Here is a 65,325-nt window from a genome sequence, read left to right on the forward strand (position 1 = left end):
CAACCCAGCCAACCCAACACAACCCAACCCAACACAACCAACCCCAACCCCCCCAACCCAACCCAACCCACCCCCAACCAACCCAAGCAACCAACCCAACACAACCCAACCCAACCCTAACCCAACCCAACCCAACCCAACCCAACCCAACCCAACCCAACCTAACCAACCCAACCCAACCCAACCAACAACAACACAACCCAACCCAACCCAACCCAACCCAACCCAACCCAACCAACCCAACCCAACCCAACCCAACCCAACCCAACCAACCACACAACCAACCCAACCCAACTCCAACCCACCTTCAACCCAACCCAACCCAACACAACCCAACCCAACCCAAACCCAACAAACCAACCCACCAAATCCCAACCCAACCCAACCCAACCCAACCCAACCAACCCAACCCAACCCACCCACCCAACCCAAGCAAACCAACCCAACCCAACCCAACCCAACCCAACCCAACCCAACACAACCCAACTTAGCAACCCAGCCCAGCACAGCCCAGCCACCCAGCCCAGCAGCCCAGCCCAGCCTTGTAAAACCCAGCCACACCCAGCCCAGCCCAGCAGCAACTGGCCCAACTCAGCCCAGCACAGCCCAGCCACACCCAGCCCAGCCTTGTAGCCCAACCCAGCCCAACTACAGCCCAGCCCAACCCAACCCAACCCAACACAACCCAACCACACCCAACCCAACCCAACCCAACCCAAGGGTCAGTGTGTGTCGATGGTGACAGTGTCTCTCAGTGCCATAACCTTCACCTCGTCCAGCAGTAACGTCTTTGCTTTGAGGTTGATATCGTGCTGGAGGCTGACCCGGGTTGACCTGAGTTGCTGAAGATGGTTACGAGTGTGTTCAGCAGCAGAGGTCAGGCGTGAGATGGTGAGTTCCAGTTCTTCCACCTCCTTCAGTAGTGCTGCTTCTACCTCGTCCCTGTGGAAGTGGAGGATGAGAGTAAGTGGAGGAGAAGGTAAGGAGGGAAGACTACTAAGTGGAGTAAAATGGGAGGGAATAAAGTAAGTAAATGACTGAAAGGAGGAGATGAGAGACACAGAGAGAGAGTGACTAGAGAACACGATCTGGACGGCGGGGGGGGTATTAAGGATTCCTGAACAAGTGGATAACAAAAATGGTGTAGGAAAGCAGTGTTTAGTATATATAGAAGGTAAACGCAGTACAAAATATACACACACACACACACACCTGGTACGCTCTATGTTGGGTCTCAGTGTACGTGTGTGGAGGCGGGTCTGAGCCAAGGCAAGAGGACCTCTCTTCGCTTCCAGCTGGTCCTCCACCTCTACCAGACTCTGCTCCAGCTGGCTCTCCTCTTCCACCAGCTGCCACGAGAAACAATGTCTCACGTTAAACACCCTTCTTGCCAACAGGTTCATTATTATTACCATGAATATGAGGGTCACCGTAACTACTGCACTGACATCATCATCACTATACTCTACCTACAAATTGCTGACTTCACTACAAATACACAATAGTTCTTTAGTACAGTATATACACTTCAAAAAGATTAATGTGATGTCTTATTGAAATATACTATTGAAATACACCCCACAGGATCAACAGGCTAACCTTAGCATGCTGTTCCTCCAGAAGGGTCTTGGCGTGGCGGGTGTCAAGGATCCTCTCCTTCAGGCAGTGGTCAGTGTGTTCCAGACGCTCCCGTAGATGGCGTGCAGTAGCCACCAGGATATCCTCCGCCAAGGCTGTGATCTGAAGTGGTTACTGGAGACTAAGTGAGACGTACACCAGAAATATTATTGCTAAATTACTTGTAAAGAAACTATTTTGGGGGGAATGAAGAATATGGATACGACCCGGAGATAATAAACCAAAAATATCAGGAAAACCAGACCAAACGTAGCCTAGGAACTGTGAGGGTCAGTCAAAGGGGCAGTGAGTAGTCGTTCAGGTGTGTGGACTTTCCCTCACCTGCTCTGAAAGTTGGTGTTCGTCGTCACTTCTCTTCAGCAGCTTTACACCAACCTCGCACCACCACTCCACCGAGATTGGGCTGAAAGACACAAATACCATCCAATATTCTTTTCCCTCCTTCGTCTTGGAGAAAGCTTTACCCAGCAAGATAAATAACAATATAGATGGTCAAACGGTTAGGTGTGACTAGACCGTGTAAAGTTTGTTAATGGATTACGCTTGGAAGGAGTTGTACAAGGTTCGACTACGTCATATCGTAAGCACAGGTGGAGAGCATAGGTAAAAGGTATAGTTATTTAGAGCAGGTGTACACAAGGCAATAGGCAGACAGCGGCTTGGTCACCTGGGATCGATGGTCTGCTTTGGGATGATGGCGGTGGGCGGTGCAGTGGGCGTGAGGTTAGTGGTGGCCTCCTCGACACGAAGGGCGGTGTCTTTGTCCAGCAGGTTCTTCTCCAGGTGGTAGCGGCATGACAACACTCGGCGAATCTGTAAGAAAGACAGTGGCATCCCAGATTACTGTCAGGGGGGTAGGTTAGGTTAGGTTAGGTTAGGTTAGGATTGGTTAGGATAGGATAGTATTTGTGGGGTGTATAACGTAAATAAAAATAAACAAATATTTGTTTTTCCTGAATGTTAATAATGACGGATACATCGACCATGTTAACCACAGATGTTAATTAACTCCTCCACCTGTCAGTCATCATCCTCCTTTACCTGATGAGCGGTGTCAGCACTGGTTCTCTCTAAGGCCTCACGGCATCTTGTCACCTCCTTCACCTCCTGACGTAGCGCTGTCAACGCCTCGTCCTCCACGCCCTCCACGCCTACACGCCCACGTCTGTGTTCACGATCATATGTCAACAGTTACTTAGAGGACTTTATTTTTTATAATATCACCACTTAGCTTACTAGCCATTTTGTCTTATTTAACTTATTAATTATACCGTTTAATTTTTATTTTTATTGACCTTCATTAAAGGTGGTAAAGCGATATAGAGTGTCATAGTTTCAGTTAGTACATTACCAAACATGGCAGGTTTTTCCCGATATTCCGTTATCAACTAATTAACAAATAACAGACCCACTTCCCGAGTTCCCAGTAAACTGATAAGTGGTGAAAAGATAAACTATTTCAGGTTGGTGGTAATTTATCACCTTCGACCACTGACAAACTCGTTACCCACTTGATTGGGCGTGGTGACGTAGTGATATCCGGGAGGTGAAATTTAGCATATTATTTTTTTATGAGCATTGGTATTACCCATGAGAACAAAATGGTAAATTAATCCATGAGGTAATGAAGTAAATATTCTAGTAATTATTATCTTAACGAAATCATAAGACGCATTACAGTATATTATCTATGAAGTCGCCCAACGTAAGACGCCTTGATGACAACAGGCGAGCTAAACAAAAATAATAATAATACTCACCGGATCTCAATACACTGGTAAGCTACTTGTAATGGACGCATGTAAAGGTCGTGAGCTTTATTAAGTCTGTCCTTAAGGGTGTTGAGGTTGGTGGCGTCATGGTCCATAGCGGTGTGGCGGGCTGCTAACTCCTCCCTCCAGAAGGTGATGTCACACACCCGGTCCGCCAAGCGACGCTCCACCTCACTCTTATGATTGACCGTCAGTCGCTCTGTCTCATCACATAGACGTCTGTCGTGATATGTGATATTTAATAAAAAAAAATGTCAAATAAGATCACTTTGCTTTACCATGTATTGTACGTAGAGAGTGTACTGCACCTGTTGGTAGATGTAAACTGTAGTAAACTGAACAACTGTGTAAATATTCAAGAGAAACGAGAAAATAATGAAAATATGATAATTAATATTCCCCAAAGATTAATCCCAGCTTATTTCATCTGGTAAAACACCATAATTCGCTTATGTTACGTGAGCATTAGGGTGGCTAATCTAGAGTTGAAATTAGCTGGGGTTAATCTTCACGTGAATCAGTCACCCCCAGTACATGATAACCCCCCCCCCCCTTCATGGATGCCCTAACTAACCTGTTTTCGGCTCGGGTTCGCTGGGCGTGGGAGGCGTGGGCGTGGGAATCATGGAGTTTGGCAGAGTGAGAGGCGCGCCATATCGACGGATTTATTGGTGGTGGCAGGACCCAGGCGTTACTTCCTCCCTGCACCACAGTAGTACGCCATTCAATACAAACATCATATACCCAGATTATCTCATAGTTAAACCCAGATTATCTCACATAGTTAAACCCAGATTATCTCATAGTTAAACCCAGATTATCTCACATAGTTAAACCCAGATTATCTCACATAGTTAAACCAGATTATCTTCCTACAATACATATGGTTATACAGCATACAGTACAGTCGACTAAGCTATAACTGATATACATTTTTACAGTAATACATCATACATACCACAAAAGTATGCCTGTGTATGATGACAGTATACATTGTGTTATGTATTAAGGAGACTCACCTGCCCTAATACATGAATTAATAGGAGACTCACCTGTCCTGGTCTCCTAGGCGGGACTGGAGGGGCGTAAGGCTGTTCCTGGGGCGTGAGGGAAGGTGCGGTAATGGAGGAGGAGGGGCGGTAGTAATCACGGGTGTACTCTGACCGCGACACACGACGGTCACGACCCAATAGAGCCATAGTGGGTAGGTCGTCAGCCTGTAAGATCGTAAACCTGTAAGAAGATCATGAGCCTGTAAGAAGATCATGAGCCTGTAAGAAGATCATGAGCCTGTAAGAAGATCATGAGCCTGTAAGAAGATTATGAGCATATAAGAAGATCGTGAGCCTGTAAGATCATGAGCCTGTAAGAAGATTATGAGCATATAAGAAGATCGTGAGCCTGTAAGATCATGAGCCTGTAAGATCGTAAGCCTGTAAGAAGATCATGAGCCTGTAAGAAGATCATGAGCCTGTAAGATCATGAGCCTGTAAGAAGATTATATGTTTCTGTGCCTTTAAGTGGAAACCTATGTAGAGTACTGTAGTGACTCCTCTCCATATTTTTAGTTAACTCTTTCATTAAATTATTATATAACTACGTACATTAAGTAAATTCCCTTAGTCTGTGCACCTTTTAAAGTAAACTTATTATTCTACAGCTATATAACTTTAAGACTTAATTCACCTTATTTACCGTCAGTAGTTCAGCTCAGTCCATGAGACGCTATCACCATGGTAACGGAGGATATGCCATTAGTCGCAAGAAATAATTATCTAATGTAACTTGAATTAATTATCTAAAATATGAAGAAATTTGGTTGTTTTTAGTTACAATAATTAAATAAAAAGCAATTGAAACAAAACGGATAAATAAGGTCTGTTTTTAGAATATATAATTACTTTCCTAATTACTAGAATATTTATACTTCTTTCTCTTGTATATATATATTTTTTTATCTTAAATATATTTATATATAATTTATTGTTTTATTACAGGTAAATAATATCTTATAAACAGAATTAGACCTCAAGTTATCATCATAATTATTTTTCATTATATTAATTTCAAAAGACTTATTTTAAAAAACAAATTTCCATACTATTACACGAGTTAAAGAATTACTACCATATTATTATTATGTATTTTTAACTTAGTATTATTTAACAGAGACTAGAGAACATTTAAGAATTAGTTTAACAGTTTGTTTACACGGTACAGCTAACACCACCTGGAAGAGTGTTGGAACTACACGTCCTGAGGGAGAGTTTAATATGTCCTTTATAACTCTCTAGTGCATCTGAGGTGAGTATTGGAGTCTTGGTTTAATTTATGGAGTCTTGGTTTATGGATATTGAGATAAAATGATGAGTTAGAGACGTTGTGTGAGGTGATGGGTGGTGTGTCTGGCGGCTTTGTCCCTGGGAGCTGAAGTTATTCCTGTTAAGTTGATGTGGTTTTATTTCTTTCGTTTTTTATGTATTAGTATGTTGAAGGTAATAAAAATAACTCCAGAAAAAGTATTGACAATCCTAAGAGAGTTTTGGGGGTAAAAATGGTAGTTTTGGTCATTCTTGTATTTAAGTATCCAAACATACCTAACCTAACCTAACCTAACCTAACCTAACCTAACCTAACCTAACCTCACTTAACCCAACCCAACCTAACCTAACCCAACCCAACCTAACCTAACCTCACTTAACCCAACCCAACCCAACCCAACCTAACCTAACCTAACTGAACAATCTTAGCTGTAGGTTTAGGATGTGATTTATTTATTTATTATTTTATTTATTTTTTGCCAGGTATATGTGTAGATAACTGTATACTAATGTAATGTTTGTTTACCACTGTAGGTCTCTCCTGGGTAGCTCCGCGGGACCAAGATGTCAAAGAGAGCTCTCGAGGACGGGGGCACCAGCTCAGCTCCCCCGCCCAAGAACCTCAAGGTGCAGTTTGAACCCATACAGTTGGGCCCAATTTCTACTCTTGATGAGATGGATATGAAAACTCTCCGCTTCCAGAACCACAAGCTTTACCAGGTGAGGATACTATAGGGGGAATATGCTTATTTCTGTTTTCTTGCATGTTAGTTTTGTGACTGTCGTAGGTTTTACGCCCCTACAGTACTGTATATACATGTACCGTACTGTGTGTGTGTAGTCAAACCTCTATATTTAAATTTTTTGAGATTTGACTGTACTGAACTGTATTTAAAGGACTGTAAGAATATTTGTTACAGCTATCATTTAAACGAGCTAGTGTGAATCTGTTTTAACACATTCCAAGGATCCAAACAAACCTTGGTTCACGCTTGCGTTGGCAAGAGTTACACAACTTTGTGTGAAAAATTTCTAGTATATTCTTTATGGCTTCTATCACTAGGTACAGTTTTTCAACAAAGGTTTTTACTGAAAGATATCTGGAAGAGATGTCACTACAGTCTCCATTTACTTTTATACAGAGTCCTTCCCGTTCACATGGTCACTGGCCCAGGGTAATTTGGATCTATGCACTTCAGTAAAATTCCCTGACAGTTCAACCACAGATCATGATTAATAGCAGTCAACATATCCTTATTAGAACACTCATTTATGCAGGGTCTTAGCCTGGGTATGAGGACCATTACTGGGTAATATTGCAGTAAACAACAACCATGGAATTCCGGAAATTCGTTACACTCAATCGATAGAATTATTTTTTCTATGATCATTTTCTAATATAACATTTCTGTCACAAATTGATAAGTGTTTGGGGGTCCGGAGACGAAGCCCCTGGCTAGGGGGTTAGGTAAGGTTTAGTTTGGTAATATTGTATAAGTTAGCAAGCACAGAGTACCGGGAATTCAGGACACAATCGATAGAACTAGACCCGAATTCCCACGCTTTCCCCCATTATTGTTAGAGGGAGGGCTAAATCCAAAACGAGTGATTTCTGATAAAAGCGAATGTCAGATTTGAACCAATCGCATCAAAAACCATCAGATTATTTGGTTGCTGTAATCTGCAATTTTACCCTTTACTGATCATAGTTACTTTTGAGCAACAGTAAATTTATCATCTGAATTTTTTTTTATACTGTATCTTCTTTCATCTAGTATAAGAGAGTGCAGATTGGGGTTGATAATAAAGTTTACCTAAGGTACAGTTGCTGGTATATCTGAAGTTTCATAAGGTCATTCAATGTAAGAGGCTAAAAATCTTTGCCTAGATCACTTCTTATACAGTATTCTTATGCTTAGTAGTAATTCCATTCCTAGTTAATATTTTCTATTCTAGATATTTACATTGTTATTGTGTATTGTGCCACAGCGGCTTGAGCAAAGGAAAAGAATAGAAGATGACTTACGGAGTCGAATAGAACAGCTGGAGAAGCGACAGACCCAGAGTGATGATGTGTTGACTGTTATCAACCGGTACTGGAACCAATTCAATGAAGATATCAGACTCATGTTACAACGATTTGATGCTGAGACTGCTGATGAGTCTGAGACAAAGAGTGAGTGTCACTAATATTACAGTACAGTATATAGAGCTTGTCTGTCATGTCATGATTGGGTCACTTGACTTTTATTCATCTTCATCATCTTGTAGTTTTATACAGAGGATAGATATGTAATTTGTGGGAACCTTCAAGGTTGGCTGGCCTTAAGTGGCAGTACATTCACTCCAAAAAGTATCTTTACGATTTTGTGTTAGACCATATGACACAACAGACAAAGGATTTGGACAGCCATACCAAGACAATAAGAGTCGGTGTTCATTTTGAAAGTCATCAGACTCCATCATTAAGGTACTTTCTTGGAGTAAGAGTACTTAAAGGTGTTTTATGTTATATGGTAATTAATGTCCAGGTAACTTTATATGTCGTAAATTTTTTTTAAATATAATTGTAGTGTGGATGACTTGTGGAAGGACATGAATTAGAAATGTGCCGTTAAAAGATGGAGAAAGCAGAATTGAACCTCATAAGGAATGAAGAAATCTGTATCTCGCCTAGGACTGTATCACTTGATTGTGCTGGGGAAATCAATAATATTCATACACAGGGAGATAGATTTGTGTATCATAGTGGAAGAGTAAAAGGTTACTGCAGACTCAAAAATTATTGAATTACATGTGAAAAATAAATTGCTTTAAAGAATAAAGAATTTGAAAGAAAGTCTTGAATTGCTGTTTCTCACAACATTTTACAAGTTGACCATATTGAATATTATTGCTTTGTAGTGAGCAAGTCTGCCTGTATCACCCACTAGATCAAAAGTTCTTAACCTTTTCCATCTGCTAAGGACATTCCCCCCTCCCCATTTGAATAAGTGAAACATATTGATTACAGGTTTTGTATACAATACATTAATATAACTTATTACAGAGTGACATGTTGTTGAATAGAAAAATAAAAGGTAATGGTTGGTAATGCCTATAATTAGCTAACAAAATCACTATAAATATTTTTCAGTGGGATTTTTGGAACTGCTTCTCGTTGACAAGGCAGTTGATATCTGGGGTGGTTCCTGAAATGGTGCACCTGAAGTCTGCCTCCACCTCTAGTTGCTCCTCGCTTTTACAGTATTTTGATATTCAGGGGAGCCAAAAGCTTGATTCACATGGGTGTGTGTAAAGAGAAAAGATTCTTCTCATTTTGAGGAAATGTTTGGATGAATTTTTCCCTTATTTGTTACACTGCATAAAATTTCCCCTCTAGAATGCCAAACCTCCAGTTAAGAACACCTTGCAATAGATGAAACAGGGTTTGGTAAATTGACTTTTGGTCTTCACAATATCACACAAGTTGTCAAGTATTTTTGCTAATGTATATACCATTTTTACTCGTGTGCAAAGAAATGTACATCATATTCCCTTTGTGTCTGTCCTTAGGACAATTATTTCTTTTACCTTTATTGTATATACGTGTGTGTGTGTAGACACACACATATATACGATACTGTACAGGTAAAAGAAATCACTGTCTCTAGAACGAATAGTTCCCTGTCCTGGCCGCGAAAATGCCAGCAACTTTAAAACTACCCTTAGACATTCTTGGGTACATCCATGGTGTCATCCGGGAATAATCGAGGTCAGCGATTTGTCAAGGTATGCTGTACTGTATATAGGTATCCCTCATTCATTGTTAATGCACTTAACATTAATTCGGTTTAGCGATAAAAAACTTTACAACCTTTCTTACTTAACGTTAGGTAAATATTTGGTTAAACATTAACTTGACTCACTGGGAAGGGGGAAAAACTGGGGATGAGGTGGCCTGTGAGATGGCATGTTGCCATTGTTATACGTAATGAAACTATAAAAGTTGTGGAAAATTCATTACAGTGCTCTTATGTGGCTTAGAACTACAAAAAACATAATATAAAACTATAAAATAAGACAAATGAAAAGCATACGTGTATGCGTGGGTAGTGAACGTATGCATGGACTCAAGGAGGCTGTGGGCTGTAACTGTGTCGCCAACTTGCCACCAGTACGCACTCCATCTCCTAATGTGATGTCATGGCACACACACACGTCTCTGAGTCAGCTGGATAACTGCTTGGCTGAATTGTGCCTTTTCGTTCATGGATGGTTTGAGTGTGGAAGGAGCTAATTTTTGTACTTAAATTGTGTGCTATTGTTTTTTATGATATGCTATATAGTAATTGTTATTACTTTTTTGACGTATGCAATTTTAAATATGTTGGAATTAGGCCCGTCTTTTGCTTACTAAATCATTTAACTCTGAACAACATCGTTTATATAGAAGTTTGGTGTTAATAAAACAATTGTTTAACTTCAAAACTGTTTATAACAAATAGTTTGTTCGTTATTATTATTAGACAGGCTATACTCAGTGTTTACTGCCCTGCCATTTAAACCCGTGCTTTGTTGTTATCCCATGTTTTGCTGTAATTTTGCTTAAGATTAGGTTTTTTAAGGAACGCAACCCCATCGTCGAATGAGGGATCCTTTTATATTAAATCAATTTTACAGATGAAAGTGAGGCAACTACTTCCTTCCTGACCCAGTTATCAACTTGGGATAGAGAGGAGTTAGATGAAAAACTAGCCAACCGGGTGCAGGTGTCTAAACGTGCAGTGGCCAAGATTGTGCAGGCCTTTGATCGCCTCCACCAACGAAATGAAAAGGTGGCTCGAGCACTTAAGGGGGAAGGATTGGAAGGTATGTAATTACTCTAAGGTTTATTGTGTATAATTTAAGAATATTTTCATTATACAGTAGATGGTTATAGATACTGAAAGAAGCATTGGAAGGTTTTGTAAATCAGTCTGTCATATTTTGGGGGGGAGTGATCACTCTGAGTCTTGTTCAAGTAATGAATAGAATCAGAAAAGACCAGGTACAGTGGTCCCTCGGTTAACGAGTTACTTTCCATAAGATTCTTTACTTCGGTTAACGGGCAATCCCTCTATTAACGAGTTTCTTACGAGCCGACCTGAACATGTTTTCGCTTGCATTTGGCGGTCCACCAGCTGTAGTATTAGTCCGCCAGTACAGTAATCGGTTCTAGGGCTTAAATTCCTTACCATTTTAGTAAATATCAAGAAGTTTATACTATTCAATAATTTTAAAAGTTTAATATTAAATTTTTTAGTAATTTTAACAATTATTGAACATGCCATCCAGCCTGTCAACACACCATACTGGCGTCAGTCTTTGTGTCTTTTCAGTGGAGGTAACATCTTGCTTGAGACTCTTTTTTCTGTGTTTGCAAGCAAATTATTGGTCATTTTGAAATTTATTTTACATATTGACAATATATAATGCAGTGCAGTGTTGATTTAAAGAACATAATCTTGAATTACACCAAGAGAACTAAAATTTTATGGGTGAAATGGCGCCATGGGGTGACTTCTCTTCCACCCCACTGCCTTCTCTTCTCCCTTCTCCTCCACCCCCATTCTAATTCCCATCATCATCCAGGAGCCTTCTACATACACACCTCAAAGTAAGTGTGCTTTTCTACCTTTTTTGTTGAATTTAGGCAATTTTCGGTGAGCTGGAACCAATTACCCCAAAACCCATTGAAACAATGGTTTCGGTTAACGAGTTTTTCGGTTAACGAGCAACCTTCTAGAACGGATTGTGCTCATTAACCGAGGGACCACTGTAATTAATTTTTTTGGTTTGTGGTTTTAATAACCCTGTATCTTGTCTTCCACAGAGCCTCCACCAGCATTAGAAGAAAGTGTTCGGGAATTGAACAATGAGCTCCAGACAGAGAACAAAAACCTTCATGGGCAGAATCTTTCTTTCCATGAGAAACATCATCTCATGTGTCTTAAGGTACACACTCTTATTATAAACAATCTTTTGATACCACCATAAATATAATATTCCTCAAACCAATGATCTTAGTCGTGTCACCCAAATCTCACCCACCCATTGGCTGATGGGTTTGGACTTTTTGGTAGAATAAAGCTGCCGGATCAACACTTCAGTAATACCCTGGTTAGTGCTCAGGATACGTTCCTGGAAAATGGATTGCTAACTAAAACATGTTTAACAGTGAGACGATCAAAACTGTGTGACAGACTTATGGTAACAGTATCAAGTGTTCATATTCAGATTAAATTTATAATAGCATAATCTTCAGTACTTTATGCAGGCTTTTTATTTGATACAGGTATGATCTTGTTGCTCTTATTACTGTGATTAAGTTTTTAAGTTTGAATTTCTTTCCTAGGTAGCAGAACTAGAGGAGAAACTTCAGGCTATGGATACTGAGAAGGCTGAGATGCAGAACCGCATTGAGGATATGGATTATGACCTAAACAAGACACGCTCACGCTGTGAAAAAGTGGAAAGCCATCTGGCTGATACTTGTCAGAAATTGAAGGCCATGCAAGATGAATGTGGCGTCAATACTCCCGGTAATGTCAAAACAGGGGAGGTTTTACCAGTTGGTGGGAAGATCACGTCCTCCGTCTCATCCAAGAAGGTAAGCATTAGCCATTTACTTTATAACAAAGTACTGTATGTATTTTGAACTGTTGTTCTTTTTTTATGTTAGTGTGTGTATTATCTATGTTGTGATTGATCAAAGTACCAAGATGCATTTCTTATTTTTGTTGACATGCCAATTTTCATTCTTTTTTTATAATATCTTTATCTGTGAATTAGTTTTTCATAACTTGTCCCAAATGTACAAGATTGTTAGATTGGATGGGAGATTCCATTATAAAACCAAAAATCATGTGTTTTTCAAAGCGTAGCCTACAAAATGGGTTATTTTAACATGACTCTCAAACATTTCTTTTACGAGATTGCCAGGGGAAGGTTGCTTTGATACACTGCACATCTTTTAAGGTTTCTTAATAAAGTTAAAGCAGAGAAGAGGTTAGATAAATATGACTGGAATATTTTCTCTGGACATTTGCTGACTATCTATGACTTTGACATTCTGGTGGATGGACTTGATCATATTTCTGATGCTGTCTCAAACTAAATGTCAGTTTGTCGATTTTCCTTTCATTCATACCCAAGGCCAAATTAAAATATATTTAAAATAGGCATGCTTTTTTCTGTGATGAGGACATTACAACCCTAACTCAAACCAAGCCAATGCTTGTGGTTCCCAGGAGTTTCTTTTGTCATAGCTACTCACTAAAAGGGGAGATCTGTTGAGAAGTGTGATATTGTAGGTAAGATTATTATTAATATTTGATTAAGGTGCATTTTATTCATGTCATTCATACAGATGGAAGAATTAAACAGTGAGCTGGAGGAGTTACGTGAACTGAGTGCCAAGAGACTGGATGAGCTGGAAAAGAAGACAAATGAGCACAAGGAAGCCCTCAAGGAGGTGGAAAGATTGAAGATGGATGTAAGCCAATGTATACCTTGACATTTGTTAAAAACCTTCATCATCATATATATATAACTCTACCTGCCTGAGCTCTTCATCTCTTTGCTCTGATGAAATTTATACCACCATCCTGCCCCTCTTGAACATACTGTATATGGATAGTGCGATAAAGATGATTTATGAACTCCATGAAAATTGTGCCTAAGAGAGTATGAGGAACTGATTATTCGGATAGTTGCTCAAGTGGAATGAATGGAAGGTTCACATAGCCAAAAGTAAGGTATAAAAAATGAGAGTTTGTATGTGTCAGGGGTCCTGTGATAGAGATGAGGAATGTAGCGTGAGGCAGGAGATGTGAAAGTTTTAGTAATGATAATATTCTCCTTCCAAATTGTTTAGTTGAAAATATGAAACAATTTACAGTAGTTTTATAATTTCTCAAAAGTTAAGTATTTTATTTCATTCTCTTGTAAATAAATACAGTATACATTTAATTATTAATGTATTTTGCAGTTACGCCAGTTACCAGAAAGTGTAATAGTGGAGACAACGGAATACAAATGTCTTCAGTCCCAGTTCTCAGTGCTGTATAATGACTCCATGCAGCTCAAGACACAGCTAGAGGAAACACGACATCAGCTACAGAACAGTAAAAATGCACACCTGCGTCAGATTGAGCAAATGGAGGTTAGTGTCTGTATTTTCTTTATTTTTTTTTAACCCCTCCGCCCATCATGACTTGGTATGGAAGTATATTTCCCTTGGAGCCTTTTCCACGTGTTGTTAGATAGGCAGGAAACAACAGGATATATTGTAGTTCATTTCCTCTGCCTGAAATATAAATCTTACTGTCAGTCCTTGTCTGTATTTCACCCCTATAGCTCATAAGGACTGTTCTCTCTCTACTTTTAACACTATCACTCCTTCTCTTTAACCCTCCCTGCCTCTTACTACTCCACCTCTTCCTCCTCTTTAACACTCCCTGCCTCTTAAGCCTTCTCCTTAATACATACAGAGTTAAGTTTTTCCTGATGTTAAGTGAGTATTACTTATATTATTTATAGAGCGAAGAACTAACAATCCAGAAGAAGTTGCGCGCTGAAGTAATCCAACTAGAAGACATGCAAGCCCAGGTGCGTAAGGAGTACGAGATGCTGAGAATTGAATTTGAGCAAAACCTGGCTGCTAATGAGCAAACAGGACCTATCAATCGGGAGATGAGGCACCTGATCACCTCCTTGCAGAACCACATCTCACAACTGAAGGGAGAAATCCATCGTTATAAGCGGAAGTACAAAGAAGCTGCTACTGAAAACAATAAGGTTGGTTAGTTTTTAGCTCGTGGATGAACAACTTCTTAGCTCTGATTCAGTCATCTCATATTCTACCATTATCACCTTTAATGGTCTGATTCAAATTGCTCTTTGTTCAAGTACCTATCATCATATGCTCTCAGTATGGCTCTCAGAACAATGCTTTTATTGAGCTTTCAAGATTTTTATATTTTTTTTATAGTGGTGGTACAGTAACTTGTGCAAAATTATTCTTCCACTTTTATTGCCTACTCCATGTGCCATACTTAGAGCATTGAAATGATATTTGTGCAACTTTTATGGTTTCTTATGTAAATAAACACTGCGGAAGCTGCCACTCGGCTGTGAATTATGAGTACGGGTATTTGATTAATTAAAAAAAGAGGTATAGTAATAGAGGTACCTGCAAATTTATGAATGTGAATCTTTACTTTGTGACTTACCCATGAACCAGCCAACACTTCTCTCTTGTTTTTCTCAGTTGAAACGAGAAATGGAAGACCTGCATCTGAAACTGGCTGTAAGACAAAGGAGTGCAAGTGTCAGTGAACGTCAGGACAGTGTCAGTAGTGATCGTGGTGATGGGGGAAAAGAACAGGTAATGGCATTAATGCACACTTTGTATACTTATAAGCCTTTCTAGAGCGATAATATTTTGAGGACATTCTATAATTGATGATTGAGAAATTCTTGGGTAACCATTAAATTGATGCTTCCAGATGGTCAAAGAGGAAGGCAGTGAATCGTGCGACTCCTCGGGTCCCCCAACCTCTTCTAACCAGCAGTCTTCTACTCCTTTGGGTGGAGGAGGAGCTGGTGTTGAGGACAAGACAGCTGAAGGGTTGGACATCAAGAAGGAAGAAGGTGAAGAAGAATCGAAGGTTAGTAACTTGGTACTGAAGAATGGACACAACTGTCATCATTTCCCTCGGTATGGAGTATTGTTTCATGCGTCTTAATTGCAGCTTATGTGTTTTCTATTTGCAGTAGGCCATTATGTTGATCGTTTTTGGAGTACTGTACAGTACATGGGCAATAAAATGTTGCAATTATTTAGCTTGAAATAGAAGTTAACAAGTTCTGTTTTCAGAGTGAATGTTTAATTTCTCATGCCACCTGTGCATAGCTGCTTATTCTGAAACTTTTATGGCACCAACTTCAAATCTTTACCAGGCAATCACATTCGGTTTTTTGTTTTTGTTTTTAATTTGGGGTAAAACATTATGTACAATATTCCATAAAAATGGGATTTGAAATATTATCCACTGTGGCAAAACATTACAGGGAAAGAGTTCACTAATAACAGTACTGGTAAATGAAAGGCAGCCTATTGTCACAGACTGAAATACTTGTTACTCTGGAGGACCAGCAATTCAACTTATCTCTTTCACATTGTTGACTGTTGGACAAATCTCACCCTCTCACTGGCCAGTGATGCAAGTTGCAATATCCAAATCTCACTGGCTTGCTACGTGGTGATGCTGGCTGCATCATACAAAATGAAACAACAGGTGGGAGGGTGCTGGGAACAGTTAGGCTCTTAGTGACACAACTCGCATCATTGGCCAGGACAGGATTAATGAGTATTGTGAAGTACTGGTCTAATTTAATAGTCATTCAGTCTGTTAACAGCTAGAATGTACTTCATTTTAGTATTGTAATGTGATTCTTGATACATGGAATGAGATTGAAGAATTTAAAAATTTTTTATAAGGTAGACAGAAAGTCATTGTTTAATTCAGGGAGTTGCGATCCTGCCTTGCCAGCTATTCCCACACTGTGGGTTAATGTAAGGAAAGGCTGCAAAACTTGGTTTCAACATGCCTCAGGACAACTGGGTCACGAGAGCAGAGTTTGTGGAGGGGGGAGGATGCCCTGTTCTGGTTTAACTAAATAACTGCCATCAGGTAATTGTGGTTAACCCATGTAAGCATGGAAAATGGCTGGAAAACAATGTGTGTAGTCCCTTCTATGTTTTCACCAAGGTTTACTTCACATAATTTCTTTGAACCTTAAAATAAACACTTGTTTGTGGCATTTTCATGGCTGGGACTTTCGTCAATTGCAGATGATAATGGGATAGAAGCTGTAGTTGTAAGGCAAGTGGCAGTAGATATAAAGGTTTCCAGAAGATAGTATGAAAGAATAATGCAAGAAGGTGGTGTTATTTATACAATACTGTAGATGTATTTAGGAGAAAAGGGTGTGTGCAACAATTAAGATGTTTGATAGATGTTCCCAAGCCTTCTTACTCTTCAGGTGGAAATTAACTGAACACTAGATCGGTGGATAACAGGACTTTACTAATATGTTGATGTACGTAGAACTTTGTATATTTAGGCATGTTTTCAGAAATCTTCTCATCTTGTAGGATAATGAAGAAGGTGACAAGAAGGAAGATAAGATTAAAAAGGAGACAAAAAAAGAGGGCAAGGAAGGAAAGGATGGTGGTAGTGGCAAGCAGGGTGGTGCTGCTCCTCCAGCCAAAGATTCTAGGGAAAGTGAAATCATCCGTAATCTGAAATCTGAGCACAAGTAAGTTTTAAGGTTTTAATTGTCACTGTAGTAGGGTGGATGCTGTCTGTCTGTGATGGTAGTGCAGTGATTACTTTTCTTCTTTTCAGCTTTTGGGTTTCAGAATAGTACGTGAAATATACAATACTGTATATGTTGTGTGATGTTAATGCTGAACTGCACTTGTTGGATAGGAAAAGTTGCATGTAATATATGGAAAAGATAAGTGCAGGAGAAATTTAATAACTTACAGAAGATATGAAGCAAAAGAATTATTAGAACCAAATACAAAGGTAAATGGAGAAGTCTTCCAGGTGATCAACATTATCCTCACCATTTTCACAGCCATTATCCATGCTTGCGTGGTTTAGCTATGATTACAGTACCATGCTTCACTGTGAGACCCACAATCATTTATATCTCAGCTGCAAGAAATATGAAAGGGATCTTGTCTGCACACCACATTCTTGTTCATTATGAACCACTCCTATACAGGGTATATAAGATTTTTAATGGTAAAAATTTAATCATATACCTGTGAATTTATTTAGACAGAACTTGTTTGGGTTATGGGAGGGATGTATCGTTAGAAGAATGTGACTTACAGCCAATCCAAAAAGTATCGAGACCCCAGGGTCTTGTGGAATAGAAAATGGGCAGTAACCTCAGACGTGTTCATGTATTGGTTGGGTTGGTGCACCACCTCTCAGTAGTATACATTTTAAACTTGGAAGATGACCTTTGTAGGTGCATGACATGTGGCCATAAGAGTCTTCCACAAGGATGGAAAGACTATTTCCTCAAGTATCTCCTGGAAATACAGTACGGCTCAGGTAACGTCTGTATAATGGATGTTGTTTTCTCGGTGATCGTAGCTTTTACATTATCCTGCCGGCTTTTCTCTTAGCGAGTTTGGCTTTTATTGTCATCCATCACCAAGTGTATTAATATACCATATTACTGTACAGTATATGCATTACAGTAAAACCCCCCTTCTATACCGGACCCTCTGACACGTTTGGACTAGTTTCATATATTATGAACTCGGATTTGATTTGTTAAAGAAAAAAAGCGGACCTGGGTCCATTATGGTAAAAAGTTTACAGACTTAAATACTAGAATTGCCGAAAAATACAAGTTAACCGAGCTTGGGGTATTTTAACATTACGGTAGAGTATTCGACAGTTTCCGAATTTTTGTGTTTGATTATTCGTTCGTTTCCTGTTCAGTTTGTTTCTCATTATTCCAACCAATAAACATACTCAAGTTACCATGCCTTGGCTGCCACGTAAAATATTTTATTTGTAATTACACTATATGTTACCCTCGTTAATTCCGAGTCGCTCAAATTACCGAAAAATCCGGTGCTTGAGAGTTGGTTGCGTGCTGGCAACATTGTTAGGGGGAGCCGGACTGATCATCTGTTAACGCTCTATAAATAAGAGACCGGGAATATATTATGGTGCAATAGCTCCTCTGGGATTTAGGATTTTTTGGGGGGAAATTAATGATTTTTTTATAATATTTTATTAACCCGGAAAAGCTCCAAGCCAATTTCATTTCTGGGTATTGGAGAGTTCAGACTAATGGGGATATTACTTGTACCTGTACTTAAATTTTACTTTTGTGTTTGAGACAGTTTAAAATAAATTATATCCTTACCAGTGTTTTTCATCTCATCTCCACAGGAAGGCTGTAAATGATTATCGAGAACTGAAACTTCTACTGGATATGTACAAGGGTGTGGGCAAGGAGCAGCGAGATAAAGTACAGCTAATGGCAGCAGAGAAGAAAGCAAGGCAAGAGGTGGAAGAACTCAAGGCACAGGTACTGTATCTGTTTCTCTCCACTTGTGATTTCCTTTCATTCACACACACAATTTTGCTGCCTTTTTGATGTTCATCCCCCTATCATCACCTCATGCCTCCACACACACACCCACCCATGCTCTTCATTCTTTTAATCGTTTTATATATTACTGTTGTCTTCAGTGTGTCTGTTATGAAATGTGCCAGAATTAAGGTTGGGGCAGCTCCAGAAATGGTTGTGGAGCACATCCCATTTTCCCCATAGGATTAAGAATTTACTTTATGCGAGGTTTTTTGCAGAATGTAACCCTGGCCTAAAGTGAGGGTCAGGTATACTCATATATCACTAGAGATGGTACCATCAGACATAAGGGATTGTCTTGCTTGTATTTGTTTCTATTGCTTTACTTCAATAAATTCTCGGCTCAACAACTTGTTTGTTGTACATTTTAATACTGTACTCTAATAGCTCAGCATCCATTCCTCCATTCTCAATAAAAGTACAGACTGTACTGCTTAAGTAATTGAAATTGTGTTCTGAATTAGTTCATCATCAAAATGTGTGTGTAAGTATGTGTAGAGTGAGTGGGAAGTAAATAATATACCTTTTAACAAATTGACCTTTATTTGCCAGGTGAAGAAACTTCAGGAAAGTAAACGAGAGGAGAGAAAGAAATTGGCTGATGAAGAAGCTATTCGCAAAATCAAGCAGCTTGAAGAGTCCGTTCACCAGCTGCAGCGACAAGTTGCTGTTCAGAAACAGGTGTGCATTCTCATTATATACAATACTGGAAGTGAAAAGAAAATAAGTTAGCAATTGACTATACAGTACTGCATACAGTAGACCCTTGCCATTCGCTAGTTTGCAATTTGCGGTAAGCAGGTGATGGCTATGGTGGCTAGCTTACAAGCCTTTTCCCCCTTGCACAACGAGTCGCCCCACGCAGCATCTCGTGTAGTACTCTCAAAACTTTAGTGTTTCTGTGTGAAATGGCCCCTAAAAGACTGCCTAGTTAGTGATGACCCTGACAAAGAAAGTTTTATTATTAGATAAGTTAAAAGAGGGGATGAGTGCTGCTGCAACTGGTCAATTGTTTGGTATTGGTATATACAGTACTGCACTGAGGTATATAACTTGGGTTTAAGTAATGCATGTGACCAATATACAGTACCCACAGGAAAAACAAAATCTCACAACTGTTCTTAATCTGTAAGACGTGGAAAATCTGTGTTCATTGTCAGTTTTAGCTTCCGTACATATCTCAAAACTGCACCGAACTAAGTCATTCAACATTTTTATGGAAAAGGACATCAGAGTGTTCAGTATTTACATTCTCTAAAAGTAGACTTGTGAGTTTTGCATACAGGGTACTTGTGTTGAGGATTTAATTTGATAATAATGGATGAATATCAATTGGTAATACCTGTATTTGGTGTTCAGTTACAAAATAGATAAGTTGTGTATCAGAAATTAGATATACTGTAATTTTTATTCTCTATTATAAATGTTATTTATTGTTTAACTTAATTGTAAGCAATATCATGCCTTGAAAATTTTTTCAAGGTTTTTTTTTTCTGATACTATATTCTTATTGCAGTACTGTATTCTGTGTAACATTTATTATGTTAACTTTCAGGAAGAAGAAACATTATTGAATGAGATGGAGGTAACTGGACAGGCCTTTGAAGACATGCAGGAACAAAACATACGATTAATTCAACAGTTAAGAGAAAAAGACGATGCAAATTTTAAGCTCATGTCAGAGCGGATTAAATCTAACCAGATACATCAGTTGGCCAATGAAGAACGTAATGTTTTACAGGAGCAGGTTAGTGCACACTCAGGTACTGTACTTGGTACTTGAGGGTCATGTGAGTTTAGGAGTAAGTTATATGGTGATTGTAGGAGAATGACAAGACATTGAAAGTTTATTTGAGAATAAGGAAAAAGGCAAGTGGAATAAGTGTACTGATAGAAAAAAGTAATACAGTACTTCATTATTTTAGCAGATTTTCACCATTACTGAGGAATTATTTTTTCGTAACTTCAGGATTTCACTCATAAATCAAATTGTGGGATTTTTTCTACTGTATTTGTAAATCAGATCCTTGTTAATCAGGGTCCGCCTTTCTATATACAAGATATCTCGATACATTTTCTACACATACTGTACTATGTTACCAGTTTTTATGGTGATTGTTGTTAGTACAGCAGTAACTCGGTCCTCACTTTTTGAAGTGTGAAGTCTCCCAGAATGTTGTGGGAGACATGACACCTCAACAGGTGAAGACAATGTTGCTGTAATAATGCAAACATCACAATCACTATGAAAAATCTACAAGCCAGTGTGTGTATACATTTTATTTAGACTCTGTTTACATATATAATCTCCCATGTGTGTTTGTGAGAGAGAGAGAACTACTACATTCAGAATAAGTTAACACACAGAACCTTCCCTAGAGAGAAGTTTGAGGGAAGAAAATTTAACATAATTGGAATTGCCAGAGAATATGGTACCCTGTGAACTGATTCAATTGTGGGTGTAGCCAAATAACTACAAAAAGCTTTTATTCCTGACTTATCTTTCTGAAACCATATACTGTAGTAATCCCTTCTCTTCTACCGTATATATAGTTATTATTTAAAGTTTGTAACTTATAGAGGGGAAGATTCAAAATGTCATCTTGATTATATTAGGAGTTCATCACTTTTTGTACGTGAAACAGATTTATACAACATTATAGTGATATTTAAACCCTGCAGACTAACACCCTTACAACTCAAGTGGAAGCACAAAACCAGGTTGTCCGCAAGTTAGAAGAGAAAGAACGTTTATTACAAAATAATTTGACAACAGTGGAGAAAGAACTTACTCTCCGTCAACAAGCTTTGGAGATGCACAAGCGAAAGGCCATAGAATCTGCTCAGTCTGCTGCAGACCTAAAATTACATTTAGGTGAGTATAAGGTTCATAACCCATTTAGTGCATTGGGACCCCACATCAGTAGATGTGGAAATTGGGGGTACTGTAATGTCGGGCTAGAATGAATTCATGTTTACTCAGGTGGTATGGACATTTTAAGAGAATGGAAGTGAAAGATTGGCAAAAAGAATATAATTGAGAGGTGTGGGGAAAAAAAGAATAAGGGGATGACCTAGGAGATTGAAGGATGGTGCAAAGAATTCACAAGAAGTGTAGGGAATAGACATCTAGGAAGCAACAGTATACAGTACATAAAAGAGATCCGAGCATAGTGTCAAGTGATTTTTGGGGAAGGACATGCTGCTGATAGGTGACACTGACATGTCTAAATTTACAGTTAAGTCAGAGGGGACACCCTGCCTTCAGCAGTAAAAGCGCAAGAGTTTAAAAAAGTGAGACACGTGTACTACTTACTTTGGCAAGAAATTAAATGCATATAAGTAGTCTATCTCTTAAGTTAAACTTCTTTTATAGTTTAATTTTGCATCCACAGAAAAGTATCATGCTCAAATGAAGGAAGCACAGCAGGTGGTTGCTGAGAAAACAATGGCTCTGGAGCAAGAGGCTTTTAAATATAGAAGAGTTCAGGTAAAATATGTGATAATTTTTATATATTTCCATGATAGATCGAGACACATAGTACAGTAATACAGTATGTTAATTACTAGTATCATACACAGTTTCAATATGAACTGGTCCCCTTACGAAACTGACCTTTTCTAGCTGATATCTGTACCATATCAGATTGTCCAAGGAACACAGTCCTCCTTTATTCCATGTCCCCTGGATCCTCAGTGTCTTCCATCTTACATTGGAGTATTATGTATAAATGTAATGAAAATCTTGTTTTTAATCTAACCATGCAGGAAGAAATAGCAAGTTTAAGAAGGAAGGTTGAACGAGCTAAGAAGTTCGAGATGGTTGACCGAGCAGATGAGGTTTTAATGGAGGAGATAAGGGACTACAAGGATACACTCACCTGCCCATCATGTAAAGTAAGTAAATCTGAAGTCATATTGAACTTATAAGCAATAGGTGGTAAATTATATTATGTCATACAGTGTTCAAACCAACTTTTACAAAAACTTTTTTTTTTCACAAATTCTAAAATATTTATTTATTTAGTTTTGAGACTGTCAAGTTGTTTTGCAGTTTGTATTACTTCATTTCTCATCGTCATTAGTGCCATCATATATAAATTTATTAAAAGTAGAGTTTAAATTTGTCCTGCACGTTGGTTTCTTTACCCCCTTGATTCTCTCCCATATTAAAGTTGGATGAGTTAAGAAAATTGAGACTGAAAGAATTAAAATCTAATTCTAGTTCTATTTTAGTTATTCACACTTACCCATGGACTTATGCTATTAATATTTCACAGGTTAAAAGAAAAGATGCAGTACTTGTGAAGTGCTTCCATGTGTTCTGCTTTGATTGTCTACGTACTCGATACGAGACAAGGCAGAGAAAGTGCCCCAAGTGTAATGCAGCTTTTGGGGCTAATGATTATCACCGTCTGTATCTGACCTAATTTTGTTGAATCCAAAAAATTTGTGGTTATAATTTTTTTTACAAGACTTGACCTTAATATTGCACATTATTATAAACTTATTTTAGCTATGAAATTGGTGTTCTCATCCTCAAAAATAAGAGGTGAGGAACTTCTTTAATTGCTGTTATGACAGTGTACTAAGTAATTTTAATAATTGCTAAATTCAGGTTCAGCTTAAATTTCTACTGCAAAGTTGTGGGACCTGATAGAAATTTTTGAGGGAGAGATATTTTGTATCACATGAATTGACAAAAAACAAAGTAACCCAATCTAAAGGAAATTACAATATAGCCACTGGGGGACTGCATCATTTCAAAACACCATACAGTGGTAGTGTATTGTTTTTATTTATTAATTTTCACTTCATGTCACTGCCTAGAATTGTACAGTAACTCGTAAATCAGTCTCATGAGTTAAAAACTGAAATGTACTTCCAGGTGTGACACTTTTAGAACTGGGAACAATGTCAATGCAGTTACTGTTGGGCATAGGTATAGACTTAAATTTTATAGTAAATTGTCCGACTAATAGATTTTCTACCACTAAAATTAATTTGTTCAACTTACACAAAAATAAATAGAAATCCAGTGCTCATATAATTTATAAATTAGTGGTGCATAAATTAATGGAATTTTAAATGAAAGTTTGTATATTTAATGGAAATAAATCTTCTGATAGCCACAACTTGTTGCAGCAACCATTCATGTACTAGACATGAATCTTGCTGTGTATTGTATGGGATTAGTCAGATGGACCAGTCTTGACAATGTGATAAATATTAACTTAGGTAACTTGAGTAGTGAATGATGTTTTTATGAGATTTGACAAAGATGTTTAATTTTTCTAGTGTTCTAATGCCTGAAAGGTTCAGGGCTGACCTCATGGAAATATGTTCTTTTATGAAACCAAGTTAAGAAGAGTGAAAGAATATGAGTAAAAGAGGACTTGGTGGAGGAAACTGTTTGGATGTATGAAATTTTTGATAATTGAAAAAAGATTCAATTGATCTATCTGCAACATAGCAGGACAACTCCCATCAAGATTGTGGTTCTTGTAACTGGCTGATAGTTTACATAGTTCATCCTGTTCTAAAAAAACAATCCCTATCAAGAATTTGGTGTATGAAATAGGTTTCACACAAGCTCCCTTATTATGTAGCACAACACTGCCAAGATCAATAAGGACCACATTCTGCAGGAGTGGCCTAAAATGCAGGTACATACTTGGCGTACAGATAAGGTTCTGCGTGAACTCTTCTATTGTACAAAAGGAGACCATTGTATAAGTTCTGCATTAGTTACCCTCCAATACAAGAGCCTAGAGAATACATTGAATCCCATTTTCAGCATTCCAGGAATAATTGCTTCAGCAGTTTACCAGTTTCTAAATGGGATGCGTGACATTAGAAACTCTGTTTTTTCTTGAACTAAAGTACATTTTTATTGACTAAGATAAGAAGGTTCAAGGTTGATGTGAAGTTTGTAAAGGAGTTTATAATTATTTTGTTAGTTGAGAGTTAACAATTTAAGTTTGTCCCAGACATTGCTTTCTTTCTGTAAATGGAAAGTGCAAATTCTTCCCAAAATCTGTACTTATAAGAATGTAATTTATTGTACATTATAAGTTTGCTCCTTTCATAATGTTTTGAAGGAGAGAGATCCTGTATGTTGCAAGTGAGGTTTTGGTGTTAAGATTTTTATTAGCAACCAACTTAACGGAATTATAATAAAAATCTACAGACATTAAGGAAATTGCATCGCATGATTTCTTTTACCTTGGATTAGAGGCCTTTTACTTTGTTGAATTGTGGCTCATTACTTCATCCACTTTTAAATTAATACAAGACAGCAGTTTGTGACACTCAGGTAATACTAAAATACAGATACTGTACTTTATATTACCAACTTCACTGGACAGAGAACTAAATTTAAGTTTGCAGCCAAAAGATCAAATTAAAAAAAAATTTATTAACGTACAGTATTGTATTGCAGTAAACCCTCAACATTCGCGGGTTTAACCTTCACGGATATGATTATTCACAAGTACAACCATCATATACCTGTTCATTATTCTCAGGCATGAGGTTTGGTTATACATGGATTGTGGCTGCATTTTCTTAGTTCTGCATTTCCATTGGATACATGTGTAGTGTACATGACAATACCATGCGGGACGCCGTGCATCGCAGCACGCTCTCTGTCTCCAGCCTCCGTCACAGTAAGGCTGGTTTCACACCAAGCTGTCACGACGCGATATGACACCACCAGTTAAAGAATTTTGATGAAGCCAACTCACACTGGACGCAACACAGCAAAAACATCAAGTCTGGTGCTGCCTGCCTGCAGTTTGTCAAGGCCAATCAGATTCCATACTCCAAAGGGTGAAGATGGCTGAATGTGATGTAGAGGTTGATCTCGCTCATGCAAGAGAGGAAGGCAATGTATGACTTCACTGAAGGATCACAGCAATAGAGGAATTTGGGATAAGTTTTGGGAGGATATTTCAAATGATCGGAATATCACCGGTAAGTAATATACAGGTACTCCTCGACTTACAACAACCCGGATATACGACTGCCGTAGTTGTATAAAGTCACGGGGTAAATTTCTCTCTTGTGGTCATTAATAAATTTCATTAAAAATAGTATGTTTCTTACTCAAATTTATTAACATGGATTTCTCAAGACAAGAACTAAAAACTTGTTCTACATGATATGGACTTCTTCAATCACAACATTCTCAACAACAAGAAAGCTTATATTTACACTCTTGATTAAAACAAATATAACTAGACTTACTAAGCAAACCATTTTTCCTGTGTAACTGATATTGATTGTGCTTTCAGAGACACAAAGGCATTTACAATCGGTCTGCCAAGAAAGATACAATACATCTAGTGTTATACCCATCTCTCTCTTTCTCTCTCTATTTATATTCTCCAGCTTAGTGGGAGTTGAATCAAGGGGGTACAAAAGCTGCAGGGAAATAATAGGGAGAGAGATTTACAACACAAGTGACATAAATGAATTAAAGTAAACACGGTAGACCCTTGCCATTCACTGATTTGCGATTTTGACAATTCGCGGTAAGCAGATGGTGGCTAGCTTGCAGGCCTTTTCCCTCAGCACAACGAGTCACCCCACACAGCATCTTGTGTGTTGTACTCTCAAAAGTTTAGTGTTTATGTGTGAAATGGCCCCTAAAAAGACTGCCTAGTGCTAGTGGAGTGAAATGTAAAAGACAGAAGTCAGTGATGACCCTGACAAAGAAAGTTTTATTATTAGATAAGTTAAAAGAGGGGACGAGTGCTGCTGCAACTGGTCAATTGTTTGGTATAGGTATATACAGTACTGCACTAAGGTAGTATAAGTTGCTATTCGCGGTTTTGCAAATTCGTGCCATTTCTTGGAACCTATGGCAAGGGTCTACTGTAGTAAAAATGTCCATATTGTACATATTAATCACTAAATTGTACTGCTATGCTTTCTTACATAAGTATGACCCATCTTCTTTCTTTACTCTTGAGAAGTTAAATTATAATCCATGAGCTGTTTTGATTTCCTCCTGATATTGCTGACGTTCCTGAATGATATCTTGGTATGCTTGAATGGCCAACTGCAGCTGAGGTCGTTGCAATGAGTCATAATCAACATATGCCTACAAAAGAAACAGGTAAATAAAAGTAATTTCAAAACATTCAGTGATTAATAAAACAGATTAAGTTAATAGCCATACCTTTAACAGATTTGTCAATTCTCGATCAAGCAAAAAGAGAGAAAAAACTATTAATCTTGCTGGTACTTACCTTAACAAAATCCAAGTGTTGTTTGGGATCAACATTTAATGCTATGGACTTGGATGATGTGTGAATAAGCTGATGGAGTTGCACAATGTCTGCACAAGATGACAAGCTGTAGACATATATAGTTTGTTATATGGCTTTAAATACAAAACAATAAATACATCCTACTTACACTGGCCTTCACTATGACTAAAAATAACTGTATCTAGCTATTAAGATTTTTTTTCTTTCACTTGACTGTGGATAAAAGTAAGGTCTCACAATTGTGAATTTGCAAGGGTCAGGTGTATTTATCAGCACTTAAATAATAATATTGAAGTGGATTATGTACCTCCATATATCCTGGTATATTTATGAATCAGTTCTCTTATTGTACAAATAGCCAAATTGAGCCATCATGTATAACTTAAAGGTAACAAATAATGTAGTTAGGAATATATCTCCATATCAAATACTATGCATCCAGTGTCCTGTTCACACAAGTGTATCACCATCAACCATTTTATAAAGGTGATGTCAGATATAATCAAAGAGGACTTGTCTAGGTCTACATGTAACAATTACAAGCGAGTAAAGTTATATAGAAAACTCCATTATACTGTTCCTTCTATGATGACTTTGTTTTTAGTTTTGATTCTGTCACATTCTACAATGGAGCAATCTTTCCTTAAATGCCAAGGTTTAAGACAACTTACTTTTCTTGTTGTATAAGACTGATTAATAAATTATCCATCTTCCTATGCCACACAAGATAGAAACACATTGGACCATAGTGGCGGGTTGAATGCAACATCTGGTAGTGACGTTTCCCTTCAATCGCTTCATAAACCATACTGCAGACGCGATGATACTCCGGATCATCAGGTTCAAATTGTGCACAAACTCGATCCAGCACAAATTCATAGTTCTCCCTCTGCAGTACACCCTGTTCGGATATATAATTCGTTTAAATTGTCTGCTCATACAGTGCATCATTTACCATGTAAGATGGTTTAGCAAAACTAAAGATAAGGATAACATCTTACAGTGGAACAAAGTTAACATCACTGCTGATATGCCAACATATATCCAGATTTATTTTTTGTTGTACATTAATTTATCGTCGATATCTAACCTGAAGGTTTTCTTCAAGGAAAATTTTGGGTTGTTTTAACTTGCGGCCTGGACGTGGGTTGTAAATTTGATTCATTCTATCTCTTTCTTCCCATGATGCATGACGAAGAGTCCCATCCATATCTCGCACGACAATATTACGTTTCTGATTATATGAAATAAATGGGCCATGTAATAAAGGTATGAGTAATAATGCCCTAAAGCTATCTAATACCTGTACAGTATTCTATTTTTTAAGTATTTGAACCATTGTTTAAATAATTGCATTATACAAACAACATGAAATTTTGAGGAAGCGTTTGGGGCAAAACAGTTTAAAAAAAATTAATAGCAACATCTGGTGTAATTATTAACAAACAGCAAGAACTACAGTACTGAACTATGTAATCTTATATTTGCTTTGAATAAAGGAGTCTTCTGTTGTGAATTAGGATGTGATACTATTTATTGTGCCCCCTGAACAATAACATATAAAACAAAGATATAAACATACTCTGTCTGATACACCGAAAGTAATATCAGTGAAAATATATTTGCAAGTGTCAAAGCCAGTCAGGGCAGGATCCCTTGATAAGATCCCAGTTATAGGCTGGCGCTCCTTCAGTACAGGTGGCATCTGAAGGATTTTCTCAACAACACCCTTAGCCTCTTCCATGCGCTGCAAAAAGAAAACTTTATTCATACTTCCCTTGCACTGAATTTGTTGTACAGGAGTGCTTCAATTTATAAACAAAAAAGCTTCAGAAAATCCTTTTGTAAATCAAAGCTATTTCCCCCATTTACTACCATTTATATGAAGGAAAATATGTTCCTAAAAAAAAATCCCCAAATGTAAAAATACAAATTATTTAGCAATTTTTGGGGGGAAACAATACTTCTCAGTGTATACATTAATCCATAATATAAAACAATTGGTAACATCCAAGGTCACAATCAAGATAATCGGGTGTATCACCTTCATTACCAAATTCCTCTTCCTGTTGTGTGGGGCCTATAAAACACTCGGAGCAATTGACAGAACTCTCATGGCTATTATCAAGATTATTGGGTGTGACATCACTATCAAATTCTTCCTCATTCATAAATTCTGCCTCTTATTTGGTGATCAGTTAGCTATACTTTAGATCAATACAGTTTACAGTAGCACCTTCATATGACTTATTATCTGTATAGTGGTATGTATACAGTATATAAGCACAAAAACGTTGCCACACACACTAGCCTGCACTACAGTACACTGCTTACTGTCCATGTTCAGCATTGGATGGACTCAGGTGCCTACATAAACAACAAAAGCATATCATCATGTTCCCTCACCTCTTGTAGTTCCTCCTCTGTCAGGAATTCATATCTTGGTGGACTGAGTGGTTTCTCGTCATATCTTCTTCTAAAGACTGCATTGAAGTTGCACCCAGTAACTCTCTTCAGTATTTCTTGAACATTTTTATCAAAGAATACAGGTGCTGGATCAACATCTGTTGCCACAAGGTACACATTAGCTCAAGAGTCTATCTATTCAAGATCATTATTGTATCAAAATTTGACTACTCTTACCACTGAGTCTTACTAAATTTTGCTCTGGTCCTGTTCATATCAGACTTAGTTCAGCAATATCTTGTTTTATTTAAATGCAGTTGGCAAAACAGGTGAAAATAACAAAACACTTATTGGAAAATAGAAGTTAATGAAGAAATTATCTTGGCTTATTTTTAAACAATATCCCTAAAACTGCTAGTTTAGGACAACCATTGTTTTTCAAATTTATCATAGATGGAATAAACTTAGTAATTTTCCTTTTTACAGTCATGTACTGTAATCATATCAAATTAGAGGATAGAGTTATTCATTGCTGTATAGTGTATCATGCAAGAGTTTTCAAAACACAACCACATACAACATGCCATAATCCAGAATTATCAAATTGCATTAAATTCTTAAAAAAAATGTGCATAATACATTAAATGAACTGTAAAACATTTTAGCTCTTATATTTAAGTTAGATTATTCCTGTTCATCACAGTACTTAGCCTTAACACAAAGTCCAAAAAGCATTACTCTTTTTGTTCTCAAGTTTTCAACAATAATCAATTTAACGAGTAATGTGATCTTAAACATTTATATTACCGTTTCTTACATTAGAACAAATTACCAACATCTGCTACCCGATACCTTATATGATTTATCAGAGAAAATGAAAGAATCTAACCTAAGAGAGATATGATCGCAGAGTACCAGCAGAGTAATACGTCGTTGATAGCACCAACCAAATCTACCTAACCAGTTCTAGGTCATTTCTGAGGTAAACATCATAGGAGAAAAAGTGTCTTAGAAGTGTCTTAGCTAATAATGATGCGAAGATAAAATTCCCAAAAGATCCGGACGGTGGCAACAAAACCTTTTCTAGTCGTTTTCTGATTTTCAACTCACGATATTTCGATTATGGGTAAAATTCGATTAAAATATCATAGAATAAAATCATCTTGTATTTGTCTGAAATTATCATAAAAAATAAAAAATATCCAATATCTAATTATGTCCCCTATCCAAGAGGTTCATTAGCATACACCATTAATGTATCTATTGACTCACCATTATATCTGTTTACTGATGAGCTACACGGCCTCTTTAAAGTTACTCCATTAAGGTGTCTGGTAGTTACTCTATGCCACAGTAGTTGTCTGAGTCGTGTGTGAAGTGACCTGACGACGGTGACCTCCATGTTGTTTACAGGATGACGAGCCTAAACTAATTGACTATATAACTTATTATACATTAATGGTAATATTGAAATGTTCTTGATAAATGATTAATATTATAATTATAATACCCAAATAGAAGGATATTCTTGATAAAAATTACTAAACTATGAAGTACTAGTAGTAAAATAAATATAGTGTTAATTATAATTTGAAAGAAAATACATTAAAAAAAATACTAATTATTCTATAAACTATATTCTATTTATAATAACAATTCACTGTAGTTAAAACACAACCTCCCTACATTAAACTATTACACCTATATTCCCCCTCCACAACAACGTTTCAAAACATGGCCTCGGTAAGCTGCATCACTCACTACCTCATACATACTAAAATACCCTTCATAATCACTGGAATATATATTAAGATAATCACTAAGCTATTATCTTACCTAAATCATCATTTGGTGTATTTGTCGTTTTATCAAATTGTCAACTGTTTATTCTCTTGAGGACCAGAGTAAGTTTGGTAATGCTTATATTGATATTTCTTTTGCTAATATCATACAGGAAGAGTGATTTTTATCTTAAATTATGTCTATAGGAGTGTAGTTTGGGTAATTATTGATGATATACCCGTCGCTGATTTTACATTGAAATTTAATTTAAAAAAAAATGAAATTTCACCTTTACAGTGGACACTCGTAGTTTGGCCAGATGTGTTATAATGGGGTTATTTCTATATAAAACTTACCCTACCCTACCCTAACCTAACCTACCCTACCCTACCTTACCTTACCTTACCCTAACCTAACCTACCCTACCCTACAACCTAACCTACCCTATAACCTAACCTACCTTACCCTACCCTACCTCACCCTAACCTACCTTACCCTACCCTACCTCACCCTACCCTAACCTACCATACCCTAACCTACCTTACCCTACCCTACCTCACCCTACCCTAACCTACCTCACCCTACCCTACCCTACAACCTAACCTACCCTACCCTACAACCTAACCTACCCTACAACCTACCCTAACCTACCTCACCCTACCCTAACCTACCTCACCCTACAACCTAACCTACCCTACCCTACAACCTACCCTACCATACCATATAACTTAACCATTAACAACACAGTTCATCAATACGGCTGCCATACCTACATCCACTACGAAAAATAAACATTCCAGCTGTGGCCAGATATTTTGTGATGGTTATGGCTGGAATCGTAAATTCCAGCCAAGTTTCACTGCACCTCTAAAGCAGACCTCTAAAGACGATTGCCTGCTAATACTAACTGAGTAGTGGTATTCTATAGTTTCCTGACTTTTGCTGTTAAGACAAATAAATGTGGATAAAATATAACTAAACGTTTTTGTCATCTTAGCAACAAGGAGGAGGTGGAGGAGAGCGCAGGGAAGGAGGTCGAGAAGGAGGACGAGATGGAGAACAGAAAGATAAGAAGAGGAAGGAATCCATTCTTGATTTGAGCAAGTACTTAGACAAGGCTATAAGGGTCAAATTTTCTGGTGGACGTGAAGCTTCTGGAATCTTAAAAGGATTTGATCAGTTGTTAAATCTTGTGCTTGACAACACCATTGAATATCTAAGAGGTAAGTGTGATTTGTATAATGCACTGTAATGTACTGTACTGGCATATATATGACCTGTGGTGAAATGGTCAGCATACTCGCCTCATTAATGAACATAACTACGTATCTCGGGTAATAAAAGGTTATACAGCCAGTCCACAGAACTCTCCAACAGCAGGAATTTTTTTGGAAAATTGTCTCAATTCTGGGTCTGCGAACGAGTTTTCGAGGTTGAAAATCAGTTGCGTTTTCTGGAAAATTTCAGAGAAAATTCTGAAAAATCTCTTCAAAATAGTTTTTCTCCAGGTCTGGGAACAAATTCCGAGGATGAAATAATGTGCAATAGGAACATGAGAATGGAGGCAACTGCAGCGGACCTATTGGCCCATACTGGGCAGCTCCGTTTACACCCAACAAATATCGCTCTTATATCCATCCAACCTATATTTGAAGCTACCCAGCGTGTTTGAGCTAATGATGGTGTTCAGTAACTTGTTCCACACATCCACTACTCTATTTCCAAACCAGTGTTTACCTATTTCACTCCTAATTTAAAACCATTGCTATGAGTTCGCTCCAGGTTAGATACCGGGTAGTTTAAATACCTTTGCTTAATCCTGATTTCTATTTGTACACCTAGAGGATTTCGCCCCTCTCTATGTCTTTCGAGGGTGTGCAAATTCAGATGCTTTAATTTTTGGAAAAATTCTGAGAAAATCTCTCCCAAACTTTCTGCTCCAGGCCTGGGGACAAAGGTTGCAGGAGTTATAAAAGACTACATCATGCTCTGCTGCTGGGTGTGTGTGTGTGGGAAGACCGTAACCCCAAATCATGGTCATAATTTCAAAATTCCTTAACAGCAAAATTTGGTAACAAGAGGTTCCATAATGTGGGGATGCCTGTAAACAGTACATGTACAGTAGCAGTTCAAAGGTTATGAATTAAATAGATACAGTACATGATGTGTAAGTATGAGTATCTTTTTAAATATTTAGTTTCATTTTAATGTTATACCAATGGTAAGTAGGTTAAAGAGAAGAAAGAAAGACAATTTGAAGGTTGTGCCGAATATAAATGAGATATTCCTTGTTTCCAGCAGACGGAGCTAAAACAGGATCTCTCTTGTTTCTGGTACACAGTATTTGTAGTGTCCAGTCATGGAAACAAGTCCTGTCAGTCCTACTTCCTGAGGCTCACGAACCTGTGAGACTTAAGAAATCGCACATTGTTAGGCCCATCGGTGGTGCACTGGGTCATGTGATGTCTCGGATCTCATGAACCTCAGGAAAGAGGACTAACAGAACTTGTTTCTGTGACTGTACGTGATCTTCTTTATGTTTTCAATCGAATGATATTTATACTGTACGATATTCCTTGCTTCTTGTAGACAATAATATGCAATATCATCGTTGTTTCAGACCCAGATGATCCCTACAAACTAACAGAAGATACAAAGGAGAGAGGGTTAGTAGTATGCCGAGGAACTGCTGTTGTTCTTATATGTCCAATGGATGGATGTGAAGCCATTGCAAACCCATTTGTTCAACAAGAGACTTAGTTATATTATTTTTCAAGCGATATCTCCCTAGCAGAACATTTATACAATTTGTACCTTTTCATATGGTATTTTAATATCTAAAATTAATTTTATTTAATGTTTTCAAGTTATGTTGGGGTAAGTGTTCATTTTAGTTTTTTTAATTCTTCTAAACCATGACAAGTAAGAGGCAGACTATGAATAAAATGTTATGGAAATACTGTGTACAACCATTATATTTTGAATATTTGTTCTGAATAAAATAATTCAGAAGCTATTTTTCTAAGTTTTTGATATTGCACAAGATATCTGCAAGGGTATAACAAACATGTACAGTACAGGTATTGCACATTATATGAAAATGGTTGCATTTGCATTTTCAGTGTTTCAAGAACAGTACAGTACGTGTACTTTAACGAGAATACTGTACAACGATCAACACTTTTGGTGAAATAACTGAGCCCATGGTGAAAAATCACACTAGATAGAAAACTACATGAAAATTCAGTTTATGTATTGAAGTTTTAAGCAGAAATTAATTCAATACTCACTGGTAGTGCATTTCCTAATCATGATTTGCACTAAAGCTTTGATTATTGTTTTCACAAGCACAGTATAGTGCACATTTTCATCAAACGACTTAATATGTAAAGCAGTAAAAAAGCTATATTAAATAAGAACTACTGTACAATATGTTTTGAAATATCAACTTTTAGAAGTATGCCCACACAGTGGTTCAGACCCTATTAGGTAAATGTTAGCCATTATGATAAGATATACAGTTCTGTACATTAGTAATTACAGTAACAGTTAAGATCTTGGGAAGGGTTTCTGTAAGAAGCAGTAAATGGATTTTGTGGACAGTAGGTATAAAAATCAGGAGATTTAGATACAGTACAGTACTCTTTAACCATCGTTCAGTGCTGTCATGGAAAAGAGTCTTGTCAGCTCTTCGTCCCATCCATGAACCCTGAAACTTATGAACCTGCAAATCCGAAACATTGCACATTGTGCCACCTATAGTCTCAATAATCTGTGATGTCTCAGATTCACTGGTTCATAAATTGCAAGGTTCATGGATGGGACAGAGGGCTGATAGGACTTTTTCTGTGACGGTACTGTACAGATTTTGGCATAAAATGAGATACCATATTTTCTTTATTTCTTTTTTGAGGGGTTACAAGTTACACAGGTGCTGTGTGTAGTATTACATGTACTGTATAGATAACATGAAACCAGCATCCAAATAATTTCATTCATGTTTACTATGATTTAAGAAAAACTAAATACATTCATAGAACTAATGTATTTTACCAATGTCGTAATTGTCTTGAAATCATTTCATATGTGCTGATTTCTTTATATAAAAAAGAATAAATCAATCTATGGTATAGTACTATCTACCCTTCCACCTGGTTGAAAGGTAAGGAAATTGAATTTCATAAGTAGACCAACTGTACTGTACAGTAATCTCCCTGTTTGCCAGAATAATTGGTGCAGAGTAGTTCAGGTTTGAGAGATTAACTACTACTGTACATTATTGAGACGAATTTTCTTATTTCTGGAATTTTTCCGGGCACTGATGAATATTTCCGCATCGAACTGCAGTTGGACAGACTCGGAGCTGTATTTAATTATGCAGACACTACTATACACATACAATTTATTGTAAATAAACAAAATATACCATTGGAATGGAGAGTTCCAAGGATCAAAAATTCTGGGAAAATGAAAGATTACTGTACTGTAAAGGAAGTACTTTACACAGCTAATGACAGGATATGTGTACAAGATTAATGATTACTGTCATAGAAATTTGTATTTATTTATCATATAACTACTATCAGTTTACTAGCCATTCATGCTGTTGGTTTATCCAGTGTTAGTACAGGAGGAACCAGAGTCTGGGAAACCAGTAATGTTTGGTAGGGTCACATTGTATAACACCCTTCTCACGTGTGTGTGGGCCAAGTAGGAGGTGAACCCTTGTCATATTAATGAGAGATACGCATGTTACTGCTGTACCACCAACGCCCCAACACTAATAATGAGTTATCTTTCATTGCATATCTGCTGAATCTGGCTTTCTTCTACAAAATATAAATATCATCAGTAATGTTAGCTTTGGAGATTTTTTGGCTGTGCACATGGTTGTTGGCACTTCTAGAGGGCATGGGAGCTAAGACCTTTATTTTAGAATCCAAATTTACAGGTTTATCTAGAAATGTAAGTGTATTTATAGGGTGTATTACTAATTATGTAGTGTGATTCTCTTGTCACATGTTCTTTGTACAGTAATATCTACTGTTACTGTATTTGTATAGCTGTGTTTAGTACAGCAGAAAGATATTGGCTGGTTGGACAGAACTGTTGGTATTTCAAATTGTAGCGTTTCTTACTTTTGATAATGGCATGCCATCTTACCTGCATTGCAATTTTCATGAACAACTGCATAGCGATATTTGGTGTTAATTTCTTAACATCGTAAAACTGATAGCTTGTAGATCAATCGTATAAAGGTCAACATCTGTACCCCCAAAAACAAATTGTGTTCCAGTCTTACAAAGTTCCTGTTTTATACAGATTTTTGTGTGGAAATGTTTGGTGAAAGGAAATATAGTATTGTATGGTACATTAATTATTTTAACAAATAATTCTTAAGAAAACCATGATCCATATTTTGAAACAGAAAAGCATTTTTATTCTGTAAAATTAATCAAGTTGATTTAGACCTTTTTATGCGTCTTACTACTGTATCGCCATTGTGAAATTTTAAAGAAAATTACTTGATCATCAACCCCTTCACTGCGTAGATGCCACTTTTAATGCAGACGATTTTATTCAGCTCAGAGGGGACCCTGTACATGAGGTTAATGAAGCTGGTTTCTGACCTCTTAACATCTGACAGTTCAAATGGACTGCTTGGGAAAAATCAAATGAATTTATTTAGTCTTCACTCATTAAACTCTACATGCTCCATCAGAGCCTTCAAGTATTTCAAAATGTCTGCATTATTTACTTAACTGTTGCCCATATATATATATATATATATATATATATATATATATATATATATCACACAGAGGTAAAAATAAGAAGAAAAAAATCGGGCATTTTCAGGTCTTTAGATGAGAGGTTGTGTGTGACTTTGCCGTGGTGATATAGAGGTCAGAGTTCAAACAAGTCGAACACAGTGGATCAGAAAGATTTCATCTCTAATAAAAATGAAGTTTCCTGTTTAAGAAAAAAAAACCTGGTTGTAAACCAAAAGGAAATAACCAATCGCTCTCTGAAGCTACGGTGGCATTTCCTGGTGGTAGTGTCAGTAAAGTGAATCAACCCAAGACTGCTGGAGTACACCAAATGACCAGGTTGACCCTCAATGTGATATTTGGATGGTCTCCAACTGACGGTGACAGCTGTGGGTGGCGTTGCTAGAATAAATTATAATACAGGTATAACTGATACACAGGAGGGTAAATAAAGGTGTATACTAGGGAATGTAAGAAACGAAGAATATTGATGAAAAACAGATTTGTAATGTACTGTATTCTTTATTTTTATAATGGTGAGATAAAAGGAGCCGTCACCTGGAGTCGAGGCTAGGGTGTGTGTGTGAAGGAAATTCTCTCACCTGGTTTACTTAACATGCACTTGACACGGAAACACTTGCCAAGGGAGTCCACTAACTCCAGGGAGATCGAGTCTAACAATTGGTTGTTTACCTGTCAGGAAAGAAAGGCAATACGTGATGATATACAGTATAACCTGAATGTTCCCAATTCTTATTTTTTCTGAAGAATGATGTATAGTATAATGTAATGTAAAATATAGGGTGAGAGGCAAGGTTTAAAACGGCCAATGATAAACCTGATAACGTTAGGGTAATTTTGGTTACACTTAGGCTAAGTCTAATTGGTTTGTTACCATCTAAAAATTGTTAAAATGGTTATGTTCGTGTGAGAAAGAGAGTGTGTGTGGACAGCGGACACAGGGTGGCTTGACCTCACCTGTGGAGGACATACTGACGTCGCCCAGGAAATGTGTCGGAGAAAGTTAACCGCATGAAACCTGGATATTTTACAAGACATTCGGAAAAGTTGTGTAGCCCTAGGATAAAGATGGATGGGTTATACGAGGTATGGTCACATATACTTAATCTGTGGTTAGGTATCCAGGTACTGTACTTAAGAATTTGTGGTCAGGTATACTTTAAGAATAGTCCTGCAAGGTTTACTTTTACTTTTATCCTCATCGCCAGTGGTCGTCTCGTTATCTTCCTAAGCATTTTGTAAAACTAATCTAATTTATCAAGAATTTTCCGAACCTAATTCGAAATTGGCCAAGAACTTTCTAAAAACTCATCCATTTCATAAAACTTTCTAAAGTTTACACATTTTTATTAAGAATTTTCCAAAACTTAACATCGCAAGATCTTTATCTAAACTGTCCTACATTTATGAACTTTCGAAAACTTATACTGCATTTCCAAGAACCTTTGAAAAAATCAGTAACAAATGAGATATGCACCGCAGACGAGCCTAATGAGACAACAATTATTATAACTGATGCTCTTTCATCATTCCTACAGGACATTAACAACAAACCGAGTGGAGGATGTGGTGTCAGATATTTACCTATTTATTGACCGGTGATGAATTGTCCTTGATATATTATAATTTTTTAGTAATAAGTGATCCTACATACGGTGCACTTCGGGTTGGCACGCCTGGTCATTAAAGTTTCCCCGGCCCCGTCAGTAGTAAACAGCCGTGGACGAGGAACAACTCACCTACACTCCCCCGCTTGATGAAGGTGAATTACTGTTAATAACTGTGTACACGAGATTGAAAACCAGTACTGAAGGAAGTATGAAAACTTAAAGAATTATAGGACAAGAATGGCAAACGACCGAAGAAGCTTTCATATTGTGTTTTATAAGGTAAGGTGTTAAAAACTCCCCCAAATTTGTATATACGAGCCTTTAAGTATTACCCATTGATGTTGAGGTTTGGTTTAGTCATACGTAGTTTCTTTGGTGAATTATTATGAGAATCAGGTTTGTGTTGAACGAAAAAGTAAATCAAATCTGGGGTTTTTCCTTAACAATATAATGTCTGTATTTGTACTATTTTCTTTTCCATAGTGATCTAAAAACATTGCAGTCATTTGGTAAACACACTCACATAAGCAGAGGGCTAATTACGGTTAATATTCATTTTTATCCCAATAGGCATTTCAGATTGTCTACCATTATCACCAGGATTCTTTTTTTTTTAATTAGGAATCGATTTTCTTGTATTGAAATAGTAGATTAGGTAAGGTAAGTTAGGTCCTGTTAATATTCGTTTTTATTCCAATAGCTCAAGTGTAAGGGGCGTGTATAATGTTTGTAAATAGTCTAATTATCAAATAAATTGGTTTTGAGAGCAAATTGCACAATGCTGTGTGGGTCAGTATTAATATTGTTTGAAGCTCAATGTGAACTTTACTGCGCTACATTATCATTTATAATATTTTAATCATAATTTTTGTGCAGGATTATCATCATGATTTAATTCACTAATCATAAAACAAATTGAATTACCAAGCACATTTCCGTTCGTTATGTTTAGTTACTTGATACATGAGCATTTTCATATTTTTTTTTAGACTGGGCCAAGAAAAAAATTAAGTTCATACCTAATTGATTTCGACCATATAAAGAAAATAATGGTTATGAGACAATGATCATTATCTGCGATTCTTATGTCCGAGTGCAAGCTATTGACTATGCTTGGACACTAGAGATGAAATAGTATTCTGAAAACGCGTAGCAAGTGTTTGGTCGTACTTTTGTAGCAAATCATTTATGTAGTGTTGATAATTTGATGTTAAGGACTTAGTCTGTTGGCTTGCGTTGTATTATTTTAAAATTTATTAATGCATTGACAATTTTTCCAGTTAACTATTGATCTAGTGTGTGTGTGTGTGTGTGTGTGTGCTGCAGTTACAAGATAGATTGCGTCAGTGCGGGGGATTTTTTTATTATTAAATTGCCTTCTACAGTATTTATGATATTTCCCAGTTACTTCCACTGTTTCTGTACGAACACTCAGAAAGATTAGGCTAAGAGGGTAATGCATGGTAGGTTAGTGAATTCATGTCCTGCGAACTTTACTTTTTAAAAACATCTCTTTCAGGAAATGAATTTAAAAACTGAGTTTATTCTGAAATGCCCTTGAATTTTAAATAAATCACGACAACTCTAAAATTTCCCAGGCATTTTTTTTATAGTGGGTGGTGGTTTCAATGTCAGAAGAGTGTGCATTGCCCATATGCAACAAAGTTTCCCTTACAGGATACGACTCAATTCAGCCCATAAAACTTTAATGATAATCATCACATGTAATAAATGAAATGACTGTCAGCTTGATTTCAAAACAGTGTAAGATGACGGTGTTCATATTCACATCTTTCGTATTGTTTCTTTATAAAGAGGATAGCGTTTGTTTTTCGATAACTTGCGTATCTCACTAATATGTCAAGGGTTCGATCCTCTGCCCGGACACACATGAGAAGGGTGTTATCTCTACCAAACATCACAGGTCTCCCGGTCCCCAGTTTCCTCCTGTACTAACACTGAATAGACCAACCGCCCGAATGGCTAGTAATCTGATAAGTGGCGAAAGTGTTATGAAAAAATAAATAGAGGTGTAAAGGATGAAGGAGGTCCCAAGAGCCTTGTGGAGGTGAGGGAGGCCTTCAGGAGGGCGTTTATCAACAGGAGGTTCCCTGGGCCTCACTTGATATGCCATCGTGACTTAGTGGTCAGGACCGGGTGTTGACTTGTATCTTGGGGTGGGAGGTAGGTGTGTGTTCTCTCATCCACCAGTACAGTGCACTCTTCATTATCATTTATTCAACGGTTTAATAAATGGACCAAACAGTTGCTCTTAGGGATTTAAAAGACAACGATAGCATATTATGTTTATTGACAGAGATCACAGTTGTTTAGATATTCCTAACTTTACAGTATTGCCAGTAAGGCTACCAGCTGTGTCGTTGCTAAGGTTAACCAGTTAAGATACTTTTGTGCTCTATTACGGTCGATTAATTTTAACCTACCTATGAGAATCAGGGGCAATATTTTTTTAAGAGATTCATCCGTGACACTATACAGTATTCGGTGATTAAGTCAAGTTATCAGGACTGCTGGACAACTGCACCAGGAATATGACTGTTGGCTCGTATTGAATCATCTTGTAATATTAATGATGTATTTAAGAACATCTCCCGGTAACTACTGATCTTATGAATGTGTGACTAGACTGTAGTTTAGATCAACACGCCAGGCACGTAGTTTCTTTTGATGCTGTGAGTTGTTGACCAGGAAATGATTATTTATTTAAGAGAGAGAGAGATTATGCCCGTCCTTGAGCGCTATTATACTGTAGTCCTTCCTCATCAGAGATTCATGAGTGAGCTTTAGTATAAACGAACCACAGGTGAATCCACGACCTTCCATGTACTCGTTTTGGAAGATTATTATTTAGGCGTTCCCCGTAATCGTATCAGTAATTTTGAACTGTGAGTAAAACTTGCCTTTGCTTGTTTGTGTATAGTTTTTGTATTCCTTGATGCACCACTCCACCATCTAACATACTGTGGACAGCTGATAATATCTTTGTTTTCAAATTTATCCCTTTTTTTCTATTAGTGCTTTTCGAGAGTTAAATTGTAATAAATTATTTTAGTACATTTCAATATTTAGTAATTATTAATGTTGGTAGCTACCCCTCTTCCCCCCAAAACACACACACACACACATACATACATATATATATATATATATATATATATATATATATATATATATATATATATATATATATATATATATATATATATATATATATATATATATATATATATATATATATATATATATATTTTTTTTTTTTTTTACTCTTCCTTGTGAATGGAATTACAGCCTTGTTGTCAAGTAGTTTGTGTATAGTAATTTACTGTACATTGTTTGTGTGAGGTTTTCCTTAAGTAAAATTTATATTTACTGAATAATAAGAAAATATGGTATTGGTTAATATCAATAAACTGTATACTTAACCCCTGGTGTACGGGGTCACCTCTGAGCTGAATTAAATCGTCTGGTGTTAGATAAATAAAATACTAAAAGTGGCGTCCCCGAAGTGAAGGTGTTAAATACCTGTATACATCTTTGAGGGTAATGAGATGAACCATTATATAAAAAAGACAGTTCCAATAATTTAATGTTGAAAGTTGTTGATAACATCCACTGTATGGTAACTTAATACATCTACCCTTGTTCTTGTCAACACAGTCATCCACCTGCATAATCCATGGTATTATTTCAGTTATTGTCACCTAAAGTTTTCAGACATATTTGAACATCGTAAGTAACCAAATAACATGAGAGAAGATCAATGACAATTTATTATTTGGTTCAGTCAGTTGTGAACATCTTGAGAGTGGGTCCCATCGGCCTGTGCTGCTCCCTTCTGCCTTCCCCAAGTTGTAAATTTGGGTACCCATTTACAGCTGGGTGAACTGGGAGCCTCTGGGAATCGAACCACCTACCCCCGGAACAGGAGGCGCGTGCTGTACCCGTTTCTATCTTAAGTAATTGTAAGTAACTCAAGTCAAGATAAGCAGATTCTCGTTACTGTTTCAACCCTTCAAAGTTTTCAAACAGAACTGTCAATATCTGAGCAACATGAACGGGTAGATTGGTGTTCTCGATGAACTGTGGTGAACGTGGGACTCACATAAAGTTCACCTCTTCTGTTATTGAATGTTCAGTAATATTACCTTTATGGCACAAAGAATTACATCAATGTCCACACAATCTTCTGCTGTCAAAGATTCATCTTGTAAGGTTTACAATCCTGGGAATCTTTGGCACTAAATCAACTTGACATCAGTTATATGATTATGGTTTGTGGAGCATTACTAAATCATGTTTCTGTTAAATAATATATACGTTATACTGTATGTAAAATCGCTTTGAATATTAATTATTTTATTCTGTATGGCAGTAAATTTGTACTGACCACATGACGCAGGAGGTTAAGGACTCAGCGTAGTCTCATTAATTATCACAGATTGCGAGTTAATACATAATGATGAACATAATCAACATCTGAGTCTCGACAAGTATTATTTGGATCAATCATCATCTTCTGGATAACCTCTTCACGACACAGTAGAAAACAGCACCATTGGTCAACAGAGTTGGTCACACCGACATCACGCCACGCTGAAGGACAAATCACTTGGACAATGCTTACTTGCAGCACGTGATAATGTGGCGCACCTGGCAGGGCACAGGGGCCTCCAGCAAGACTCGAAGTACTGACAGGCTTTCTGCAGTCTTCCTGTCCATGTAAATATTGTTGACACATCTGCACGAAAGATGCCAAGTCTTCAAATATCCACAAGGAAGTTTCAGATATAATACTGTTTTGGGATTCAACAGCCAGTTTCGTCTCTTCTTCAGGACAAGGCTCCTCTACTAGCACCATCGAGGTCTTCTAAATTTTCTAGTAGCTTCTGGTAGTCCCAAGGGTTCATGGCGCCTCCACCTACCCCCAACCCTAGCCCGAGATCGTGAGGGTTGTGGCCGCGGTCCTTTTTCGTCTTGCTGTTGCGACCTCTCGAGAGTGGGATTTCAGCTGGGTACAGTTGGGAGTCTTCAGATGAGAGGGACGGATACATTTTTGGCGAAGAACACGGGGAAGAACACGAGTTGGGCGAGGATGGATAACTGGAGGAGTGTGACAGCCTCTGGCGACTCTGCAAGGAACAAAAAAAGGACCGTGAGTGTTAGCCTCGTCTGGCGGTACTGTGACCATCACGTGAGATAACCATATGATTGATAGTTCAGATACTTGTGATAACTGAGATACGTACCATAGATGAATCCTGGGAAGAGTCACATACAAGGTCAGAGCCCGGGAGGCCAGAGTGGGTGTGAGGGCGTCGTGCGGGCGTGCGACGGTTGGCCATGTAAGCCTCAGCCACCTGCCGGTATGTTCCTGGGTCCATCACCACCCGGGTGCCTCGCAGAGTCTGTAAACAAAACAATACACGTCAGTTTGTTGTCCTGTCCCCCATCATGTGTTATACTTCTTCATATCACCTGGTGCGAAAAGTCCTTCATTAATAATTAGGTTATAAAACATTCCATCACTGAAGGTTACATCAAAAGCATACAGTGAACTACTGCATCTATATTAAGAGGTCGCTGCTAATTTGTGTTCCTGTTTTTTTAACCTTTGACGTCACACGTCAGTTAACGCAGTGTAAACCACGTAGATTGTCTGAGATACCTTCAGCCTGACGGTGAATGTTAAGCCACAGTCTCACTCACTCTCAACACTGAGTAGTTTATAGAATTATTTACCATAACGTGACTTAAAAATAAAATAATAAAAAATACAGTAGTGCAGAGAGTTGACCTAATACTCTTAACAAAGAGATGAAGTAGAACGAGGCGGAGTGAAAAGTTTCACAATGTTTGGTACAGGAGCCGCAGGCCGTCGACCACGGGGAAGTGAGCGGTGCTGAGCTGGCCTTGCCACCACCTCACCACACACACCCGGGAAATTCCCTATCACCTCCCCTGATAACACACACACACATATTTACCGTATCCCTATGTCAGTTTATATTTTCATGTGTGTTTTATTTGAAAATAGTCTAAGAGGAATTGTATATACATGTACTGTATATGATAAAACACATTAAAAACTTAAGTAAGGTCCTGGAGATGGTGTGTGTGTGGTGGTACAATATTGTCATGCAAGAGTTGAGGCACGTTTCCCCCTGAAATGTCCAGCAGGTTTCACAGTGCTTGCATGACGTATAAATTACCGGTATATCCCCGGCAGGTACTGGGGGGGGGGGGGTGTCGCCAGGGATCACACAGCTTCCTGCTCACCAACTTTTTTTTCAACCTTTTCCTCCGTGTTGCATGTTGTTGTTTCAGCGTTGCTACACTTTGTCATTGAAACACCAACATATATGTATGTCATCAGACTATGTCATTTGGTGTTGTGGGTGGTGGTCGTCAACCCACACACCTGAGTGCCATTCCTCGATTGTCCCTACCTCGTATCAACACTCTCTAGGACCTAGGTTGAGACCCGGGCAAGGTAGCAGTGTCTTTACGGGCAACAGACCTTCCCATCTCTCTTGTAAAGGCTGCAATAGTTCGTTATCTTCAGGGGCGCGGCATATAAGTGTTGTAGCTCCCAACGCCTTGTACCAGCCAACATATATGTGATAAAGCTTGTGTCACACCCTAGTAGACATGGTACTGACTATAAACGAGTTCTGATATTCACTGCGTTATGGCTTCATTTTTTGCATAAGTTTTAAGTAAATTAAAACTTCATACATTATTCAACAAAATATACATATACAGTATATATGCCTGCGTGTATGATAATCTGAACAGTATATATGCCTGCGTGTATGATAATCTGAACAGTATATATGCCTGCGTGTATGATAATCTGAACAGTATATATGCCTGCGTGTATGATAATCTGAAATTGATATTAATTTCTCATACGGCATTTTTTTATATGCTACCTATGTAAGGAATAGTTTAGCCATACTGTACGGCGTCTGAGTACGATTACGACCGTACACCTCAATCTACGAGCACCGGCAGCCGGAACAAAATGTAACACAAATGCCAACTCCTCATTACCGTAAAGTGAAACGACCGCATGATACCGTGACTACACAAAAAAAAAAAATAGACGCCTTCAAAACTAAACATCAGAGAACAAAATGATCATCCACATTTCTCTTGGATGTAAAAAATGGACAATAAAAACATGTGGCCAAGGACTGCCACTCACACCCTGCTTCTAGTTGTGTGTGTGTGGGGGGAGGGGGGGGTGAATTTACCTGGAGGGGGAATTACCTGAGATCAAAGAGGTGCTCACCTTCTGCCAACACCGTCGATACTCTCTCTCTAAACGTGTACATTTTGAGCCTTAGTGTAACATTTCACTTTCTTCTGCTTCCTCTTCTGGATTGACAATGATCTTTACGGTGATGGAATAATTGTTGTATCGTTTGTGGTTTGTTACGTGTTTGTATTAATTCTCTCGTTGATGGCATTAGGAGAGGGTTTGTTTTTCAGGACTCAAACGTGTTATAGAAGTAGTTCCTCACCCCCGATATAATAAAATACTTTCCTATGAAATACTTCTTATATACTTATGTTTGTTGTTAATAAGAAAATCATACCAAATACTTTTAATGTATTTTTTCTTCAAATTTGTTTCGCATGGTGGCTGTGTGAGGAGCCGGATAAACACTAGGGACCCTTGACATTTCTTGAGGTACTAAGATACAAGGCCCTACCTACCTAGCCTGCTGCCTTCCGTGGTCAGTTGTCTGGCTCATTTGAAGTATCGTGAATGATGATGTGTTGAAAAGGCCTCTGGGACCTTATAATTTAGCAGAGGTAACAGCCAAGAGATAGTGGTTAGTGTGTGTGACATAAAGCTCGACCAATTGATAAGAAGTGTGTCGTAATTATGTTTGTCTTATTTAAAACATTTATTTTCGACGGGAGTAACAGAGATATAAATGTAAAACAATTAAGGGAGTTGCTTACCTGTACACTGTCTTCCAGTCTTTTAATGTAGCCTTCGTCTCTTTCATGTCTTGCCTCTGCCTCTTTTCTTCTCCTCTTCTCTCTCTCCAGACACACATTCAGCTCGCTGTTCTGTAGCTGTAGGGCAAACACTCGGTTGGCGAGGTCGTCGGCGTCGTCTGCTGTGTTGTACAGGCGGTTGTGGGTATCCTCGATGTTGGTGTCGTGAGCGTCGCGCGCCCAAGTCTTCTTCATCTTGCCACTCTCCCTGATGTATCTTCTGTTTTCCTCGATGAGCTTGTTAATGTGGGATCCCTGCTCCTCCATCTGAAACAAGATACATCCATTTAGTAAAGGAGGCTGGTAAGACACTGCACAATATTTTTTTTAAAGAATATAGTAGTGAGATTCACTCGGACAAATGTGATATATATACACACATAAACCATACAACAAATCGTATACAGTATATACATTCTACAGGTAATTGGTTCTTCGTTGTTACCAGTACAACAGATTACACTTACTGGGTAAAACATGGTTTGGTTATTTTCTTTCTTAGGAGAAAGTCGATGCGTTAAAATCCTTTGGTAAGAATATCACTGTACACTTCACTTAGATAAACAGTAATCCGTAAGCGGGTAAATCCTGAGCAGAGTCTTAGCCCCTCACCGCTCGGCGTCCAGCACCAGACTGAACTCTCAAACCGCGCGTAGTGTTTATATAGGCTAGCTAGCAAGCGGGTGCTTCCCGTACTAGCGCGTCATCGAATAATTTCTACAGTATTGTATTTAACAATTATTTAATACGAAGAAGTGTATCTTTACCTTCAGTACGATAACATTAATTAAAACTCATTAAGCAATTTCCTGAATAATAGCTAAAATGTATGTTTCAACGAATTAACACCGAAGAATTCTTTCTCTAAAGTCCAAACTGGAAGGAACGGCGGGAAGGATATACAGTATATGGCGACAAGTGTCTAGGACTTCCCAAGTATAGTAGAAGCTTCCCAGAAGAGGGTGAGAAAGGCGACACAGCAGTCTGGCCAACAGTGCTTGTGTCAGACATTACCTCCCCGGGTTGGTCTGCCCTACCTGGTGTCATCTTTCCTTGCGGCGACGGCTCTTACTAGACTTACAGTGTTTCTGCATCACATGAAGATTAGAACCCCAGCTTATTTTACCTGATGATAATTAAACACCCTTCCGTTACCTGAGGGGGTTAGGTTAGATTAGATTTTATTAGATTAGGTTAAATAAGGTTAAGTTAGATTAAGTTCAGTTAGATTAGATTAGGATGGTTAATCTTAAGGTGAAAAAACTGGGGTGTCTAATGTGATCCTCTTGTGTGTGGGGAAGGACATTGGGTTATGTTAAAATAAAGGCGACACGATTTACAAGGCTGTTATGCATCTGTGACAATGAATGGTCCGAGTTTGATTCACAAAGGAAAGAAGTGTACCCGAAGAGCATAAGAGCCCCCCGCCCCCTCCTCCCCCCCCCCCCCCAAAAGCTAGTCTGAGTACGGAGGGGTGTTATAGTAGTGGGGGGTAAATGTTGGTTGTGTGCATGGTGGTGAAGCTCTCTTGCCATCAGAAAGCAGTAGAATAGCTTGACACACACACACACACACACACACACACACGCACAACATTTTCCTCTGAAGGTTGAGTGCGGGTGGTTTTGTTTTCTCTACGCCTCATCACCTAACCTAACCTAACGTAAGCTATATAGAGCTCCTTCCCTCTTTTCCTCTTCCCCTCCCTTCTCTTTTCCCTCCCTCTGAAGCACCCAGATCAACAAAGAAACAACTGAAGCACCCAGATCAACATACAAACAGAATTCTCACATCCCGAACCACGAACTTCAGCCTCGTGAACCCGAAGCAGTAGACTGATACATTATTCTGCTTCAGATTCATGGGTCTAGAGTTCGGGATTCGTGGTTCAGGGTGTAGAGGTGAACATAAAGTCATCGTCAAGGACACTGAAGTTGACTCGAAGTACAAGGGAAAGCTCGGAGCTCTTTATGTGTACAGGTCATCTCGATCCACCCATCCTCGTATTCTATCCAGTCGTTTCTCGAGGGTTTGTCCGTGTGAAGTTTGCGACCGTGTGTATGTATGACGAAAATTTTCTGTTTTCAGTTTAAAATTTTCTCTTTACCTCGGTGTTCAGTAGTGCTTATCAACTCATCTTTGTTAGTTCATTCCAACTCAAGGTAAATTCTGCCCACACTTCCGTCCACATTGGTTGAAACTGGTGGTGTATACAGTACTTTCAAACCGGTTTATACCTGATGAAACCGTCGCTTACACTTTCAAACCGGTTTATATCGGTAGAAACCGTCGCTTACACTTTCAAACCGGTTTATATCGGTAGAAACAACTTTGTAGTACTGGTCTGTGCACATGTGACTCATACCAAGGATTAGTATGTAGTCCTTGACTCGTACTACTGCAGGCAAAACGCAACTTTCCTTTTAATAAAAACTCTTTCCCGTTAAAATTCTGACGCATACGACCCATACGTGACAATATATATGTACTTTATGTCTAATTCTCACTACATTATATATCAAACCTCACTGTTGAAACATATTAGGGAGTCTATATAAAAGGATCAAATAAAAACAAAATCTGGCGAGTGTGGCAATACTGTTATGACGCCCTGAGTGTCTGGCGGCTACGTGGGATACCTTGACGTCACCACGGGCCACTCTATGACATCACGGAGTATTCGACCGCGAGTCAATTTGTAAGAAACAATTATTATGCAGTTTTTGGTATTTGCTATTTCCTTGAAGTATTATTACCCTCTTGGTTGTATAGTTAAAGATGAGATTATAAGGGAACTCCCACCAAACACAAATATATATATTCACATCTTCCTCGCTTGATCATGGAGCTTGTTTAGGATTGACTCAGCGAGGCGATGAAATCGTGCTGGAAGTCATGCAGGAAGTGTGGTGGAGTGCTTACTATATGAGTGTGTTGTGTTGGGTATGTGCCTGTATACTGTACCCGATACATTGCACCACAAAACAAGAGAAGACCCACAGAAAGAAGAAGCATTACAGTAGTGTGTAGCTTTTCCCTCGCCAACGGTAAGGAGGCGTATCATATGTCCCAACGGGATGAAGAAACTGCACTATTTGAGACAATGTGAGAAGGACCTAGGTGTGCATGTTGACAATGAGCTGAAGTTCTCGGGCCATTGCGAGAAGAAGGCAAATCAGGCAAATAGATTATTGGGTTCTATAAGAAGGTCGCTCAGATATCTAGATGGTCCGTCCCTCGTAACGATCTTCAAGAGTGAAGTGCTTCCCCATCTGGAGTACTGTCACCCCGTCTGGTCCCCGAGATATGCTAGGGACTGCCAGTTGGTTGAAAATGTTCAAAGGAGGGCCACCAGACTGATGCCTGCACTTCGGCACCTCAGCTACCCTGAGAGATTGGAGCGCCTGAACTTGCCTAGCTTATACTACAGACGGGCAAGGGGGGGACCTAGTTGAGGTGTATAAGCATCTCAGGGGGCACTACTCAGTTGAGTGTCCTTACTTGGAGCTGGCGGACGCTCGCCCCACAAGGGGTCACAGCTGGAGATTGAAGAAGCCGCAAATCCAGAAAACTGTGAGGGCAAACTTTTTCGGAGTGAGAGTTGTAAACTCTTGGAACAATCTACCAGAGAGTGTTGTGACGGCACCGAGTGTGAGCTCTTTCAAGACCAGACTTGACCAACACTGGAGCGGGTTCAGGTACATTCAGGAGCCGGTGCATGCCCAGTACTTGCCAACAGTGCGTAACGGAGGCGTGACCGATCGCCCAAGCGGCTAACGAGCCGATCAGTGGTGAAGAGGATAAAAGTAAAAGTTGTATAAAGTACATAGTCAGGCGGATGTACAGTAATAGAGGCACAGGTGCTCGTATTAAACGAACACACGCACAGTACACGGCTATACACAACTTGTGCAGTAACTCAGCTGAGGTTCCTTGGATTTTTATCCTTTGTATATTATTATTATTATTATTATTATTATTATTATTATTATTATTATTATTATTATTATTATTATTATTATTATTATTATTATTTACACATGTTAACGTATTAAATACAACTACACACACACAGGCGGAAGTTTGAAATAAACAAACGTACAATACATACAACAGTAAACACACACACACACACACACACACACACACACACACGTACGTCGGCCACCATCAGGTAAAAATCTTTAATCGAGGGCAAGGAACAGGTATTCGGGAGGGAATTTTCCCTATAACCGCGTAGCTCCAGTTCCAGTCTGCCCCGCCCGTCCCCACCCGCCTGTTTTTGTCCCCCTAAACCTTCACTGGCCCGACGTATATAAATATATTAACCGACATAAACACATACAAATAAAGCTTACTACGTGTGTTATAATCTTATGGGGAGTAAGTTAAGATTGGTGTTTGATCTGTCTCGTGATAAGGTGTGTAACTGGACTGAGTGTAATAGAGTGATCTGAGGCCGTGTGATGGTGAATATTCTCAGCCACGACCTTGGTGTTGGTGGTAGTGACCTGTTGCTGTCGCTGTGGTCTTGTCCAGGGGCTTACGTTGGTGGTTCTCTCATGTTGGACGATTTGAGTTACTTTTTCTTGTAACTTTTGTTTTTTTACTTCTCGTCTTAGTTACGTCATAAGAGGCCATGACATTCAAGGGGATGGATGGATGGGAACTTATTCGTCCACGCTGCCTGTTATTGTGGTTCTCTCAGTGGGATTGAGGCCTCGGTGATAACCTCTTTGTTATGGTTTTCTCAGTAGGGTGGAGGTCCCTAAGTTAAGCGTTCACAGCAGAATCATAGCATTTGAATTCACACTCACAACAGTAGTAAATACATCCTTTTATTTAGCTATATCAATACTGCCCATAACATATCTTGGCCAACTCCACTCGTGTCACATACACGCTAAGACACACTGTGGGCCACTACACCAGTATAGCCAGCCTGATGCAGACGGAAAGTTACACTATTTAAACACTCTTTATCTCTCTGTGAAAAGCAATTCGATTTGTTATAGTCCCCTGCAGAGCGATTAAGATGATTCCTGAATTATGTCGTCTCGATTATCCAGGTAGACTGCATGAGAGACTTTGGACTTGGGAGTAACAACCCTTCACACAAGGCTCAATAGTTATCACTATAACATTCAAAATCCTGAAAGTGATGGAAAACATAAGCCCGGGACATGTCTCCGTGATATCACGCACCACCAACATGAGGGGACAAGTTGGCCAAGTTATCCTGCAGAATGAACACAGGAAATACTTCTTCACACAGAGGCTGGTAGACCTATGGAACAGTCTACCAGCCTAAGTTGTGGCATCAAGATCAGGACTGAGCGTCAAAATAACCCTTGACAAAATTATCAAGAACAATATGGAGGGATCCTATACACAGGTCACAGGCCTCCTTCTGTCGACATGGTCACTATTAGGAAAGATACAGTCACTTGTCATGATGAAAGGCGACCTCCGACAAAGGGGGACACAGGCATGGTAGAGACCCTGGATCTCCCTTGCTTCCTTCCTGCAGCAGCCAGCTATCATTCCAGTGATGTCATGTTACGGGAAATACGGTACGTGTGTGTGTGTGTGTGTGTGTGTGTGTGTGTAAATTAACCATATACTGTAAGTAAAAGATGATGTATACTGGTTGGATATACAGTGTAATGAGGCTCCATGGTAATAGCTGCCTTAACACTGAGGTCGGTTGGTGTGGGGACTGTGACTGTAGTATAGCGAGAACCTTCGATCTTACTAAATGTCCGTTTCGTTCAGTCTGTGTATTTGTTTATCTGTCCCAACACCAACATTGCCTCGGGCTACGAACGTAAATCTTCCACAATGAACTGAACGTAAATGACAGCGAGCTTGAGAATCAAAATACATGCACGAACGTAATTATGAATGGCGATCGCTGAGCAGTGTGTGGGAGTAACTTAACACTGAAGCACAGGGTGTAAACATTCACTAATAAACAACGACGTGTGTGAATGGTGGACGAGGAGTTGGTGTGATAAAGTAAACACACACAAAGCGTAATCTGAACCACGGAAGACGTCTTTCAGCTGTTAACACCCTGACACCCGTGGAGTTGAGCCGGGGGAATCACCACAGACAAACGTCTCTTATGTCATAACAACAACACAGTACTCAGGAAATCCCCGGAGAAGTTTCTGGCATTTCTTCTCGTTTCACCTAGAGATTGTGTCATCCTGTTGCTTAAGAATCTTACTTGGTAACTGCGAAGGCGTGTTACAACCAAATTGTTCAATGATACCCAACATGACTTCGCAAGTGGGCGTTCATGTCTGACAAATCTATAATCATTCTTTTCAAATGTTTTCGAATCAGTGGATGACGGGCACGATTATGATGTGGTATATCTCGACTTTAGCAAAGCCTTCGACAGAGCCCCCACGAAAGACTAATAAGAAAAGTGGAGGCTCATGGAATTGGAGGAGATATTCTAAAATGGATTAGGGCGTAGTTACAGGACAGGAAACAGCGAGTAAGCATTAACGGCACTAAATCCGATTGGAGTAACGTCACTAGTGGAGTACCCCAAGGCTTAGTATTTGGACCATAACTATTTATTATATACATAAACGACATAGATATAGGCGTAGACAGCAACACAAGTAAATTTGCTGATGACACTAAAATAGGCCGTGTAATTAAATCTGACGAGGATTCCGCAAAACTACAGGAAGATCGAAAAAAAAATTCGCATGGTCTGAAAAATGGCAGATGAAATTTAATGTGGACAAATATAAAGTACTTAGTCTAGGAGATGTAAACAGAGAAACCAGATATCAGATGAACAACGATGTTATAGAGAAACCGACTGTGAGAAAGACTTGGGAGTTATGATAAGTACGAATCTTAAACCAAGACAATGCATATTAGCTCAAAACAAGGTTAATAAAGTACTTGGGTTCATACAAAGGAGTGTTAGTTACAAGACTAGCGAGGTTAACCTAAAACTATATCTTGCGCTTGTGAGACCACACCTGGATTACGCAGTTCAGTTCTGGTCACCGTACTACAGAATGGATATAGAATCCTTAGAAAGAATTCAGAGGAGAATGACAAGACTAATCCCGGGCATTAGGAACCTTGAGTACAGAGACAGGTTAAAGCATCTTAATTTGCACTTCCTCGAGAGACGTAGAGTGAGGGGCGATATGATCGAGGTGTATAAGTGGAAGTCAGGGCTAAACAATTGTGATATAACAAAGGTACTCAAACTATCCAACCAGGAGCGAACTCGTAGCAATGGTTTAAATTAGACAAATTTAGATTTAGGCGCGAAATAAGTAAACATTGGTTTGGAAATAGAGTAGTGGATGAGTGGAACAAGTTACCAAATTTCATCATTAACTCGAATACGCTGGGTAGCTTCAAACACAGGTTGGATGGATATATGAGCAATAGGGGTTGGGTGTAAACGGGACTGCCCAGTATGGCCTGCTGCAGTTTCCTCCATTCTTATGTTCTTATTTTCTCATTATAACAAAATTACTACTACTATTAGTTGTAAGGGGAAGACTACTGACGTCACACACTCTATAGTTGACCCATGACCCCTGTGACCCTGATAAGGTGGCATGCAAAGGTCAATGTCAAAACAAACTACCGCTCTTGCCTCGCAAGCAAGATGTCACGGGTTCGATTCCCGGGCCAGCGGAAGTTGTTTGGACACTCTTCCTAGCCCCCTTGGTCCCTGTTCCCCTAGCAGCACAGTAGGTACCTCCTGTAAATCGGAAGTTGCGAATTCGTATTCAGGGACAAGTTGTTGGAGCTTCCAATAACTTGCTTAGACATAAACCATTGACTCTTCAGGCTTCTACGCCCTTAACTCATGAGACATGCGGCAAGCATGAACTTAGCATGCTTCCCTGTTGGGCGCTGTAAACGCTTCTGTGCTTCACCTTACACAAGGATGTAGGGGAGTGGGTGCCCAATAAAAAAAAAAACCTTGACCAGTTGTAGTGCTCCTCCTGATCACTGTGTGTGTGTGTGTGTGTGTGTGTGTGTGTGTGTGTGTGTGTGTGTGTGTGTGACCTTTAGTGTACGTCCGCCAGTTGTTGCTGAGCTGCTTCATCAAGTGGTGTGTGTATAGGGGGAAATACAGACAGACAGACAGACGAAAATACAGACAGTCACGAGGTTGAACGGCTTTACTGCGGAGAGAATATGATCTCTTTGTTATACCATAAACACATATGTTTATAACTAGGCAGCATGAGCTCTTACATCACCTGAAGATTAGCCACCTCACCTTATTTTACCTGATGATTAAGCACCCGTATGTTAACCTAACCTAACCTGCAACACATACAACGAACAATAACAATAAAATGTATCTCTAAGGCAGTATTTCCTTAATCACTGTTTTAATAAAATATTGATTTATAACACTGGAAAATAAACTTTGGATAATTTATTAGATGACCTTCGATATATTGTTTGATATATTCAGCAAAATACAATGGGAAGGGAAACAGGGAAATACCCGTTAATATTCTAGGATGGGTGGGCCAAGTTACGAAATAAAAGTTCTAGGAAGGCCAGAGTGAAGAAAGGAGGAGGAGGAGGAGCAGGTGGAGGAGGAGGAGAATACGTCGAGAGACATTACCGGTGAAGCCCCGCACAGGTGAGGAAATTATTTTTTGACTGGCGGCGGGGCAGAGTTAATGTGTTCATCTGTGGGGGAAAGCATCAAGAGAGTTTTCTCCCTCTTGCGAAATGACATTGACGTTATGAGTCCTACTGTGACTTTTGATTGCGTTTGTACTCAGAACGTAACCTATTATTCGTTACAAGTATTACCGGTAGTTTAATCTTCATGCAGATTAACAAAAACTTTTAATTAATGAGATTAAAACAAACCAACGAAGATATTTACGGATTGCAACTGTTTGTATACAACTGGAAGCGGCGCGGCGTAGTAGTGACGTAATTATGACGTCAAGCGACCGGTTTGCTGACGTGAGTGTCGCCCCGTATTAACCTTTGATTTTGCGCCTCCGTCCTTGAGTCTGTTCCTTCCAATGGACTCACAGTAATGGTGCGTCTCAACTGCATATTACAAACAAATAAATGTGTTGTATTACATTGTTTAAGAATTTACGCGCCATTTGCTAGCACGATGACGACGTAAGAGGAGGGCGCCGACCTCCTCCTTGCCTCCTCGTCCTCCATCTGTTGCGTAGTGGAGGTGATGCTTGTTCGTGTCAAGGTTCACATTATCGCCAGGCAGGTTAACGAGTGTTGTGGGGCGGGGGGGTATATTCTACGGGGTAAGTCGTATTTGACGTCGGGAGGATGAGCACTAATGGTGGAGTCAATACGAAGAAGAAAAAAAACCACGTCACCAAATTTCAAGAATACATACTTTAAATAAAATGAATTGAGAAACTATATACAAAAGAGAGATAGAGAAGGAATTAGGTTAAGTTTGAATTTCATCATCTTTGCCATATCTTGTATCGGGTCTGGGTGAACAGGACAGGGGAGGGAAGGTGTGGTGATCATTTTCCGAGTACAGGTCAGTATAATGCTTCCATGTCCCTGAACTATATAGTAATTAACCTTAAGACCACCAGGAGATGCTGGGTATATTAGTTGTTGAAATATTACGTGCATGAGTAATAATGATGTTAATGACGATCGCTTATTATTATTATTATTATTATTATTATTATTATTATTATTATTATTATTATTATTATTATTATTGCTGTTATTAATTTTTGCTACCCCGAAATATTTTCCAGTTTACGGGAGCATTCTGTATGTAACATTCCAAGTGCCTGAATCGAAGTTAAGTTTTATAACACCAATAAATGACAGAAAGGAATTTATTGGAATTGGAAGTAACGACAGTAATAATTATAACTACCGGAATGAACGTTGTTACATGCGGAAAAATTATCACGCGGTCGGCGGACTAGTAAATATAAACTTGAACTCACCAGAACAATTTTCCACTCACGGACGAGTAGGCGAGCGGGCGAGTGAGTTTCTCAATGCCCTGCTCTTACTCTCCTCACCTCTCCCTCCTCCTCCTCTCTTTCAGTTTGTCATCAAGTTTGGATCAAGAGAGAGAGAGAGAGAGAGAGAGAGAGAGAGAGAGAGAGAGAGAGAGAGAGAGAGACCACATCTAACATCAAATTAAAATAATTTCATATACCGTACCACAAGTTATGATAGTGAGGAGGTTAAGTTACGTTAGTTAAGAGATATGTGAAGGAATGATCTCACACGATATTTGACGTAAAACAGAGGTTGTAACAAATAAACTCATAGACAAAAACATATTATGGAACAAATTGAAAAAAAAAAAAATAATATTTCATGACAAACATTTAAAATAACCGTAAACCTTAACTTTTTTATTTTTGTTTTTGTTTTTTGTTTTTTGTTTTTACTGAAGAAATACAAAGACAATTATCACACCGTGTTTCTTGGCTCCTCCTACAGTACTAATCTCTCTCTCTCTTTCCTTCCTACTTTCTCTCTTTGCTTCCCCACTCCCCTTCCCCCTTTCTTTTTCTTCTCCTTTCTCTTCCCTCTTTTCACCCTCAGAGAAGTTTTCCTTGTTTCAAATGTTACTTCCCTGGTTTATCTGATTATTTCGACGACACACTTGAGTATTTCTCTGTTGCATAGTCTTCCGTAGTGTGTGTGTGTGTGTGTGTGTGTGTGTGTGTGTGTGTGTGTGTGTGTGTGTGTGTGTGTGTGTGTGTGTGTGTTCCTCTATTATAAACATCCTGATTACAGAATTGTCTGATTTCTCCTCTCGTTATTTATGTCGCAGTAACCCTGATTTATTATATACGTCGTTTTTAATCCCGGTTATATAAATGATAGAAGACGAACCTAAGATAACGATTATAAAGTATATGTAAATTTTTAAACCGTCTTTATTATTATTATTATTATTATTATTATTATTATTATTATTATTATTATTATTAATGTGCAACAACTTAACACTGAATCGTATCAGTACACAAAGACACAAACAGTTATGAATTGAAAGAGTGCTACTGGCATCTCTCTCTCTCTGCAGGATGTGTTGAAAGTTTCGTATAATGTCAAAAATTTGCTTAACTCACATCTGTATTCTTATCAGTACCTCCTAAAACACCATGTGTAACAAATAAACATTCTGTAGAGACAGTAAATAACGTACCTCCTAAAACACCATGTGTAACAAATAAACATTCTGTAGAGACAGTAAATAACGCCTGTGTGGATGTTGGTTGTGTAGTATATAACATTACGGCATATTTATCTCGGATGGTAAATTCCCGCGTAGTCTGTTTGTGGAGATTAGGCTACAGGGGTGAGATGCCATTGGTTACTGAAGTGTTTTGGTGCAGTGTCATTTCTCTGGGGGTTTTTCTTCTTTTTTTTTACGGGGATATGCCCACCTGGGCACAGGTCACTGACCCACACCGGGGTCTGGGGGGCGAAAATGTAATAATAATAATAATAATAATAATAATAATAATAATAATAATAATAATAATAATAATAATAATAATAAGAAGAAGAAGAATTCATAGTAAGTAAAATTTATAATAAAAAATAATAATGATAATAATAACACTGTAGTAATAATAATAATACTAATAATAAAGAACCATAAAGACATACAAAATGAAAACAAAATGAGAAACAATATATGTATGTTGTGTTGTCAAAGTAAGAGAAACAATTGAGACCCTGCAACTGTGTGTAAATGAGGCAGAAAGTCAGATGAGCAACCTGGGACTTGGTCACAATTTTATTAAGTATTAAAGGTGTATTACATTATGAGGTTAAAGGTTGTCTGTCAAGTTCCAGTGTTCATTACGTCGTAGTTTATGTGAAGTCGTGGTTTATTTTGTCTTAGTGTAAATGAATCTAATGCAGTATTGTGTAGTCTCTCTCTCTCTCTCTCTCTCTCTCTCTCTCTCTCTCTCTCTCTCTCTCTCTCTCTCTCTTTTACTAATATGAATATAAACTGTCCAACAAAATTAAACTTTGTAACAAAAAACATATATAAATTTGGGTCATTCACATCAACTCGAACATGTTTATTACGAGTCTATCACTTCACATTTTCTCGTAAACATGTATACATATTTTCGACCAACTCTGATATGCCATTTGTTACTTTCGTCTTCTAAGATTATGTATGCATAAGCATCTGCGTAGGTGATCAGGATCTCCTGTAGGTCACGTTCAGTGTGAGCGACAAGGCTGAGGTCGTCTGTAGACTGAAGTTCAGTAATGGAAGCTGCCGACACCTTTGTTCCTGCCTGGAGTCGCCTTATGATGAAAACACCCCTCACCCGGTACTCAATGTTCACCCCGCCGACTAAATTGACACTGGCACGAGTAAGGAAGGCAGCCAAGAAAATGGAAAAGAGAGTTGGTGCCAGTACACAGCCTCGTTTTACCCCCGTTTGGATGGGCAAGAACTCAGACTGGGTGCCGTTGTGCAGGACACTGCCGTTCATGCCGTCGTGGAGTTGCCACACAGTGGCAATGAATTTTGGTGGGCAGCCAAAACGACTGAGGGTCCGCCAGAGGGCTTCACTATTGACTGAGTCGAAGCCCTAAGTAAGGTTAATGAAGGTCATGTACAGGTCACGGCGCTGTTCTCTGCACTTTTCCTGTATTTGGCGGGAAGCAAAGATCACGTTAATGGTGCCACGTGATGGTCTACTTCACACACATACAAAATAGATGTTCTCATAATCACCAACTTATGGCATGTATGTAAAATATTCAACACATAAACATAATATAGTATTGTATAGCTTGTCATGTAAAATAACTAAATGTTAAATATATGTTACGATTATCTACGAAGCATTACACAACCACCAGCTGGTGAACAGTACAGTATGTAATGTACCCAAGAGGAAAACAAATATTATCTCACTGAAACTATTTATCTACAGTAGTGTTGCCTAACTCTCACACTCTGTAACCCTGTAGTCCCACACACTCACACATTTACATACATACATATTTACATACATACATACATACATACATACACTGATCACTTATAGAATAAACCAGGGTATAAAATTGTTTTCACACTTTCATTTGATAGATGAGCAGACAGACAGAGGTACGGACAACACATAATACACTGACCACACGACGTCCGAACCAAGTATGTGGAGATGTATAGCTTCGGTGTATAATGTTAACTTACATTGTAGGTGTCGAGTATAGCACCTGCATATATACACTGTCTCTATGGGGTTGTATAACTTGTGTGTAGGTAGGTGCAGTAGGTTGGCTGGTGGGTAGGTAAGTAAGTAGTTAAAATAAAGGTTGTAAAGTAAATTCAGAGGGACACTAAAGCAGTAACGTGTTGCCGTGACTACATTGGCGTCTGAGGTTAGCAATACGTAAACAGAACAAGCTGTAACATCTCTCCTTAACAGCAAAAACAATTCTGTCGCCTGCGTGAAGAGGAAGACACATGTGGCTAGTGTGTGTGGGGCCTCTGTCTCACCCACGACCTCTACAGTAGATGGGCTATTATTCAATATTGTATTTATTTATTTTTTTTTTCATTTGGGGAATTTTTTTTTCGGGGGTGTTTTTAGAATTTAGGGATTTGGGGATTTTTCACGTGGATATTTTCAGGATTTGGGATTTGGGGATTTTTTCGGGGGATTTTCAGGATTTGGGCTTTTAATTCTCTTGTATCTAATATTAGTTGACTAAAGGGGTTGACTGAGACAGCAATTCATCTCTGCCATTTAGTGGGAGTTTGGCTGACTGTAGCTAACGTTGTATCCATGGGAAATGTAGATGGGTGGGGTGGGGAAATTGGTGGAAATTGGACAATGTGTGGAGGGAGAGAGAGAGATAGGGGGAGGAGTCAATGTGTCATGACCTTTTATGACCTACAGTGTCTGTGTGTGGGAGGCGAAATCTTTCGTGAGTCAGAGACACTTGTGAGGTGTGGAAGGATATAGTTCACACCTTATATGTAAAACCTTTCCAATATCCTCTCAACACATCAGAAAGTAAGGTTTCTTCCGTGAGTAATGAGTCCACGCAATATCCTGTGTGTGTGTGTGTGTGTGTGTGTGTGTGTGTGTGTGTGTGTGTGTGTGTGCACGGTTGGATGAGAGCGGCATCAAGGGTAAATGTGATTTTCCTCCTACCTGAGCGCCACTAATCCAGGTATTTTATTGAATGCCATAAGTCACTTGTTGTTGTTGTAAGCGACGTCACTTTCCGGTGTTAACTGATATCTAACGTGATTAAGGATGACGTCAGATGATGGCTGGAGATTATAACAGGATTGTGTTCAGAGGTGAGGAATACAACTAATTAGCTCAGACACACCTGTTGTAGTTCAGTGTGTAAGGTGAGGAATACAACTAATTAGCTCAGACACACCTGTTGTAGTTCAGTGTGTAAGGTGATGACTATAACTAATTAGCTCAGACACACCTGTTGTAATTCAGTGTGTAAGGTGAGGAATACAACTAATTAGCTCAGACACACCTGTTGTAGTTCAGTGTGTAAGGTGAGGACTACAACTAATTAGCTCAGACACACCTGTTGTAGTTCAGTGTGTAAGGTGAGGACTACAACTAATTAGCTCAGACACACCTGTTGTAGTTCAGTGTGTAAGGTGAGGACTACAACTAATTAGCTCAGACACACCTGTTGTAGTTCAGTGTGTAAGGTGAGGAATACAACTAATTAGCTCAGACACACCTGTTGTAGTTCAGTGTGTAAGGTGAGGACTACAACTAATTAGCTCAGACACACCTGTTGTAGTTCAGTGTGTAAGGTGAGGACTACAACTAATTAGCTCAGACACACCTGTTGTAGTTCAGTGTGTAAGGTGAGGACTACAACTAATTAGCTCAGACACACCTGTTGTAGTTCAGTGTGTAAGGTGAGGAATACAACTAATTAGCTCAGACACACCTGTTGTAGTTCAGTGTGTAATTATCTAAGTATTAGGGGTTGTGGTGGCTGATTGGATGCAACACTCGCTTTCTCTCTTAAGGATCACTGGTTCAGGAGTTAAGGAGAGTCGAAGGGGGTGGAGTTAGATTCCCACCTTGCTTACCTGGGGTGTAGTTTTATGTGTTCTGTAACCTAACCTAACCTAACCTAACCTAACGTGTAGTCATGCTTATAAGACATATGTTCATTCGCGGGCCAGTTCGATACAGCACACGGACAGACACAAACAGACACGGACAGACATAAACAGACACAAACACAAACACTGACAAAGACAGACACAAACAGACACGGACAGACATAAACAGACACAAACACAAACACTGACAAAGACAGACACAAACAGACACGGACAGACATAAACAGACACAAACACAAACACTGACAAAGACAGACACAAACACACAGACACAGACAAACACACAGACACGATCAGTTATAAACACACAACCAAACAACAGACTAAATGTACCCAGAGATACACTATATGTCAGGATAACCGGGCAACATAACCGGGAAAGTTCAGGATGAGTCTTAACCACATGTTGTAACTACCACTCCCTGCTGACAAGGGGGATATGTAACTTTTAGACCCCAAGTGTGTTGTAAAATGCCCACTGTTGAGAAAACGACTAAGTGACTTATCTCTTGTTATTTTCCTAGTCTCTGTTAGGGCCTTGAGTAGAGAGGGGCCTTGAGTAGAGAGGGGCCTTGAGTAGAGAGGGGCCTTGAGTAGAGAGGGCCTGAGAGAGGGCCTTGAGTAGAGAGGGCCTTGAGAGGATTGAGTAGAGAGGGCCTTGAGTAGAGAGGGGCCTGAGGAGAGGGCCTTGAGCAGAGAGGGCCTTGAGTAGAGAGGGGCCTTGAGCAGAGAGGGCCTTGAGTAGAGGGGCCTTGAGTAGAGAGGGCCTTGAGTAGAGAGGGGCCTTGAGTAGAGAGGGGCCTTGAGTAGAGGGCCTTGGAGTAGAGAGGGCCTTGAGTAGAGAGGGGCCTCGAGTAGAGAGAGGGCCTTGAGTAGAGAGGGCCTGAGTAGAGAGGGGCCTTGAGTAGAGAGGGGCCTTGAGAGAGGGGCCTTGAGTAGAGAGGGGCCTTGAGTAGAGAGGCCTTGAGTAGAGAGGGCTCCTGAGAGAGGGGCCTGAGTAGAGAGGGGCCTTGAGTAGAGGGGGCTTTGAGTAGAGAGGGCCTTGAGTAGAGAGGGGCCTTGAGTAGAGAGGGGCCTTGAGAGAGAGGGGCCTTGAGCAGAGAGGGCCTGAGTAGAGAGGGGCCTTGAGCAGAGAGGGGCCTTGAGTAGAGAGGGGCCCCTGAGTAGAGAGGGCCCTCGAGAGAGAGAGGGCCTTGAGAGAGGGCCTGAGTAGAGAGGGGCCTTGAGTAGAGAGGGGCCTTGGAGTAGAGAGGGGCCTGAGTAGAGAGGGGCCTTGAGCAGAGAGGGCCTTGAGTAGAGAGGGGCCCTGAGTAGAGAGGGGCCTTGGAGCAGAGAGGGCCTTGAGCAGAGAGAGGGGCCTCGAGCAGAGAGAGGGGCCTTGAGAGAGGGGCCTCGAGTAGAGAGGGGCCTGAGTAGAGAGGGGCCTTGAGTAGAGAGGGCCTTGAGTAGAGAGGGGCCTTGAGTGAGAGAGGGGCCTCGAGTAGAGAGGGGCCTTGAGTAGAGAGGGCCTGAGTAGAGAGGGGCCTTGAGCAGAGAGGGGCCTTGAGCAGAGAGGGGCCTTGAGTAGAGAGGGGCCGAGCAGAGAGGGCCTGAGTAGAGAGGGCCTTGAGTAGAGAGGGCCTTGAGCAGAGAGGGGCCTTGAGTAGAGAGGGGCCTTGAGTAGAGAGGGGCCTTGAGTAGAGAGGGGCCTCGGAGTAGAGAGGGGCCTTGAGTAGAGAGGGGCCTGAGTAGAGAGGGGCCTTGAGTAGAGAGGGGCCTTGAGCAGAGAGGGCCTTGAGCAGAGAGGGGCCTCGGAGTAGAGAGGGGCCTTGAGCAGAGAGGGGCTCAGTAGAGAGGGGCCTGGAGTAGAGAGGGGCCTGAGGAGAGGGGCCTGGAGTAGAGAGAGGGGCCTTGAGAGAGGGGCTCGAGTAGAGAGGGGCCTTTGAGTAGAGAGGGCCTTGAGTAGAGAGGGCCTCGAGTAGAGAGGCCTTGAGCAGAGAGGCCTCGAGTAGAGAGGGCCTTGAGCAGAGGCCTGAGAGAGAGGGCCTTGAGCAGAGAGGCCCGAGCAGAGAGGCCTTGAGCAGAGAGGGGCCTGAGCAGAGAGGGCCTGGAGAGAGGGGCCGAGAGAGAGGGCCTCTGAGAGAGGGGCCTCGAGAGAGAGGGGCCTTGAGTAGAGAGGCCTTGAGTAGAGAGGGCCTCGAGCAGAGAGGGGCCTGAGAGGGCCCTGAGTAGAGAGGGGCCTTGAGTAGAGAGGGGCCTTGAGTAGAGAGGGCCTTGAGTAGAGAGGGGCCTTGAGAGAGAGGGCCTGGAGAGAGGGCCTCGAGGCAGAGAGGGGCCTTGAGTAGAGAGGGCCTCGAGAGAGGGGCCTGAGTAGAGAGGGGCCCTGAGTAGAGAGGGGCTCGAGGAGAGAGGGACCATTAGTAGAGAGGGGCCTGAGTAGAGGACTATGTATTATAACGTCTTGGCTTTATTAGGTGCGGCGGGGAAAGGTTTTAGAGTGAGCCAAGGACGACAATGCTGGGGTGTAAAGGATAAAAAGGCTTCTATTACTATTGGTTTAAAGGCTTCTATTACTACTGGTTTAAAGGCTTCTATTACTACTGGTTTAAAGGCTTCTATTACTACTGGTTTAAAGGCTTCTATTACTACTGGTTTAAAGGCTTCTATTACTACTGGTTTAAAGGCTTCATACTACTGGTTTAAAGGCTTCTATTACTACTGGTTTAAAGGCTTCTATTACTACTGGTTTAAAGGCTTTATTACTACTGGTTTAAAGGTTTATTACTACTGGTTTAAAGGTTTATTACTACTGGTTTAAAGGCTTTGTTACTACTGGTTTAAAGGCTTTATTACTACTGGTTTAAAGGCTTCATTACTACTGGTTTAAAGGCTTCTATTACTACTACTACTACTACAAGTTTTATGGGTAGTATTTCAAGCAGATGAGGTTAATCATCTTGTGTTCGGTCAGGACAAGACAGGGCAGGGCAGGGCAGGGCAGGCAGGGCAGGGCAGGGCAGGGCAGGACAGGGCAGGGCAGGGGCAGGACAGGGCAGGGCAGGGTAGGACAGGGCAGGGCAGGGCAGGGCAGGGGCAGGGCAGGGCAGGACAGGGCAGATGTGGATACGATGTTCTCAAGAAACAAGTTGAAGCTGGACTGTACTTTACTATCTGAATTTTACGACCAGGACGACTTTAATTTAACTTCACTCAGTCTTCTTCACTATAATTCCTCCCTCCCCGCCTTCCTCCCCAAATGTTATTGATATAGGTGTGTCGTCTTATTCCCGGTGTGTCGTCTTATTCCCGGTGTGTCGTCCTATTCCCGGTGTGTCGTCCTATTCCCGGT

At 39.4% G+C, this 65,325-nt stretch overlaps 5 protein-coding genes across 5 annotated transcripts in view; 2 read left to right on the plus strand and 3 right to left on the minus strand.

Moving 5' to 3' along the window:
- Positions 1-722: 722 nt before the first annotated feature.
- LOC121858422 (tektin-1-like) lies at positions 723-4,662 on the minus strand. Its single transcript, XM_042354870.1, has 9 exons — positions 4,463-4,662; positions 3,985-4,112; positions 3,399-3,629; positions 2,680-2,803; positions 2,306-2,451; positions 1,960-2,041; positions 1,600-1,740; positions 1,213-1,349; positions 723-942 (listed from the first exon to the last, which is right to left on the minus strand). The coding sequence occupies exons 1-9, from the start codon at positions 4,607-4,609 to the stop codon at positions 723-725; spliced, it is 1,356 nt and encodes a 451-aa protein (XP_042210804.1). The 5' UTR covers positions 4,610-4,662.
- A 961-nt stretch (positions 4,663-5,623) lies between these two features.
- Positions 5,624-25,153, plus strand: LOC121858364 (E3 ubiquitin-protein ligase Bre1-like). Its single transcript, XM_042354804.1, has 19 exons — positions 5,624-5,714; positions 6,266-6,451; positions 7,721-7,907; positions 10,394-10,582; positions 11,586-11,707; positions 12,108-12,362; positions 13,122-13,247; positions 13,743-13,916; positions 14,294-14,551; positions 15,024-15,140; positions 15,262-15,423; positions 16,914-17,077; positions 18,745-18,883; positions 19,499-19,627; positions 20,502-20,693; positions 21,629-21,821; positions 22,342-22,436; positions 22,715-22,843; positions 23,227-25,153. Exons 2-19 carry the CDS (start codon positions 6,296-6,298, stop codon positions 23,374-23,376), a joined length of 2,937 nt encoding a protein of 978 aa, XP_042210738.1. The 5' UTR covers positions 5,624-5,714; positions 6,266-6,295; the 3' UTR covers positions 23,377-25,153.
- An 892-nt stretch (positions 25,154-26,045) lies between these two features.
- Positions 26,046-31,045, minus strand: LOC121858365 (28S ribosomal protein S22, mitochondrial-like). The gene is made up of 7 exons (XM_042354805.1): positions 30,901-31,045; positions 29,629-29,786; positions 28,805-28,969; positions 28,313-28,456; positions 27,894-28,123; positions 27,202-27,307; positions 26,046-27,053 (listed from the first exon to the last, which is right to left on the minus strand). Exons 1-7 carry the CDS (start codon positions 31,028-31,030, stop codon positions 26,931-26,933), a joined length of 1,056 nt encoding a protein of 351 aa, XP_042210739.1. The 5' UTR covers positions 31,031-31,045; the 3' UTR covers positions 26,046-26,930.
- A 296-nt stretch (positions 31,046-31,341) lies between these two features.
- On the plus strand, positions 31,342-34,426 carry LOC121858366 (U6 snRNA-associated Sm-like protein LSm7). Its single transcript, XM_042354806.1, has 3 exons — positions 31,342-31,371; positions 32,408-32,633; positions 34,031-34,426. Exons 1-3 carry the CDS (start codon positions 31,363-31,365, stop codon positions 34,168-34,170), a joined length of 375 nt encoding a protein of 124 aa, XP_042210740.1. The 5' UTR covers positions 31,342-31,362; the 3' UTR covers positions 34,171-34,426.
- Positions 34,427-42,389: 7,963 nt separating this feature from the next.
- Positions 42,390-65,325, minus strand: part of LOC121858423 — a 59,100-nt gene continuing 36,164 nt past the window's right edge. The window contains exons 2-4 of the mRNA XM_042354872.1: positions 46,808-47,113; positions 44,080-44,238; positions 42,390-43,962 (exon numbers count right to left, since the gene is read on the minus strand). Coding sequence (XP_042210806.1) covers positions 43,663-43,962; positions 44,080-44,238; positions 46,808-47,113 — 765 coding nt within the window. The 3' untranslated portion in view covers positions 42,390-43,662. The remainder of the gene's footprint in view (positions 43,963-44,079; positions 44,239-46,807; positions 47,114-65,325) is intronic.

The sequence above is a fragment of the Homarus americanus genome, unplaced genomic scaffold (assembly GCF_018991925.1).
Source record: "Homarus americanus isolate GMGI-L3 unplaced genomic scaffold, GMGI_Hamer_2.0 scaffold57980, whole genome shotgun sequence".
In the NCBI taxonomy this organism is placed as follows: domain Eukaryota; kingdom Metazoa; phylum Arthropoda; class Malacostraca; order Decapoda; family Nephropidae; genus Homarus; species Homarus americanus.

What these genes read in the sequence shown, in the direction of transcription:
- LOC121858422 (XM_042354870.1), bottom strand. Translation starts at nt 4,609, where the DNA reads ATGGCTCTATTGGGTCGTGACCGTCGTGTGTCGCGGTCAGAGTACACC. An exon ending in AAGCAGACCATCGATCCCAG is followed by an intron (nt 2,042 to 2,305) that starts GTGACCAAGCCG and finishes TGTGTCTTTCAG; the next exon opens with CCCAATCTCGGTGGAGTGGT. An exon ending in TGGAGGAACAGCATGCTAAG is followed by an intron (nt 1,350 to 1,599) that starts GTTAGCCTGTTG and finishes TTCTCGTGGCAG; the next exon opens with CTGGTGGAAGAGGAGAGCCA.
- LOC121858365 (XM_042354805.1), bottom strand. Translation starts at nt 31,030, where the DNA reads ATGGAGGTCACCGTCGTCAGGTCACTTCACACACGACTCAGACAACTA. An exon ending in CAGAGGAGGAACTACAAGAG is followed by an intron (nt 28,970 to 29,628) that starts GTGAGGGAACAT and finishes TTCTTTTTGCAG; the next exon opens with CGCATGGAAGAGGCTAAGGG. An exon ending in AACACTTGGATTTTGTTAAG is followed by an intron (nt 27,054 to 27,201) that starts GTAAGTACCAGC and finishes TTTCTTTTGTAG; the next exon opens with GCATATGTTGATTATGACTC.
- LOC121858364 (XM_042354804.1), top strand. Translation starts at nt 6,296, where the DNA reads ATGTCAAAGAGAGCTCTCGAGGACGGGGGCACCAGCTCAGCTCCCCCG. An exon ending in TAAGGGGGAAGGATTGGAAG is followed by an intron (nt 10,583 to 11,585) that starts GTATGTAATTAC and finishes TGTCTTCCACAG; the next exon opens with AGCCTCCACCAGCATTAGAA. An exon ending in GTGATGGGGGAAAAGAACAG is followed by an intron (nt 15,141 to 15,261) that starts GTAATGGCATTA and finishes TGATGCTTCCAG; the next exon opens with ATGGTCAAAGAGGAAGGCAG.
- LOC121858366 (XM_042354806.1), top strand. An exon ending in CACCATTGAATATCTAAGAG is followed by an intron (nt 32,634 to 34,030) that starts GTAAGTGTGATT and finishes TCGTTGTTTCAG; the next exon opens with ACCCAGATGATCCCTACAAA.